The 72,089-nt window shown below is 38.2% G+C and overlaps 2 non-coding genes across 2 annotated transcripts; one reads left to right on the top strand and one right to left on the bottom strand.

The window, feature by feature from the left end:
- The first annotated feature begins 16,750 nt into the window (after positions 1 to 16,750).
- Positions 16,751 to 16,858, top strand: LOC112761616 (small nucleolar RNA R71). The gene has a single exon (XR_003182004.1). It is a non-coding gene; the product is annotated as a small nucleolar RNA R71 (small nucleolar RNA).
- A 21,325-nt stretch (positions 16,859 to 38,183) lies between these two features.
- LOC112761326 (small nucleolar RNA R71) lies at positions 38,184 to 38,291 on the bottom strand. The gene has a single exon (XR_003181726.1). It is a non-coding gene; the product is annotated as a small nucleolar RNA R71 (small nucleolar RNA).
- Positions 38,292 to 72,089: the final 33,798 nt, after the last annotated feature.

Consider the following 72,089-nt stretch of genomic DNA (forward strand, 5'->3'; position numbering starts at 1 on the left):
CTATTTTGAGAAATTCTAGATCGACAATAGTTCTTCATTTATCAAATTTGGTGCCGTTGCCAGGGAGTTGCAATGGTGTTGTTGTTGGCTATTGTAAATATGTTAATATATAAATAGCTTGCTTTTTGGTTGTCTTTTGTTAGGATTGGGATCCCAGAGGACATTGGACATTCTAGCATTGGTGGGGAAGTCAAGCACAAGCCACCATAACAAGGGGCTCTCCCAATTGTCTAACTTAAAGACATTAAATAAAAGTGATTAGTAACATTGTTCTAACTCTTCTCTTTTTGTATATATTTTTTGGTTTATTGCATGTTTGTTATGCCTGGTTGACTTAGGATTAGTTTAATTTTGAGTAGATAGGTTAATTTTGGTTTGGATCATGAATTTATGGGTTCTTGCATGTTTCGGTGTTTGGTTTTGATTGAACTAAGGCTTGGTACCTTAGATTTTGAAAGAAATTTTTTTTCAAAACAGAGCATCTGTGCGTACGCATACACCTGTGCGTGACACAACTTCTATTTTTTGCTTCTTGTGTGTGCGCACCGACCTGTGCGCCCGCACACGCATGTTTTGCCCTCTGTCCGCAGCGCTGGCACAGCCTGTGCGCATGAACCCCTGCCCCCTCACGCCCTTGTGCGTGCGCACGGACCTGTGTGCGCACGCACACATGATCCCTTCTTAAAAAAAAAAAACCCTACCTATGCGTGCGCATAGCTTTGTGCGCAACCTTCAACACCCCCTCTGCTCGCAGCACACACACCTCTTGTGCATGGGAACACCCCATTTTTCCCTTCTGTGCGTCCGCACATGCCTCTGTGCGTGCGCATAGACCCTTATGCTCCCTCTGCTCACAACGCCTGCACGTTGTTGTGCGCGCGCACAACCGCATTTTCTACCTAGTGTGCGTACGCACACATCCCTGTGCATACGCACACCCCTGTTTTCTCACTTTGCTTCTTTTCTTCTCTTTTCTCTACTTCTCCTCTTCTTTTTCCTTCCACCCTTCTCTTCCCTTGACTTTACCTTGCTTTTTTTTACTTATTTTACTTAGTTTTCATTGCATCATTTTTATTTTGTTAACTATATTAGATTTTGTTTACTTGGTTGTTAATTAAATAAGTTGCAAGTGTTTGTTTGACATTGATTAGGTTGCTTCTTGCTTGAATTTGGTTTCAAGTTTGATGGATATGTACACTAAGCATTGAGTTTTTGTTTGATTGCCTAGATGAATTGTGAGTTTGATTCATATGTTGTCGCGACCATATGTGTTAGACTTTATCCTTGTTTGGCATCTTGAATTGTGTACTTTTACTTTAGTGAATTGAGTTGAGCTACTTAGTCATCATGGTTCTTAAGTGAATATAATCACATAACAAGGTATTTGTTCCTTGTTAATGCCTTGCATTTTTTTTAGTTGACTTGACTTGATTCTTATCAAGACTTGTTACTTTTTGTAACAAGCACCTTATACATGTGATTATTTCATTATTCCTAAGAATGAATAAGTAGTCTCTTTTCATCATGGAATTGGTTATTGTTGATTGTGCCATTTTCTATTCACTTTGCGCTTTCACTTGTACAATCTCACTATCCAATATATTTTATACCCAATTCACTTTAGTTATGGTTACCTAGGTTGTTTGTGCCTTAAGTTTTGCTTATCTATTATTTGCAACGTAGGACTACTTAATTGAAGAACATGCTATTTATTTTGCTTTTGTGGTTATTATTTTACTCGATCAATGTGTTGTGTTCTAAATTGTGCGCGCATTTAGAATACACACATTGCCCTTTATCATACCACACACATCTTACCTTTCCTCAATTGTTGTTTATGTGTTTATATAGCAACCGAAACCCCCAGAGCCCACCAGCTCAAGGTGGAGCCTTAAAGCCCTTCATCCCCCGGATCATGTGCCTGCACAGAGGACCGTGCATTATTTAAGTGTGGGGGAGGATCACCAACTTCAAGGGGGGTAAAATTTCTTTTCTTAGACACTTTGCAATACTCTGTTTGTTCTTTTCCCTTAATTTTTGCAAATTTTTGTTTTTGTTTCCATTTTTGTTTGGTTTGTTTGTATATATCTCTTTAATGCTTATAGTTATATGATAGTAAATATTTGCATGTTGCATGTTAGATTGAATAAGTTTGGTAAAACAACAAAGAATTTTCAAGAAATCTCTTTTTGGGCATTCTATTGATTAGATTTGAAAACATATTTTTGAACTTGCTTGAAGTATCTTTTTATGGAACATAGAAAAGAGCTTGAACAATTACCTAGTGAGATTTGAGCCTTAATTGAGTGGTTGCACATTTTTAACTACAATTTTTGTTCTTGTGTGTTAAACTCCTTTTATGATTGTGATCTTAGATTTGCTTTAGTCTATATGTCCTATACTTGTTGTTTTGAATGCATCTAGTATGATTGAGGCCATTTTAGAATTGAACTCACTTAACCCATATGGCCAACCTTTACATCTACCTTTGTAAACCACTTTTGAACCTTTAATTTCCCTTTGTTCTAATTTTAAGCACATCATTTACCCTAAGTGAAAAAACATTATGTCCTTGAATTGTATCTTTGATTAGCTTGGGTTTGAGTGTGTGTGTGTTAATCAAGTGTGGGAGAATTTGTGGGAAATATTGGTAGTTAGTTATTTTAGATGTTCATTGGGAAAATTTGAAAAAATGGGTAAACACTCATGCATTCGTTACTTGAAACATATGCATCTCTCTTTGTTAATTAAAAAAAAGAAGAAAAAAAAGAAGAAAAAAAAGAAGAAAAAAAGAGAAATGATAATAAGAATGTAAATAAGGGATGCATATGAAGTTGAATTGGAAAGAAAAAAATGCATGAGTGAATGTGAGAAAGGGATAAATGGGTAGTTAGGTTACTTTGTTATGCATAAAGGATGATATAGGATTAGGTGGGATACTTGAGCTAATCAAAGATCCAATTTAATAGCCACTTAACCATATTAATCCTACCCTTACCCTAACCCCATTACAGCCCTCAAAAGACCTCATGATATTTGCATTCATTCATCAAATATTAGTTGATTGTTAGATGACTTGCAAATCTTTGAAAAACATGATTAAAGGAGGATTGAGTGATTAAACCCTACACACTGAGCGATTAGAATGTAAACACATCCGGTGAGGGTTTCAATTGCTCAATTCTATGTTTCCGTTGCTTATCTTGTGCCTTCTTGCAAGTTATTGGACTTAATTTTGAAAATTTCAAATCAATCTTTGAACATTGATCATATTGCTATATTTTTCTTGTCTTGGCCCTAAGTTCCTATTTTAGATTGACTGAGATTCTTTTGTTTGTTTTTGCTAAACTCAATAGGAATCATAGTATAGATATAGATAGATAGCATTTAGTGTAGTTGCATGCATATAAGTAGTTGCATTGAATAAATCATTTACCCCTTTCATTCATCTCCTTTGGTTGTGTTTAGCATGAGGATATGCTAGGTTTAAGTGTGGGAGAATTGATGAGTCCATATTCTACGATATATTTTGGTTTGATTTGAGTGGATTTCATCACATAAACCCACATTTATTCATCTAAATAGCATGCTTTTGAGATTTCTCCCTAAATTGTACTTGAAAGTGAAAACATGCTCTTTTGTGCTTAATTTGGTCAATTTTAATTCACTTTAATCCCATTTGGTGCCTTGATATATTTGTTAAGTGATTTCAGATTTTTAAGGTAAGTTTGGGTTGAAGAAATAAAGAAAGAGCATTAAAAAGGGGAGAAATCATGAAGAAAATGAGATTTGGAAGCTGCTGCAAAGATCCGTATTCACAGTGATGTATGCGTACGCACAACGGTGACTTCGTGCAAGGATGCGTACGCACCAAATGTCGTGCGTACGCACGATGGAAATTCTACGCAACCGTGCGTACGCACAGTAGATCGTGCGTACACACGCATGCATGCACGTGAGGTTATTAATGCAAATCGCTGGGGGCGATTTTTGGGCCTCCAAAACCCAGTCCAACACATTTTCTGAAGCTATTTAAGGCCAAAGTGAAGAGGAATGAAATGGGGGAAATTAGGGTTAGCTTTTACATGCTTTTCTCTTAGTTTCTAGAGAGAGAAGCTCCCCCCCTCTTTCTAGAATTAGGTTATGTTTAGTTTAATTTCTGTCTTTAATTATTGTTTTAATATAGTTTCATTTATGTTTCTTTGCTTTATTGTCTTACTTCTCTTAGTTCTTCTTCTTAATTTCTCTTTTATGTCATTTTCCATTTTATGAACACTATTGTTATTTTAATTTACAATTAATGCAATTTATGTTTCCATGTCATTTATTGCTTTCTTTGGTTGTTATTGTTATCTTCTTGCTTTGGAAGTTTTAGAATTTATTTTAATGTATTTTAATATTATTTTATTCTTATGCACACCAAGTGTTTGATAAAATGCTTGGCTTAGTTTTTACTTAGTTTTTCTCCACTCTTGTCTTGAAATTGTTGACTTTGGTGATCCGTGAGTCATTAATGTCCATTCTTGTTTGATACATTAGAGTAGTTAGCTGATTTGGTTTCTCTTGACTCTAAGTGACCCACTAGTGTTGACTTAGGACTTAGGGATTGAAATTAACTATGCCTATTTGACTTATCTTCGATGTAAGGTTGACTAAGTAGGATTAACTCTTCATAATCATCATATGTTTGTGGTTAATGACTAGGATAGGTAGCCTTAGTCCTCAATTACTTGCCAAGAGGTTTCTTGCATTTGAAGTTTATTGCTTTCATTTAATTTCTTGCATGCTAAGTTACTTTCTTGCTATTTCCTTTCCTTGCACTTTATGGCCTTGATTCTTATTGCTTTGATGTTTAATTTCTTGCATGTTTAGTTTTCACAATCTTGGTTGAGAAATTGGGTGTTTGGATGGAATTGAGTTGTAGATGTCCATTCCGAATTGTGTGAGAATGGTTAATTGATTTGGTTTCCATTGACGCTAGTCTTTCACTAAGTAATTAGTGAGTTGACTAGGACTTATGGATTGAGATCAATTACCCCTTTTGACTAATTCTCAAGGAGGATTGACTAGTTTGTATTGTTTCCACACAATTGCCATGTTTGTGGTCCACAACTAGGATAGGAAACCTAGATTATCCACTCCTTGCCAAGAGTTGCCATTTACATTCCTTGCATGCTCATTTACCTTCTTGCTATTTACATTTTTTGCTCTCTTGCTTTTATTCCCAATCCCCCATGCTCTCTCTTATAGCCAATGATTATACACTTAATTTCAACTCCTAGGGAGAACGACCCGAGGTTGAAGTACTCTCGATCTCGATTATTTTTATTTGAATTTAAACATTTGATTTGGGGAATCAATTGTTGGTCTAGACTATACTTGCAACGAATATATTCTATTTTGAGAAATTCTAGATCGACAATAGTTCTTCATTTATCAGCCAGCAAGGATGCCCCTGCTAGGCGTTCAACACCCAAAACACTAGAGGGACTGGTGTTTAACGCCAGTAAGGGTGGACAGCAAGGGCGTTCAACACACAAAGAGCTATCAGAGCTGGCGTTGAACGCCAGTAAAAGCACACCCTTTGAGTGCTTAAGTCCCACTCAAGAACTCTCTATCCTTGAACTCAAGGAAGCCCATGCTCATGTAAAAACCATAGAGGTTCTTTTGAATGCACTTCTGCAGTGTATGATTTCTGATGACTAGGGAAGAGCAAGTTGTTCGGTACCTAGGAGCTCTTATGAAAATGAATGCCAAGCTCTTTGGTACAAAGCCTTTGGAGGAAGAACCTCCATTACTTTCCAAAGAACTCCATGCTTTGGTTCAGCAAAAGCTACCTCAGAAGCTTCCAGATCCTGGACGCTTTCTGATTCCTTGCACCATAGGCACCATGACCTTTGAAAAGGCTCTGTGTGACCTAGGGTCAAGCATCAACCTCAATTTCACTCTCTGTAATGGAAAAGCTAGGAATCCTTGAGGTACAAGCTGCAAACATCTCATTAGAGATGGTAGACAAGACAATGAAGAAGCCATATGGCTTAGTAGAGGATGTCTTGGTAAAAGTTAAAAACCACTACATCCTTGCAAACTTCATAGTCTTGGATATTGGAGAGGATGAGGATGACTCTATCATCCTTCGAAGACCTTTCCTAGCCACTCCAAATGCTATCACTGATGCGGCTAAGGGAGAAATGACTCTACAACTAGGGGAGGATCACATCTTGTTCAAGATGCCTCATCCCACTTCTCCCTCCGATAAAAGAGAGATAACTGTGCAACACCTAGTATTCCAAGCCTCTCTTTCTGTACAGAGCTTTATAGAGCCTCCAGACACCAATTCTGTGTTTGGTGTTGGGCAGCCACCAACAAGCTCTTAGACAAAGGTACTAAGAAGAAAGTACCTAAAGGCTGGAAGGACAAGAAAGTCCTAAATGAAGGCCTCTCACTTGGAATGAGAGTTGTCTTCACTAAGAAACCAGTCTTACCACATACAGTGAGTCGTATCCTGTCTTTAGATCATGTGGAGCTCATTCATGAGAGGACAGGAAGAAAGTTCACTATAAGGGGCAAAAATCTGAGCCCATACTCACCTCCATAAGGAGCTAACCGTCAAGCTAATGACATTAAAGAAGCGCTTATTAGGAGGTAACCCAACCTTAATTAATTATATTTTTTTCTTTCATTTTGCTTTTTTTCAGTTATTTTTAGAGTCATGATCATATGCAGCAGTCAGAACAGAGACAGAATTTACAGCAGTGAAAACAGAACACTCTGGATGGAGTGTTATTAAAGTTGAACGCCAGCCAGGGAGCTCGGCCGGGCATCCAACGCCCCAAATGGGCAGCATTACTGGCGTTGAACGCCATCCAAGGAGCAGACCCTAGAAGTTCAAACGCCAGTGCAGAGAGCAGGGAATTTGAATTCCCTAAGCCTCTCAGGACTAGTGGGTCCCACAACATCTTCACCTACCCCACTTACTTTCACACTTTCTGGTAGCACGAATCCCCACACCTTCATATTGTTCTATTATCAAGTCCACTGGGTCATCCAAGTAATACCTGAGCAAGTCAGGGTCGATCCCACGAGGATTGTGGTTTGAAGCAAGCTATGGTTATGTTGTAAGTCTTAGTCAGGCAGATCAGAAGGATTTAACGTGTTTTAATATTGTATAAATTACTTTTTATATCATATAGAGTAAGAAAAGAGTAATTAGAACTCAGAAGTTGTGTAAACTATGAAAGGAGAATAGTTAAGGTTTGGAGTTGCTTAGCCTTTCTGAATTAACTCTGGTAATACTATCTTCTTTGCTTGTGAATGATCTTCTTCTATGGCAGGCTGGATGTGATCAACGCCATGGGCCGTGGTCATTGATCTCCTCTACTACAAATTGAATGCCATTGGTCGTGGTCATCCAATCTAACAAAGGGTGAAGCGCTTAGCAAGTCATTCTCTTGGAAATCCTACTCAAAACGCCACAGACAATGTCGAATCTTCCGGATCAGAGGATGATGCTTCTTAGGATTCTAGCCTATACCATGGAGACCCTAATCTCCCCGGAAATTGGCTGAACTGGTGTCTCTAGAAGTCCCCAACAAAGTCGTGGATTAGCCATCTGAGAGATGCATAAACATAGTTGTTGGCTCGTGCTTTCCAGTCACGTATTCACACGAACCCAAGTAGACGCGGGTGTTTGTCAGGCACATTCATCTTAATGTGATGAATAGAGCTAATTTGTCAGATCATCCTATTCATCACGATGAAGATCGGATATACATCTTAGAGATAGATCAAACACAGATCGAAGAAGAAACAGTAATACTTTTATTAATTGATGGGACTCAGCAGAGCTCCTCCCCTCAACCTTGGAGGTTTAGAAACTCATGCTGATGGTAAAACGTGTATAATGGTAAAAGTGATGTAAAGTTGTTCGAATAACATGAATAAAATCCCTTAAATACTAAACAATGACTAGTAAGGGTAAAACAGTCTTTTTGGTGCTAAAATCTACTTTTGGGGTCCACTTGGGGAGTGTTTGGGCTAAGCTTTGATGAGATCCATGTGCTATGAGATTTTTGGAGCATGGAACGCTAGTTGGGGGGTCCTCTCTGGGCGTTTGGACGCCAGGCTCTGCTCTTTGGGCCTGGACGCCAGAAAGGGGGCAGGGAGCTGGCGTTGGACGCCGGTTTTGGACCATCTAGTCCGAAACAAAGTATAAAGTATTATACATTGCTGGAAAGCTCTAGAAGTCAGATTTCCATAGTCATTGAGAACGCTCCATTTGGACTTCTATAACTCCAGAAAATCTCTTCTGAGTGCAAGAAGGTCAGATCTGGACAGCATCTGTAGTGCTTTCTCTGTCTCTGAATCAGACTTTTGCTCTAGCTCCTCAATTTCAGCCAGAAAATATCTGAAATGGTACAAAAACACACAAAATCAAAGTGAAATCCAAAAATGTGAATTTAACACTAAAACCTGTAAAAACATAATAAAAACTTAAAAAAACCTATTACAAACTATATGAAAACTATGCCAAAAAGCATATATTATATCCGCTCATCACAACACCAAACTTAAACTATTGTTTGTCCCCAAGAAACTAAAAATAAAATAGGATTAAAAGAAGATTAGGATTGCAATAAATCTCTGAGTTTCCAATGAAGCTCAGTTTCAATTAGATGAGCGGGACTTAGTAGCTTTTTGCTTCTGAATAGTCTTGGCATCTCACTATCCATTGAAAATCAGAATGGCTGGCATCTTTTGGAACTTAGAATCCAAATTTTTTTATTCTCCTAGTTCATCTCTTTTTTTATTCTTGAACACAGCTTTCAGAGTCTTGGCCGTGACCCTAAGCACCTTATTTTCCAGTATTACCACCGGATACAATAATGCCACAGACACTTTAACTGGTTGAACCTTTTCAGATTATGCCTCAGCATTGCTAGAGTCCCTAGATAGAGGTGTCCAGAGTTTTTAAGCACACTCTTTTTGCTTTGGATCATGACTTTAACCGCTCAGTCTCAAGCTTTTCACTTGACACCTTCACGCCATAAGCACATGGTTAGGGACAGCTTGGTTGAGCCGCTTAGGCCAAGATTTTATTCCTTTAGACCCTCCTATCCACTGATACTCAAAGACTTGAGACCCTTTTATACCCTTGACTTTTGGTTTAAAGGGTTATTGGCATTTTCAATCTACCCTCATTTTCCTGCATTTTTTGGGCAGTAATGGATTTTTCTGCTTTTTATTATTTTCTTTTCGCATGCATCAATTTTTTTCTTTTGCCACATGCTTTTTCTTTTTCCTTTTGCTTCTTTTTCTTGCTTCAAGAATCAATTTTTGGATTTTTCAGATCATCAATAATATTTTTCCTTTTTCTTCATTCTTTCAAGAGCCAGCATCATAAAATTCAACTTCAAATATGCAATGTTTATTCTTTCATTCGGAAAACTAAAGCAATGCCACCAGATCAAAATAATTTAACTCTTTATTGGAAAAATTGAAAATTTATTAATCTTTATTTCTTCTAAAAAAATTTACTATTTCACTCATGTTTAATGATGATAAGAGGAATAATTTATAGCTAATTGGAAAAATAAAAATTAATTAATTACTACTAATGCTTATGTAATACTAAAAATTAAAAGACATAAAAATTAAAAATAGAGACTTAATTACTACTAGTGATCATGCAACTCTAAATTAGGATGGAAATACTTGAGACAGAAAAATAGGAATTTGAAGCCACAGAATTGAAACTCAACAACCTTTACCTTGGGGGATGCTGGTTTCTTCAGGCTGTGGGGCGCATGGCTCTTCAACTTGAGGGGTACTGGGCTCTTCAGGGGTGAGCTTCTGGTGCTTCACCTTCTTCATCTCATGCCCTTGCTTCTCCTGCTCTGTGATCAGTTTGCAAATCATGCTAGTTTGATCTTTCTGTTCTTCTCTGAGTTGATCTAGCGTGCTCTGTAAGTGAATTAAAGACGCCTTCAGCTGTTCCCAGTACTCCATTGGAGGGAGAGAAAGACTCAGGTTCCTTCCTCTTGAGGTTATCATCTTCTATCTTGGAGCTCTCGATCACCTGTTTGGTGATTGGTTTTTTCGCTGGAATAAAGTTGTCTACTTGGATCAGAACCTTAGCCTCTTGGTATAGGCGAAAGATGAGATTTGGATAAGCCAGCATGGCCCTAGTGGAATCTCTGTTTGATAGCTTGTAAATCTCATGGAGAATTATTTGGTGGACTTCCACCTCATTCCCCATCATGATACAGTGAATCATCATAACTCTGGCCACATTGACTTCAGAGTGGTTACTAGTGCACGAAATTGTGATCATCAACAATGGTGCCAAAGGACTTGGAGCTCTTCAACATGAATCACACTTTGTCACAATTCTGCACAACTAACCAGCAAGTGCACTGGGTCGTCCAAGTAATACCTTACGTGAGTAAGGGTCGATCCCACGGAGACTGTCGGCTTGAAGCAAGCTATGGTCACCTTGTAAATCTCAGTCAGGCTAATTCAGATGGTGATGGAGATTTGATAATTAAAATATAAATAAAACATAAAATAAAGATAGAGATACTTATGTAATTCTTTGGTTGGAATTTCAGATAAGCGTATAAAGATGCTTTATTCCTCCTGAACCTCTGCTTTCCTATTGCCTTCTTCCAATCATTCATACTCCTTTCCATGGCAAGCTTTATGTTGGGCATCACCGTTGTCAATGGCTACTTTCCGTCCTCTCAGTGAAAACGTTCCAAATGTGCTGTCACCGCACGGCTAATCATCTATCAGTTCTCGATCATGTCGGAATAGGATCCATTGTTCCTTTTGCGTCTGTCACACGCCCCACAATCGCGAGTTTGAAGCTCGTCACAGTCATCCCTTTCCAGATCCTACTCAAAATACCACAGACAAGGTTTAGACGTTCCGGATCTCAGAAATGGCCGCCAATAATTCTAGCCTATACCACGAAGGTTCCAATCTTAGATTAGAAACCCAAGAGATACGCATTCAAGCCATTGCTAGTAGAACAGAGGTGGTTGTCAGGCACATGTTCATAGGTGAGAATGATGATGAGTGTCACGGATCATCACATTCATAAAGTTGAAGAACGAATGAATATCTTGGAGAAGAAATAGACTTGAGTTGAATAGAAAAACAATAGTACTTTGTATTAATTCATGAAGAACAGCAGAGCTCCACACCTTAATCTATTGTGTGTAGAAACTCCATCATTGAAAATACAAAAGTGATAATGGTGTAAGCATGGCCGAATGGCCAGCCTCCAAGGTCTAGGGACTAAACATCCAAAGATCCCCAAATGATCCAAAGATGAAAATACAATAGTAAAAGGTCCTATTTATAGAGAACTAGTAGCCTAGGGTTTACAGAAATCAGTAATTAATGCAGAAATCTTCTTCCGGGCCCACTTGGTGTGTGCTTGGACTGAGCATTGAAGCTTCCATGTGTAGAGACTTTTCTTGGAGTTAAACGCCAGCTTTTGTGCCAGATTGGGCGTTTAACTCCAGCTTTTGTGCCAGTTTTGGAGTTAAACGCTAGAATTCTTGAGCTGACTTGGAATGCCTGTTTGGGCCATCAAATCGTGGGCAAAGTATAAACTATTATATATTGCTGGAAAGGCCAGGATGTCTACTTTTCAACGCAATTGAGAGCGCACCAATTGGGCTTCTGTAGCTCTAGGAAATTCACTTTGAGTGCAGGGAGGTCAGAATCCAACAGCATCTGCAGTCCTTTTTCAGCCTCTGAATCAGATTTTTGCTCAGGTCCCTCAATTTCAGCCAGAAAATACCTGAAATCACAGAAAAACACACAAACTCATAGTAAAGTCTAGAAGAGTGATTTTTATTTAAAAAATAATAAAAATATAATAAAAACTAATTAAAATATACTAAAAACATACTAAAAACAATGCCAAAAAGCGTATAAATTATCCGCTCATCACAACACCAAACTTAAATTGTTGCTTGTCCCCAAGCAACTGAAAATCAAATAGGATAAAAAGAAGAGAATATACAATGAATTCCAAAAACATCTATGAAGATCAGTATTAATTAGATGAGTGGGGCTTTTAGCTTTTTGCTTCTGAACAGTTTTGGCATCTCACTTTATTCCTTGAAGTTCAGAATGATTGGTATCTATAGGAACTCAGAATCCAAATAGTGTTATTGATTCTCCTAGTTAAGTATGTTGATTCTTGAACACAGCTACTTTATGAGTCTTGGTCGTGGCCTTAAGCACTGGGTGAACCTTTTCAGATTGTGACTCAGCTTTGCTAGAGTCCCCAATTAGAGGTGTCCAGGGTTCCTAAGCACACTCTTCTTTTTGCTTTGGACCTCAGCTTTAACCGCTCAGTCTCAAGTTTTCACTTGACACCTTCACGCCACAAGCATATGGTTAGGGACAACTTGTTTTAGCCGCTTAGGCCAGGATTTTATTCCTGTGGGCCCTCCTATCCACTGATGCTCAAAGTCTTGGATCCTTTTTATCACCCTTGCCTTTTGGTTTAAAGGGGTATTGGCTTTTTCTGCTTGCTTTTCTTTTTTTTTTTCGCATATATCCCTTTTTTTTCTGCAAGCTTTTCACTGCTTTTTCTTGCTTCAAAAATCAATTTTATGATTTTTCAGATTATCAAATAACATTTCTCCTTTTCCCATCATTCTTTCAAGAGCCAACAATTTTAACATTCATAAACAATCAAATTCAAAAATATGCATTGTTCAAGCATTCATTCAGAAAAATAATAGTATTGCCACCACATCAAAATAATTAAACTCTTTTAAAATTTGAAATTCATGCACTTCTTTTTCTTTTTCAATTAAAAACATTTTTTCATTTAAGAAAGGTGATGGATTCATTTTCATAGCTTTAAGGCATAGACACTTAGACACTAATGATCATGTAATAAAGACACAAACATAAATAAACATAAGCAAAAAATTCAAAAAAATAGGAAAATAAAGAACAAGGAAATTAAAGAACGGGTCCACCTTAGTGATGGCGGCTTGTTCTTCCTCTTGAAGATCTTATGGAGTGCTTGAGCTCCTCAATGTCTCTTCCTTGCCTTTGTTGTTCCTCTCTCATGGTTCTTTGGTCTTCTCTAATTTCATGGAGGAGGATGGAATGCTCTTAGTGTTCCACTCTTAGTTGTCCCATGTTGGAACTTAATTCTCCTAGGGAGGTGTTGATTTGCTCCCAATAGTTTCATGGAGGAAAATGCATCCCTTGAGGCATCTCAGGGATTTCATGAGGAGTTTTCTCATGCTCTTGTCCATGAGTGGGATCTCTTGTTTGCTCCATCCTTTTCTTAGTGATGGGCTTGTCCTCATCAATGAGGATGTCTTCCTCTATGTCAATTCCAGCTGAATTGCAAAGGTGACAAATGAAATGAGGGAAGGCTAACCTTGCCATAGTAGAGGACTTGTCCACCACCTTATAGAGTTCTTGGGATATAACTTCATGAACTTCTACTTCCTCTCTAATCATGATGCTATGAATCATGATAGCCCAGACTATAGTAATTTCAGACCGGTTGCTAGTGGGAATGATTGAGCGTTGGATGAACTCCAACCATCCCTTAGCCACGGGCTTCAGGTCATGCCTTCTTAGTTGAACTGGCTTCCCTCTTGAATCTCTCTTCCATTGAGCGGCTTCTTCACAGATGTCCATGAAGACTTGGTCCAACCTTTGATCAAAGTTGACCCTTCTAGTGTATGGGTGTGCATCTCCTTGCATCATGGGCAACTTAAATGCCAACCTTACATTTTCCGGACTAAAGTCTAAGTATTTCCCTCGGACCATTGTAAGCCAATTCTTAGGATCCGGGTTCACACTTTGATCATGGTTCTTGGTGATCCATGCATTGGCATAGAACTCTTGAACCATTAAGATTCCGACTTGTTGAATGGGGTTGGTGAGAACTTCCCAACCTCTTCTTCGGATCTCATGTCGGATCTCCGGATATTCTCCCTTTTTGAGCATGAAAGGGACCTCGGGGATCACCTTCTTCTTGGCCACAACTTCATAGAAGTGGTCTTGATGCACCTTTGAGAGGAATCTCTCCATCTCTCATGACTCAGAGGTGGAAGCTTTTGCCTTCCCTTTCTTCTTTCTAGAGGTTTCTCCGGCCTTTGGTGCCATAAATAGTTATGGAAAAACAAAAAAAGCTTTAGCTTTTACCACACGAAACTTAGAAGGTTTGCTCGTCCTCGAGCAAAAGAAGAAAGAAGAGAGTAGAAGAAGAAGAAATAGAGGAGATGGAGGGGGCTTTGTGTTTTGGCCAAGGGGAAGAAGTAGTGTGTAGGTTGTGTGAAAATGAAGGAGTGAAGATGGGTTTATATAGGAGTGGAGAGGGGGGTATGGTTCGGCCATTATGGTTGGGTTTGGGTGGGAAAGTGGTTTGAATTTGAATGGTGAGGTAGGTGGGGTTTTATGAAGGATGGATGTGAGTGGTGAAGAGAATGGTGGGATTTGATAGGTGAGGGGTCTTTGGGGAAGAGGTACTGAGGTGATTGGTGAATGGGTGAAGAAGAGAGAGAAAGGTGGGGTAGGTGGGGATCCTGTAGGGTCCACAGATCCTGAGGTGTCAAGGATTTCTCATCCCTGCACCATGTGGCGTGTAAAACGCCCCTTGCTGCCAATCCTGGCATTAAACGCCAGGCTGCTGCCCATTCCTGGCGTTTAACGCCAGGTTCTTGCCCATTCCTGGCATTAAACGCCAGTCTGGTGCCCATTTCTGGCGTTAAACACCCAGAATGGTGCCAGACTGGGCGTTTAATGCCCATTCTGCTACCCTTACTGGCGTTTAAACGCCAGTAAGTTTCTCCTCCAGGGTGTTCTATTTTTCATTCTATTTTTCCTTCTGTTTTTGCTTTTTCAATTGTTTTTATTACTTTCACATGATCATCAACCTACAGAAAACATAAAATAACAAAAGAAAATAGAAATTTAACATAAATAAGTAAGAATTGGGTTGCCTCCCAACAAGCGCTTCTTTAATGTTAATAGCTTGACAGTGGCTCTCATGGAGCCTCACAGATGTTCAGAGCAATGTTGGAACCTTCCAACACCAAACTTAGAGTTTGAATGTGGGGGTTCAACACCAAACTTAAAGTTTGGTTGTGGCCTCCCAACACCAAACTTAGAGTTTGATTGTGGGGGCTCTGTTTGACTCTGTATTGAGAAAAGCTCTTCATGCTTCCTCTCCATGGTGACAGAGGGATATCCTTGAGTTTTAAACACAAGGGAGTCTCCATTCACTTGAATGATCAATTCTCCTCTATCAACATCAATCACAGCTTTTGCTGTGGCTAGGGAGGGTCTGCCAAGGATGATGGATTCATCCATACACTTCCCAGTCTCTAGGATTATGAAGTTAGCAGGGATGTAGTGGCCTTCAAACTTTACCAATACATCCTCTACAAGTCCATAAGCCTGTTTCTTTGAATTGTCTGCCATCTCCAGCGATATTCTTGCAGCTTGTACCTCAATGATCCCTAGATTCTCCATTACAGAGAGAGGCATGAGGTTTATACTTGACCCTAGGTCACACAGAGCCTTCTCAAAGGTTCATGGTACCTATGGTACAAGGTATTGAGAACTTTCCAGGATCTTGTCTCTTCAGAGGTAATTTCTGCCTAGTCAAGTTATCCAGTTCTTTGATGAGCAATAGAGGTTCATCCTCCCAAGTCTCATTACCAAACAACCTGGTCTTTAGCTTCATGATTGCTCCAAGGTACTTAGCAACTTGCTCTTTAGTAACATCTTCATCCTCTTCAGAGGAAGAATACTCATCAGAGCTCATAAATGGCAGAAGTAAATTCAATAGAATCTCTATGGTCTCTGTGTGAGCCTTAGATTCCCATGGTTCCTCATTAGGGAACTCCATGGAGGTCAGTGAACGTCCATTGAGGTCTTCCTCAGTGGAGATCACTGCCTCTTCCTCCTCTCTAGGTTTGACCATGTGAGACGTGTTTATGGCCTTGCACTCTCTCTTTGGATTCTCTTCTGTATTGCTTGGGAGAGTACTAGGAGAGAGTTCAGTAATTTTCTTACTCAGTTGACCCACTTGTGCCTCCAAATTTCTAATGGAGGACCTTGTTTCAGTCATGAAACTTTGAGTGGTTTTGATTAGATCAGAGACAATGGTTGCTAAGTCAGAGTGGCTTTGCTTAGAATTCTCTGCCTGTTGCTGAGAAGGTGATGGAAAAGGCTTGCTATTGCTAAACCTGTTTCTTCCACCATTATTGTTGTTGAAACCTTGTTGAGGTCTCTGTTGATCCTTCCATGAGAGATTTGGATGATTTCTCCATGAAGGGTTATAGGTGTTTCCATAGGGTTCTCCCATGTAATTCACCTCTTCCATTGCTGGGTTCTCAGGATCATAAGCTTCTTCTTCAGAGGAAGCTTCCTTAGTACTGCCTGTTGCTGCTTGCATTCCAGACAGACTCTGAGAAATCATATTGACTTGTTGGGTCAATATTTTATTCTGAGCCAATATGGCATTCAGAGTATCAATCTCAAGAACTCCTTTCTTCTGAGCTATCCCATTATTCACAGGATTCCTTTCAGAAGTGTACATAAATTGGTTATTTGCAACCATTTCAATGAGTTCCTGTGCTTCTGCAGGCGTATTCTTCAGATGAAGAGATCCTCCAGCAGAGCTATCCAATGACATCTTGGATAGTTCAGACAGACCATCATAGAAAATTCCTATGATGCTCCATTCAGAAAGCATGTCAGAAGGACATCTTCTGATTAATTGCTTGTATCTTTTCCAAGCTTCATAGAGGGATTCACCTTCCTTCTGTCTGAAGGTTTGGACTTCCACTCTAAGCTTGCTCAATTTTTGAGGTGGAAAGAACTTTGCCAAGAAGGCATTGACTAGCTTTTCCCAAGAGTTCAGGCTTTCTTTAGGTTGTGAGTCCAACCATGTCCTAGCTCTGTCTCTTACAGCAAAAGGAAAAAGCATAAGTCTGTAGACTTCAGGGTCAACTCCATTGGTCTTGACAGTGTCACAGATTTGCATGAATTCAGCTAAGAACTGATGAGGATCTTCCAATGGAAGTCCATGAAACTTGCAATTCTGTTGCATTAGAGAAACTAATTGAGGCTTAAGCTCAAAGTTGTTTGCTCCAATGATAGGGATTGAGATGCTTCTCCCATAGAAATCGGGAGTAGGTGCAGTAAAGTCACCAAGCACCTTCTTTGCATTGTTGGCATTGTTGTTTTCGGCTACCATGGTTTCTTCTTCCTTGAAGAGCTCTGTTAGGCCCTCTAGAGAGAATTGTGCTTTAGCTTCTCTTATTTTTCTCTTCAAGGTCCTTTCAGGTTCAGGATCAGCTTGAACAAGTATGCCTTTATCTTTGTTCCTACTCATATAAAAGAGAAGAGAACAAGAAAATAGGGAATCCTCTATGTCACAGTATAGAGATTCCTTGAGGTGTCAGAGGAAAAGAAGAATAAAAGGAGGAGGTAGATGGAAGAGAATTCGAATATATAAAGAAGGAGGGAGTTCGAATTGCACCTTGAGGAAGAGTGTTAGTCCTTTAAATAGAAGGATGTGAGAAGAGGGGAAGAATTTTCGAAAATAAAGTAAAAAGATTTTGAAATAATTAAAAGAAATTTGAAAATTTGATTGAGATTTTGGAAAATTAAGATTGGGAAAGAAGTTAAGTGATTTTTGAAAAAGATTTCGAAATTAGAAATTAAAAAGATATGATTGAGAGTTAATTTTGAAAAAGATGTGATTGAGAAGATATGATTGAGAAGATATGATTGAAGATCAAATTAAAAAGAGAAAGTTTTAAAATTAAAGTTGATTACTTAACTAACAAGAAATTAAAAGATATGATTCTTAAAATTTAAAATTTGATCCTTTCTTAATAGGCAAGTAACAACTTGAAAATTTTGAAGTAAATCTTTAATTATAACAAGGATTTTCGAAAATTAAAAAAAATGGAAAGAAATTGATTTTGAGAAGATATGATTGAAAAGATATGATTTGAAAAAGATTTGATTTTGAGAAATTATGAAGATTTGAAAAAAAATTGAATTAAAAACAAAATCTTCCCTGTAGTGTCATCCTGGCGTTAAACGCCCATTTAATGCCCAAAATCCTACCTCTTTGGGCGTTAAACGCCCAGCCACGTATCCTGGCTGGCGTTTAAACGCCAGTTTTCCTTCTTCACTGGGAGTTTTGAATGCCCAGCTTTTTCTGTTTGATTCCTCTGCTGAATGTTCTGAATCTTCAATTCTCTGTATTATTAGCTTAAAAAGACATAGTTTTGAAAATATTTTTGAATTTTCGATGATGAGAAACAATAAAAAAATGCAACTAAGATCAAATAAACAATGCATGCAGGACACCAAACTTAAAAATTTTCATATAGGAGACACTAACAAATTGAGAATGCATATGAGAAACAACAAAACACACAAAACAAGAGAATTTAAAGATCAGAGCAATGAAATCATCAAGAACAACTTGAAGATCAATGAAGAACAATATGTATAAATTCGAAAAATGCAAGAAGAAGAAAGTCATGCAATTGACACCAAACTTAAAAATTGATACTAGACTCAAACAAGAAACATAAAATATTTTTTATTTTTATGGTTTTATAAATTTTTTTATGATTTTCGAAACTTATATGGAAAAGAAAATAAAGAGATTCAAAACTTTTAAAAGAATTCCAGGAATCATGCAATGTTAGTCTAAAGCTTCAGTCTAAAAAGATTAGACATGTTTGGCCAAGCTTCAGCAGGACATTACATTCAGCAGCTAAATTGATGAGAATCAATCAGCTTTTATGATGATAAGAACATCACCTTGAAACTCTAGAATTCATTCTTAAAAATTCTGAAAAGTACCTAATCTAAGCAACAAGATGAACCGTCAGTTGTCCAAACTCGAACAATCCCCGGCAACGGCGCCAAAAACTTGGTATGCGAAATTGTGATCATCAACAATGGTGCCAAAGGACTTGGAGCTCTTAAACATGAATCACACTTTGTCACAATTTCGCACAACTAACCAGCAAGTGCACTAGGTCGTCCAAGTAATACCTTACGTGTGTAAGGGTCGATCCCACGGAGACTGTCGGCTTGAAGCAAGCTATGGTCACCTTGTAAATCTCAGTCAGGATAATTCAGATGGTGATGGAGATTTGATAATTAAAAGATAAATAAAACATAAAATAAAGATAGAGATACTTATGTAATTCTTTGGTTGGAATTTCAAATAAGTGTATGAAGATGCTTTGTTCCTCCTGAACCTCTGCTTTCCTATTGCCTTCTTCCAATCATTCATACTCCTTTCCATGGCAAGCTTTATGTTGGGCATCACCATTGTCAATGGCTACTTCCCGTCCTCTCAGTGAAAACGTTCCAAATGTGCTGTCACCGTACGGCTAATCATCTGTCGGTTCTCGATCATGTCGGAATAAGATCCATTGATCCTTTTGCGTCTGTCACATGCCCCACAATCGCGAGTTTGAAGCTCGTCACAGTCATCCCTTCCCAGATCCTACTCAGAATACCACAGACAAGGTTTAGACGTTCCAGATCTTAGGAATGGCCGCCAATAATTCTAGCCTATACCACGAAGGTTCCAATCTTAGATTAGAAACCCAAGAGATACGCATTCAAGCCATTGCTAGTAGAACAGAGGTGGTTGTCAGGCACATGTTCATAGGTGAGAATGATGATGAGTATCACGGATCATCACATTCATCAAGTTGAAGAACGAATGAATATCTTGGAGAAGAAATATACTTGAGTTGAATAGAAAAACAATAGTACTTTGTATTAATTCATGAAGAACAGCAGAGCTCCACACCTTAATCTATGGTGTATAGAAACTCCACCGTTGAAAATACAAAAGTGATAATGGTGTAAACATGGCCGAATGGCCAGCCTCCAAGGTCTAGGGACTAAACGTCCAAAGATCCCCAAATGATCCAAAAATGAAAATACAATAGTAAAAGGTCCTATTTATAGAGAACTAGTAGCCTAGGGTTTACAGAAATCAGTAATTAATGCAGAAATCTTCTTTCGGGCCCACTTGGTGTGTGCTTGGGCTGAGCATTGAAGCTTCCATGTGTAGAGACTTTTCTTGGAGTTAAATGCCAGCTTTTGTGCCAGTTTGGGCGTTTAACTCCAGCTTTTGTGCCAGTTTTGGAGTTAACGCCAGAATTCTTGAGCTGACTTGGAATGCCTGTTTGGGCCATCAAATCTTGGGCAAAGCATGAACTATTATATATTGCTGGAAAGCCCAGGATGTGTACTTTCCAACGCAATTGAGAGGGCACCAATTGGGCTTCTATAGCTCCAGAAAATCCACTTTGAGTGCAGGGAGGTCAGAATCCAACAGCATCTGCAGTTCTTTTTCAGCCTCTGAATCAGATTTTTGCTCAGGTCCCTCAATTTCAGCCAGAAAATACCTGAAATCACAGAAAAACACACAAACTCATAGTAAAATCCAGAAGAGTGATTTTTATTTAAAAACTAATAAAAATATAATAAAAACTAATTAAAATATACTAAAAACATACTAAAAATAATGCCAAAAAGCGTATAAATTATCCACTCATCAGTTACTTATGGGGAGTATAGAACGCCCAATGAAATCTAGCCATTCTCTAGCAACAGGCTTGAGGTTGGCTCTTTTTAGCTGGCATGGCTCCCCTTTTGTATTCTCAATCCATTGAGTTCTGGGCAGGCATATGTGCTCGAGGACTTGATCTAGCTTTTGGTTGGCTACAACCCTTCTATTGTATAACTCACGGTCATCCTTTTGCGGAGGTAATTTGAAGATCTCTCTCACCCTGTCCAGGTGAAAGTACATGATCTTCCCTCTGACCATGGTGTGAAAAGTATGGAGGGTTGTTCTATCTTTCTTTTGCTTATCTGTCACCCATAGATTTGCATAGAATTCCCGGATCATGTTGTATCCAACATTTAACTCAAGATTACTTAGAATCTCCCAACCTCTCCTTTGAATCTGCTCTTGGATCTTTGGATATTCTTCTTCTCCAAGGTTGAATCCCACTTCAGGGATTACTGGCCTTTTGCTCATTATCTTATGATAATGTTCCTCATGTTGCTTGGTGAAGAATCGAATAGATTTGAAAACAACTGTTGAACCTTCTTTCTTGTTCTTTGGGGCGATCTTGCCACTTTTTGGAGCCATAGGATTGAATTCTTGATTAGAGAACAGGGCTCCTGCCACACCAAACTTAAAAATTTGCTCATCCTCGAGCAAAGAATGAGAAAGGAAGAACTAAAAAAGAGAATAGAAAAGCAAAGAGAAGAGGGAATTCGAATGAAAGGTGGTGAATGAGGGAGAGAGGGCACAGCACACATATATATAGGGAGGGGGAGGGATTTTCGAAAATAAGCATGAATAAAAGATAGAGATTTTTGAAAAAGATAAAAGAAAAAAGATAAGTTGTTAAATTTTAAAAGATATAAAAAGATTTAAAGAGGAGAAAAGGCATTAAAGACAAGATAAGATGTATGAAAAAGATTTAAAAGATATGACCAAGATAAAAAAAGATTTGGAAAGATTTTGGAAACAAGTTGTAAAAGATATGAAATTTTGAAAAGGATTTGAAAATTTTTTGAAAAAATGTTTTAATTTTGAAATTGAATTGAAATTGAGGTATTTGAACAAAATTTGATATAAAATTTAAAGAATTTTTTAAATTAAATTGGATGAAGATGAGTTGAATCAAGATAAGATTGAAAAATTGAAGTTACCTCTGTGCTGCCATGCTGGCGATTAACGCCAGAGTAGTCCTCCCTGTGGGGCATTAAATGCCCAGCCAAGGCATCCTGGCTGGCGTTTAACGCCAGGCTGATGCTCCCTCCTGGGCGTTTAAACGCCCAGGGCCTCTTGGCTGGCATTTAAACACCAGGCTTATGCTCCCTTCAGGGCATTAAACGCCCAGCCAGGGCCTCCTGGCTGGCATTTAATGCCAGGCCTGCTGTCTCCGTAGGCGTTTAAACGCCAGGAAGCTCCTTACTCCACGGTATTCTGTTTGTTGTTTTGCATCATTCTGTTTCAGTTTAAGCACTGTACAAGATCACTAACATTAAAATTAACTTAAAACATAATAAAAAACTAATAAAAATAATTAAAATAGAAGTAATTAGAGAATTAATAACATATAATGAATCATTGGGTTGCCTCTCAACAAGCGCTTCTTTAATGTCTTTAGCTGGACTTCACTGTACTTAACTTAGTAACAGTGTTGAGCCTCCTGGCTCTATATCTCCTTCAAGGTAATGTTTGACCCTCTGTCCATTGACAGTTAACCTTTTTTCTTTACCTTGAAGCTCTATGTGCCCGTAAGATAATACTCTAGTAATCATAAACGGTCCTGTCATGCCACCTTTTTGCCTTTTATTTATAGATTTTTGCATTTTCAAATGCATCTAAGCGGAATTCATCCAACTCATTCAGTTGGAGCAACTGTTTTTCTCCTGCTGCCTTAGCATCAAGGTTGAGGAATCTAGTAGCCCAATAGGCTTTGTGTTCCAGTTCCACTAGCAGATTATAGGACTTCCCATAACCTAACAGATATGGTGAAGTTCCAATTGGGATTTTGAAAGCTATTCTGTATGTCCACAGAGAATCATCAAGCTTTCTAGCCCAATCCTTTCTAGAGGCACTTATTGTCCTCTCTAGGATTCGTTTTAGTTCTCTAATTGAGACTTCAGCTTGCCCATTTATTTGGGGATGATACGGTGTTGCTACTTTATGGCAAACTCCATATCGGCTTAAGACAGAATCCAGCTGTTTGCTGCAGAAATAAGTTCCTCCATCACTGATTAGTGTCCTAGGGACACCAAATCTGCTGAAGATGTTCTTTTGGAGGAACTTCATTATTACTCTGGTGTCATTAGTGGGTGTTGCTATTGCTTCAACCCATTTAGACACATAATCTACTACCACAAGGATGTAGGTGTTTGAGTATGAAGGCAGGAATGGTCCCATGAAATCTATGACCCATACGTCAAACAACTCAATCTCTAGGATTTCTTGTGAGGCATACTATGACCATGAAGAAGGATGCCAGCTCTTTGGCAACTATCATAGTTACGAGCAAACTCTCTAGAATCCTTAAAGAGAATAGGCCAGTAAAAGCCACTTTGGAGCACCTTAGTGGTTGTCCGTTCACTTCCAAAATGCCCTCCAGAGTCAGAGTTATGGCAATGCCATAGAATTCTCTGTGCCTCTTCTTTAGACACACGGCGTCAGATTATTCCATCCGAGAATCTCTTAAAGAGATATGGCTCATCCCATAGGTAATATTTTGCATCATGCATGAGTTTCCGGGCTTACTGCCTGGTAAACTCCTTGGGAATGAACCGTATAGCCTTATAATTCGCAATGTCTGCAAACCAAGGTACTTTTCGGATGACATAGAGTTGCTCATCTGGAAAGGATTCGGATATGTCATTGGAGGGAGAAGAAGTCCCTGCTACTGGTTCAATCCGGGACAAGTGGTCAGCCACCTGATTTTCTATCCCTTTTCTATCTCTAAGTTCTATATCAAACTCTTGCAGGAGTAATACCCATCTTATAAGTATGGGTTTAGAATCCTGCTTAGTGAGTAGATACTTTAGAGCAGCATGGTGATAAACCCCAATTTTGTTTATCTTGTGCTTAATTTAGGGGATTTTATCACCTTTTCCCACATTTATTCAAGGAAATAGCATGGTTTTGTAAATCTCCCTTAAATTATGCTTAAGTGTAAAAACATGCTTTTTAGGCCCTTAAATTGGTGACTTTAATTCACTTTAATTCCATTCGATGCCTTGATGTGTTTGTTGAGAGATTTCAGGTTCATAAGGCAAGTATTGGATGGAAGAAATGAAGAAGAAAGCATGCAAAATGGAGAATTCACAAAGAAATGAGCTTTTGGAGAATTGAGGGCCACGCGCACGCGTCACCCACGCGTACGCGTGAGTAGGAGTTTTGGCCGGCGACGCGCACGCGTCACCCACGCGTACGCGTGATGATAAACCCATATTTTATGATATATATTGTGCTCAATTCAAGAGATTTATTCAATCCTTCACCCACTTATTCATGTAAATTGCATGGTTTTACTTTCCCTTCCTTATTATGTGATATATGTGAATTACATGTTTCCTATGCTTTAAAAATAATTATTTTAATTACCCATTATTACCATTCGATGTCGTGATTTGTGTGTTAAGTAGTTTCAGATCTTCTAAGGCAAGAATGACTTAAAGGATGGAAAGGAAACATACAAAAATAGAAGGAAAGCACAAAATGGAGTTTTTGTAGAAATTGGCATCGACGGGAACGCATGGACGACGCGGCCGCATGCCCAGCGCGAAAAGGCAGCGAGGCGGACGCATGACTGACGCGGCCGCGCGCCTCAAGCAGAACAGAGGTGACGCGGACGCATGACCGAAGCGAACGTGTGACAAGGAAAACTCCAGATGATGCGACCGCGTGACCCACGCGGCCGCGTGACAGACGCCACGCACCAAAAATTACAGAAAACGCTCCTAGCGATTTCTGAAGCCCTTTTTGGCCCAGATCCTAGTTCAGAGAGCACAGATTAAATGATATAAAGTGGGAGAATGCATCCATTCAAAAGGAGAGATCTCCAATTAGTTACTTTTGATGATTTAGATGTAGTTTTTAGAGAGAGGTTCTCTCCTCTCTCTCTTTTAGGATTAGGATTTAGGATTTTTTTCGCTTTCATGATTATCCCTTTTTATCAGGTTCAATATCCCTTTTTATTATTTTCTCAATTTAATTCATGAAATTTTCCATGTTACAATTGATTTTCTATTTAATATAATTTGAGTTATTTCAGTTATAAGATTGTTTTATTTATGCTATGAATGCTTTCAATTTATCCAAATTATTTTCATTTGAGTAGATTATCTTCCCTTTTTGCTCTGGTTAAGTAATTGGTGACGCTTGAGTTATCAAATAACGCAGTGGTTGAAATTGGCAGATTACTAATTGATCTAGATCTCTCTAAAACTAGTCTTCTCACAGGGATTGACTAGGACTTGAGGATCAAGCTAATTAGTCCACTTGATTTACCTTCATAGTTAGAGGTTAACAAAGTGGGATTAAAATCCAATTCTCATCACAATTGATAAGGATAGGACTTCTAGTTCTTATACCTTGCCAAGAGTTTTATTGTTTATTTAAATTAATTCCTTACACTTTACTTTCTTGCCATTTACTATTCTTCCTTTTTATCTTATACATTAAAAAACCCAAAAATACTGTTTTCCATAACCAATAATAAATCATACCTCCCTGCAATTCCTTGAGAAGACGACCCGAGGTTTGAATACTTCGGTTTATAAATTTTATTGGGTTTGTTACTTGTGACAACCAAACATTTGTATGAAAGGATTTTCTGTTGGTTCAGAATCTATACTTGCAATGCGATCACTCTTATTCTTTACCGATAGAAAAATCGTTCGTCACGTGACGCTTGGCACGTGACTCACTTAAAGTGAAATCGTTGGGGCGATTTCTGAGCTGCCCAGGCCCAAATCCAACTTGTTTTTGAGGGTATTTCATGCAGAATTCAAGCTTGAGCAAAGGGAGAGCACTTAGTTAGTCATGATGAGCCTTTAGTTAGTTTTCTAGAGAGAGAAGCTCCCTCTTCTCTCTAGAATTAGGTTAATTTCTCTTAGATCTAAGTTTGATTACTTGATTTCATCTTGTTTTCTCTACAATTCCTTGTTCTAATACTTCAATTCTTCTTGGCTCTTTTTCTAATTTTACTTTTATGCCTCTTTTATGTTCATGCACTCATGTTGGATTTGGATCTCTTTTAATGAAATTTGATGTTGATGTTCTTTTATTGTTGATTTGAGTGGTGAATTTTACTTTCCTTGCAATTGGTAGTTGGTAGATTTTATTACTCTTGCAAATTTATTATGCTTTCCTTGTACACCCACCAAGTGTGTGACAAAATGCTTGGTTGGACTTTAGAGTAGACTTTGAGCATTCTTGGCTTGGAAAGAGTAATTAGGTGATCTTGAGTCATGAACGCCCAATTTAGATTGGTGATCTAGAGTTGTTAGCTAGTTTGATTCCTATTGACTCTAATCCCTTTCTAATTCAATTAGTGAGTTGATTAGGACTCATGGGTTGAGATTAGCTAGTCTTATTAGACTTTTTTTGAGTGTGAGGATAATATGATACCTTCTTCCATCGTCGGGGATGACGTAATAAGATAAATTCTTGTTTATTATTGTGATATGATTAACCAGTCTTGTTTGAAGTTCTCCCTATGTGAAGATGACATGATACCTTTTTCCATTTGTTGGAGTTGACTAAATAAGATGAATTAATCATTTCATGACTAGGATAGAAAGCCTATATTCTCAATCCTTGCCATGAATGTCTCTCTCTTTATTACTTGCTTTCTCTTTATTACTTGTCTTCTTTAATTACTTGCTTGATTTACTTTTCTTGTCATTTATTCCCTTGCCTTTTATAAACCAAACCCCTTGTTCCTTCATAGCCAATAATTGACCATTTCATTGAAATTCTTTGTGAGACGACCCGAGGTTTAAACACTTCGGTTAATTCTTATTGGGGTTTGTACTTGTGACAAAACCAATATTTTTGCATGTGAGGATTCTTTGTCGGTTTAGAACTATACTTACAACGAGATTTTATTTGTAAAATTCTAAACCGTACAAAATCCAAACATCAAAATGGCGCCGTTGCCGAGGAATTGCAATGGTGCTATGTTATTGGCTATTGTAAATATTGTGAATATGTTTGCCTTTTTCTTCTTTGTTAGTTTTTGCTAGTTTTAGGATTTGGTTTTCTTTGTTTCTTGTTAGAATTTGTTTTTGTTTTCTTTTATCACCATGAATTCTCATCACTTTGGCTATGAGTGTGGTTCAAACTATGTTGTAGGAAATGGAAGCTTCAATGAGGATTTGCATCAAGGATTTGGAGATCAAAGGTGGGAGGAGCCCCAAGCTTATGGACAACCCTCTTGGCAACAACCTCCTTCCGAATCAAGTTTGACAAGAGTGCTTGGAGATATGACTAGTCTCCTCACGGAGATGGCAAGGACCAAAAGGCATTTTATTCCATCCAAGCCGTTCAAGCGCCACCCCAACATGACTACTTTTCGGATCCTTATAGGTATAATCCAAATCCTAATGCATACCAATCTAATGTGTGTGATGACCCCTATTGTGATTGTCAACCACAACCACCACATACATATGACCCTCTCCCTCAACATAGTCCCCAACAACCTCATTCACAAGCCTCATACCACCATTCACCTCCATATGACCCTAACCTATATCCACCATACCAACCACTATATGAACCATACCTAGAGCCATCACTATTCCAACACCAATACTCCCAAGAACCACAATTTCCATACACACCATCTCAAGACTCTCACCAATATGGACCACCTTCCAACTACAATGCCTTTTTCTCAAACAATGAACCCTCTCTTCCACCACCACCTTCATCAGAAGACCTAATGCGAGAGCAACAAGAACTTCTAGCTAGGTGTACGAATCATGAAAAAGCATTTAAGGAGCTAGAAGCCAAGATGGCTATCATAGCGGAAGCCATTAGCAACATGGTCTCATCCCGCCTAAGCCTATGCGATCACGGCACTCCCATTGTTGAATGTGGAGAAGCATTCAAAGAGCTTAGTGAGGGAATGGGCTTGAAGCTCCAAGGTGATGAAGAGGAGTTAAAGCAAGAAGTACAACAAGAGGAGGAGGTAGAGATTATTGAACAAGAGAAAGTAGTGGTTGGGTATTTAGGATATGTTGAGTACATAGAAGAATCACAAGTTGAAAAGCCCTCTTCCAAGAAGCTTGATATTGATGTTGAAGAAGGTATACAACCTCCAAAGCATGTCATGGTTGAAGACTTGGAAGAGGTTAATCAAGGGATGGATTCAATCATTGATGAATTCTTGTGTACAATTGAATCCTCTCCCATTGGGCTTGAAATTGAGATTAAAAAAGAAAATTCACAACCTTCCATACCCTTGGTGAGCAATGAAGATGAGATGGAATTGGAAGAAAGCTACCAAGAAGAAGGTTTGGAAGAAGTTGGGCAATCAACAAGTCCTCCTATATATGATGATTCCGTATCAACATATGATTCTGTTGAGCTTGATAAATCCTTCTTCACTATGCTTTAAATTGATGATGAGGTAGACTTCACTAAACCTCCTATCTATGACTTAAGTGATGGGGAAGAGCTTGAAGACATTGGTGGAGAAGAGCTTGAACTTGAGGAAGCTTGGCAAGAGGCAAAGCTTGAAGAATCTTGCCAAGTAGTGGAAGCCTCTAGAAGAGGATGGATGGGAGTGGAACATGCTTTATCAAGACCGTTGGGAAACTGCTCTACCTGAGTAGCCGTCTAATCTTTCATTTGAGTGGGTAAAACTTCTAACTCTTAGCTTTATTATATCACTTGAATTTGGTTTGCTCGAAACGGATGGCCAACTTAGGGTGCTTTGTGGAATTAAGCATAAGAGGAGAATATTTAGTGGTTGGCGTTGTAAGTCTAGGCTCATTATGGTTGGAAGCTCGAAATTGAGGAGCATGAATTGGTGTAGTGCTCAATTGGATGGGTCTAGGAGGATCTTTTGGTGCCTTCATGAGAATTCGGCTTCTCTACCACCCGGAGAGGATCACCATGATCAACTTCAAGACAGGTGTGAAAACAAAGTATGGGATCCCGGATTATAAGAGAAGGATCAACTTTGGGAGCCCATGATTTGTGAGGAACTCCATCAAAGCTTGGGGTTATTAACTTTGAATGATGAAGCACAATGAAAATCCAAGCATTGGTGAATGTTCAAGGATGGATTCAAGCACAAGCCACCTTGATGAAGAGCTCCCCATAAGTCCAATTTAAGGACAATAAACAAAAGTGCTAGGTGGGAGACACCCCACTATGGTAAACTCTTTTCATTTTCTCTTTTGTAAATATTGGTAAAATAAGTTTAATTTCACGCTTTGTTTAGTTTGTTGAGTTTGTTTGGGAGTCTAGTAGGTTAAATAAGGTTTTATAGTGTTTTGGTAGCTGTTTGGAGGTTTGGAATGCTTGGTTTGGTGCAAAAACATGGAAAAATTTTGAAAAACAGAGTACCATCCACGCGTACGCGTGCCTCACGCGTACGCGTGACCCAAGTATTTTCGATCATCCACGCGCACGCGTCATGCACGCGTACGCGTGGATTGCAAATTTTCACCTCCAAGCCATTTTCCCGAGAGTTGCGCCTGCACTGCGCGAACGCTGTGCGAAACGCGCAGGCCAACTCACGCGTACGCGTCACTCTCGAAATAACCCATCGACGCGCACGCGTGCCTCACACGTACGCGTCGCTCCCAATTCACCACTCCATGTGCACGCGTCACTAACACGTACGCGTGGGCTGCCTTGCATCAACCATCTTCTTTTCTTCTCTTCTTTCCATTTCTTTCCTCCCTCTCTCTTCTCTTCTTTTCTTTCCACCCTTCAAACATCATCCAACACTACCAAACACCATATAACACCATTTATTTTAGTGAGTTAGTTAGTTTAATTTTTGTTTAACTTTTATTTTCCGTTATAAATGTTGGATTACTAATCTTGTTTACTGTTTACTGCTGCTGACTACTAATAGGATGTTATGTTAACATCAATTTTGTTTATATTCCTTGTTGGATTCTTTGTTGAGGTCATATTTGGTTACTTGGTTTGGAACTTTTCATGCTTAATGTTTTTGAATACCAAGTACATGCTACATTGCCTTCATGCATCTAACTCTTTGAATTGCATGTTTTGGCCGCCATGCATTCATTATCCATCGTTAGGCAGTTGTACATTATCAATGTATTTTTTTTAGGATGCTTGTTCTAATTAAGAATCACCTATTTCATGCATTGAGATTTTGGAATTGTGGACTTGGATCGAAATCTTACCTAGTAACATATTTTTGAGCTTTCTAAGCTTTGTGGACCATGCTAGCTATGTGATTGATTTTCACTTCTATATTCTCTTTCTTAAATTTCATAGCATCCATGTGCTTTACCTCTATGTCACTTAGGTGTTGCAAATAAACTTCAATATGTGTCATTGTTTGATGTGTAAGTTTCACATTCCATCTTGTTCATTAAAGTTGCCTTGCACATCAATCAATGTCCATCCATTATCCAATTCACAATTGCTTGATTTCGCTTGAATGCTTTTATGCTTCTTCACATGTTTGGTTGCCTTAACCTACAAGTTCTATTTAAAGTATTTTAAGCACACTAGAATGAGTGACTGATAAACCACTATTTTATGGTTTATCTTGTGCTAAATTGAGTGGTTGTTATCAATTCTTTGCACACTTATTCATATGATTTGCATGGTTTCACAAATCCTTTCCAATTTTGTGCTATGATTGAAAACATGCTTCTTTGGCCTTAAATTTGCTATGTTTAATCCTCTCTTATTACCATTCGATGTCTTGATATGTGTGTTAAGTGATTTCAGGGTTTACAGGGCAGGAATGACTTAGAGAATGGAAAGGAAGCATGCAAAAGTGGAAGGAATACAAGAAATTGAAGGAATTGCTGAGTTGTCAAGCCTGACCTCTTTGTACTAAGTCGACCATAACTTGAGCTACATAGGTCCAAATGAGGCGGTTTTAGTTGCGTTGGAAAGCTAACATCCGGGGCTTCGAAATGATATATAATTTGCCATAGTTTCCATGCTGTTAGGCAACGCGCACGTGTGGATCACACGCACGCGTGACCTTGCGAAAGTTCAATCGACACGTACGCGTGGGCGACGCATACGTGTGACAGAGCCACGTGCTGGACACATCAGAAAATGCTGGGGGCGATTTTTGGGCTCCTTTTGACCCAGTTTTCGGCCCAGAAAACACAAATTAAGGGCTGCAGAGTGGGGGAATCACATTCATTAAAGACAACTTTCATTGACATAAATTTTAGGTTTTAGATGTAGTTTCTAGAGAGAGAGGCTCTCTCCTCTCTCTAGGTTTTAGGATTTTAGGTTTAGCTTTTCTTAATTTCAAAATTCTACTTTGTTTTAATTTAGTTTTCTTCTACTCTTATTAGCTCTAGCATTTTAGTTTATCGAATTCTCTTGTTGGTTTATTTATTTTCCCAATTTGGTTTATAAACCCTTCATGTTAGATTTGATTTTATATTTAATGTAATTTGAGGTATTTCATGTTTATTGCTTCTTGCTTTAATTGTTATCATTGATGCTTGCAATTGTTGGTTTTAGATTTTACATTCCCTATTACTTTTTTATGGCCTTATGTTGTGCCTTTCAAGTGTTTGACAAAATGCTTGGTTGGATTTTAGATTAGATTTTAATATTCTTGGCTTTGGTAGAGTAATTGGAGACTCTTGAGTTATCAAACTCCTTTGTTGATTGATAGTTGAAAGTTGCTGGTTGATTTGGATCCCTCTAAAGCTAGTCTTTCCTTAGGAGTTGACTAGGACTTGAGGAATCAAATTGATTTGTCCACTTGACTTTCCTTCATAGTTAGAGGTTAACTAAGTGGGAGCAATGAACAATTCTCATCATAATTGATAAGGATAACTAGGATAGGACGTCCAGTTCTCATACCTTACCAAGAGCTTTTCTAGTTATCGATTTAATTCTTGCAATTTACTTTTCTTGTTCCTTATTCAAAACCCCAAAAAGATACTTTTCCATATCCAATAATAAATACACCTCCCTGCAATTCCTTGAGAGACGACCCGAGGTTTAAATACTTCGGTTTAATTTTATTGGGTTTGCTTTAGTGACAAATAATTTTTTGTATGAAAGGATTCTTTGTTGGTTTAGAAACTATACTAGCAACGAGGATTTATTTGTGAAATTCTTTACTAGCAAAAATCCGATCATCAAAATGACGCCGTTGCCGGGGATTTGCAAATGTGTGCCTTATTATTGGTTATTGTGAATATTGTGAATAATTTTGCTTTTTCGTTTCTTTGTTAGTTGTTTGTAGTTTTAGGAGTTTATTCTCATTATTTTCTTATTAGTTTTTGTTTTTACTTTCTTTTGTTACTATAAATTTTCACCCTTTTGGCTATGAGTTTGGTCACAATTATGTTGTAGAGAATGGAAGCTATAATGAGAATATGCATCAAGGTTGGGACAATCAAAGATGGTAGGAGCCTCAAGGATTTGATCAACCCTTTCGGCAACAACCTCCTCCAATGTGCCATGAGCAACAACCATTCTACGATGTGTCCCAAGACAATGGTTATGGTGGACCCTTTCGTGACAACCAACCTCCACCAGATTACTATGGTCAAGAGCAATTCCGAGGCGTGTACCAAGACGATGGATATGGTGGACTCCCTTGTAGTTACCAATAAGCCCCACCATATGCCTATGAATCCCCTCCTCAATAAAGCTTTGAACCACCACACTCACAAGCCCCTTTCCACCATTCACCTCCATATGACCCTAACCCATATCCACCTAACCAACCACCATATGAACCATATGAACAATACATAGACCCACCCCAATTCCAACATAATTACCCCCAAGAACCACTACCTCAATATTCACCATCTCCATATCCTTACCAAAAAGAATCACCTTCCCATTATGAACCCTTTCTCCCAACAAATAAACCCTCCTATCCACCCCAAGCTCCCATAGATGATACCTTTAGTGTTATTCGTCAAGGGCAACAGGATCTTCAAACCACACACATCTCTACCTTCATCGGTCTCACCTCTACTCTTCAAGCTCTTATATCCCGTATGGATCCATCCTTTACCCCCAATACTTAACCCTCAAGCTCTAGTGCACTTCCTTTTCACCCATGTCCATCACTCCAAGAGCAACATGATCCAAATTCTGCTATTGACATGGAACAAGAGAGAAGGGATCGTCTTAGGGACGTAATAGATCGGGTTCACACATACATACTTCAAGAGAAGTAAGAGGAGACCCAAAAAGTGGAGGTAGGAGAGACCCTTGAAGAAAGTCATCAAGATATGGAAGTCATCAAGGAAGAGTTAGATTTTGTACTAGAGCAAGCGGAGAAAGCCGAAATCGTCCAAGAAGAGGAAGTGGTTGAAGACTTAGGAGATGCGAAACCTCCATGAGAACTGACGAGAGAACTTTCTATCAGTAAAGAAATATAAAAATATAATCGCGTTGTAAGTATAGCTTCTAAACCAACAGAAAATCCTTTCGTACAAACGTTTTGGTTGTCACAAGTAACAAACCCCTTTAAAATTGATAACCGAAGTATTTAAACCTCGGGTCGTCTTCTCAAGGAACTGCAGGGAGGTGTTCTTATTATTGGTTATGAGTTTTGTAAATTGGGGGTTTTGAAAGTAAGGAACGAATAATTTAAATGACAAGTAAAATAAATAAATAACTGTAAAATAAACTATTGGCAAGGTATGAAAATTCGGAAGTCCTATCCTAGTTACTCCTATGAGAATTGAAGTTAATCCCACTTAGTTAACCTTTACGTAAGTAAGAGAAAGTCAAGTGAACTAATTAGTTAGATTTCTCAAGTCCTAGCGAACTCCTAAGGAAAGACTAGAGTTAGTGGAATTCCAGTCAATTAGTCGACATAACAACCAATCACGATAAGTTGATAACTCAAGAGCTTCCAGTTAATCAATTAAAGCCAAGAATATAAAAAGTTAAATAAGAATCATGAATCTAAAATATCTCAATTGCATTAATAAGAGAAAATCAATCTAAACGTAGAGAGTTCATAAGCCAATTTGGCAACATAAGTAATTAAATGAGAGCATTAAAAGTATCTGAAAGTAAAAAAGAGAAATAAAAGGAATATTGAACCTAATAAAGAGTTGAAATCCTAAATCCTTTAAGAGGAATCTTAATCCTAAGATCTAAGAGAGAGGAGAGAACCTCTCTCTAAAAACTACATCTAAACTATGAAAACTGAATAATCGAAGGCCATCTCTGAATGGATGCATTCCCCCACTTTATAACCTCTAATCTGTGCTTTCTGTACTTGGATCTGGGCCAAAAAGGGTTTCAGAAATCGCTGGGAGCATTTTCTGCAGTTTCTGGTACGTGGCGTTGATGAGCGGATAATTTATACGCTTTTTGACATTGTTTTTAGTATGTTTTTAGTAGGATCTAGTTACTTTTAGGGATGTTTTCAATAGTTTTTATGTTAAATTCACATTTCTGGACTTTACTATGAGTTTGTGCGTTTTTCTGGGATTTCAGGTATTTTCTGGCTGAAATTGAGGGACTTGAGCAGAAATCAGATTTAGAGGTTGAAGAAGGACTGCTGATGCTGTTGGATTCTGACCTCCCTGCACTCAAAGTGGATTTTCTGGAGCTACAGAACTCTAAATGGCGCGCTTCTAATTGCGTTGGAAAGTAGACATCCAGGGCTTTCCAGCAATATATAATAATCCATACTTTGGCCAAGAATAGATGACGTAAACTGGCGTTCAACGCCAGCTTTCTGCCCAAATCTGGCGTCCAGCGCCAGAAAAGGAGCCAAAACCAGAGTTGAACGCCCAAACTGGCACAAAAGCTGGCGTTCAACTCCAAGAAGGACCTCTACACGTGCAACACTCAAGCTCAGCCCAAGCACACACCAAGTGGGCCCCGGAAGTGGATTTATGCATCAATTACTCACTCATGTAAACCCTAGTAGCTAGTTTATTATAAATAGGACCTTTTACTATTGTATTAGACATCTTTGGTCTCAGTTTTAATCCATTGTTCATCTTAGGAGACTATTGATCACGTTTTAGGGGGCTGGCCATCTCGGCCATGCCTGGACCTTCACTTATGTATTTTTAACGGTAGAGTTTCTACACTCCATAGATTAAGGTGTGGAGCTCTGCTGTTCCTCAAAGATTAATGCAAAGTACTACTGTTTTCTATTCAATTCATCTTTTTTTCGCTTCTAAGATATTCATTCGTACTTCAACCTAAATGTGATAAACGTGACAATCATCATCATTCCCTATGAATGCATGCCTGACAAACACCTCCGTTCTACATTAGAATTGAATGAGTATCTCTTAGATCTCTTAATCGGAATCTTCGTGGCGTAAGCTAGAATGATGGCGGCATTCAAGAGAATCCGGAAGGTCTAAACCTTGTCTGTGGTATTCCGAGTAGGATTCAATGAATGAATGACTGTGACGAGCTCCAAACTCGCGATTGCAGGGCGTTAGTGACAGACGCAAAAGGATAGTAAATCCTATTCCAGCATGATCGAGAACCGACAGATGAATAGTCGTGCCGTGACAGGGTGCGTTGACCATTTTCACTGAGAGGATAAGATGAAGCCATTGACAAGGGTGATGCCTCCAGACGATTAGCCGTGCCGTGACAGGGCATTGGATCATTTTCCCGAGAGATGACCGAAAGTAGCCATTGACAGTGGTGATGTATCACATAAAGCCAGCCATGGAAAGGAGTAAGACTGATTGGATGAAGATAGCAGGAAAGCAGAGGTTCAGAGGGACGAATGCATCTCTATACGCTTATCTGAAACTCTCACCAATGATTTACATAAGTATTTCTATCTTTACTTTTATTAATTAATTTCGAAAACTCCATACTATTTTATATCTGCCTGACTGAGATTTATAAGGTGACCATAGCTTGCTTCATACCAACAATCTCCGTGGGATTCGACCCTTACTCACGTAAGGTATTACTTGGACGACCCAGTGCACTTGCTGGTCAGTTACACAGAGTTGTGAACCGTGGTCTTGGCACCAAGTTTTTGGCGCCGTTGCCGAGGATTGTTCGAGTATGGACAACTGACGGTTCATCTTGTTGCTCAGATTAGGTAATTTTCTTTTTATTTTATTTTCAAAAATATTTCTAAAATTTTCTCATCTGTTTTCGAAAATAATATAAAAATGTTTTCAAAAATTTTATTCAAAATTTTTAAGAATGAATTCTAGTGTTTCATGAAGCATGTTGAAGCCTGGCTAGCTGTAAAGCCATGTCTAATTCCTTTGGGAATGAGTATGTCAGGCGTGTCATGTCTGAATTACATGCTGAAGCTTGGCTGGCCATTGGCCATGTCTAGTGTTTTGGACCGGAGCTTTCATTGAACGCTTGGCTGGCTAGTGAGCCATGTCTAATTCCTGGACTGAAGCTTTAGACTAAGAATGCAAGATTCCTGGAATTCATGTTAAAAATTTTGGAATCCTTATTTTTTCTTTTTCATATAATTTTTGAAAAATCCAAAAAAAAAAATTAGAAAATCATAAAAATCAAAAATATTTTTGTGTTTCTTGTTTGAGTCTTGAGTCATATCATAAGTTTGGTGTCACTTGCATATGCATCTTGCATTTTTCGAAAATATCATGCATTCATAGTGTTCTTCATGATCTTCAAGTTGTTCTTGGTAAGTCTTCTTGTTTGATCTTGATGATTTTTTGTTTTGTGTCTTTTCATGTTTATCATATGCATTCTTGAATTCTTAGTGCGTAAGCATTAAAGAATTCTAAGTTTGGTGTCTCACATGTTTTCTTTGCATCAAAAATTTTTCAAAAATATGTTCTTGATGTTCATCTTGACATTCAAAGTGTTCTTGGTGTTCATCTTGACATTCATATCATTCATGCATGCATTCATGGTTTTGATTCAAAATTTTCATGCATTGAGTCTTTTTGTTGTTTTTCTCTCTCATCATAAAAATTCAAAAATCAAAAAAATATCTTTCCCTTTTTCTCTCATCAAATTCGAAAATTTGGATTGACTTTTTAAAAAATTTTTAAATCAAATTGTTTCTTATGAGTCAAATCAAATTTTCAATTTGAAAATCTTATCTTTTTCAAAAATCAAATCTTTTTCAAATTTCTTAGTTATTTTCGAAAATTTCAAAAATATTTTTCAAAAATCTTTTTCTTATTTTTATATCAAATTTTCGAAAATAACATAATCAATTAATGTTTTGATTCAAAAAATTTGAAGTTTGTTACTTGCTTGTTAAGAAAGATTCAAACTTTGAGTTCTAGAATCATATCTTGTGATTTCTTATGAATCAAGTCATTAATTGAGATTTTAAAAATCAAATCTTTTTCAAAACTAATTTCTAAAATATCTTCTTATCTTACCTTTTTCAAAAAGTTGGTTTCAAAATATCTTTTCTAACCCCCTAACTTCTTATCTTCTCAAAATTTGTTTCAACTAACTAACTAACTTTTTGTTTGTTTCTTAACTTTTTCAAAACTACCTAACTAACTCTCTCTCTCTCATTTTCGAAAATATCTTCCCCCTTTTAAAAATTTCTTTTTAATTCATTAATTATTTTAATTTTTAAATCTTAATTTTCGAAAATTACTAACATTTTTCAAAAACTATTTTCAAAAATCACTAACTCTTTTTCAAAAATTATTTTCGAAAATTCCTTCTCTCTCATCTTATTCTATTTATTTATTCATCTACTAACATCTCATCTCACATCTCTGCCATCCTCACAGTTGTGTTTCTTTCTTTACATCACACTCTTTGTCTCCCCCTCTTCTTCTACTCACACAGGGATCCCTATACTGTGGTATAAAGGATCTCTATTATTATTATTATTTTTCTGTGCCTTCTTCTTTGTCATATGAGCAGGAGCAAGGATAAGAACATTCTTGTGGAAGCAGATCCAGAACCTGAAAGGACTCTGAAGAGAAAATTAAGAGAAGCTAAATTACAACAATCCAGAGATAACCTTTCAGAAATTTTCGAACAGGAAAAGGAGATGACAGCCGAAAATAATAATAATGTAAGGAAGATGCTTGGTGACTTTACTGCACCTAATTCCAATTTACATGGAAGAAGCATCTCCATTCCTGCCATTGGAGCAAACAACTTTGAGCTGAAACCTCAATTAGTTTCTCTAATGAAGCAGAACTGCAAGTTTCATGGACTTCCATCTGAAGATCCTTTTCAGTTCTTAACTGAATTCTTGTAGATATGTGATACTGTTAAGACTAATGGAGTAGATCCTGAAGTCTACAGGCTCATGCTTTTCCCTTTTGCTGTAAGAGACAGAGCTAGATTATGGTTGGATTCTCAACCCAAAGACAGCCTGAACTCTTGGGATAAGCTGGTCACGGCTTTCTTAGCCAAGTACTTTCCTCCTCAAAAGCTGAGCAAGCTTAGAGCTGATGTTCAAACCTTCAGACAAAAAGAAGGTGAATCCCTCTATGAAGCTTGGGAAAGATACAAACAGTTGACCAAAAAGTGTCCTTCTGACATGCTTTCAGAATGGACCATCCTGGATATATTCTATGATGGTTTATCTGAGTTATCAAAGATGTCATTGGATACTTCTGCAGGTGGATCCATTCACCTAAAGAAAACGCCTGCAGAAGCTCAAGAACTCATTGACATGGTTGCTAATAACCAGTTCATGTACACTTCTGAGAGGAATCCTGTGAATAATGGGACGCCTATGAAGAAGGGAGTTCTTGAAGTTGATACTCTGAATGCCATATTGGCTCAGAATAAAATATTGACTCAGCAAGTCAATATGATCTCTCAGAGTCTGCATGGAATGCAAGCTGCATCCAACAGTACTCAAGAGGCTTCTTATGAAGAAGAAGCTTATGATCCTGAGAACCCTGCAATAGCAGAGGTGAATTACTTAGGTGAACCTTATGGAAACACCTATAACTCATCATGGAGAAATCATCCAAATTTCTCATGGAAGGATCAAAAGCCTCAACAAGGCTTTAATAATGGTGGAAGAAACAGGTTTAACAATAATAAACCTTTTCTATCATCCACTCAGCAACAGACAGAGAACTCTGAACAAAATGCTTCTAATTTAGCAAATCTAGTCTCTGATCTATCCAAGGCCACTATGAGCTTCATGAATGAAACAAGGTCTTCCATTAGAAATTTGGAAGCACAAGTGGGCCAGCTGAGTAAAAGGATCACTGAAATCCCTCCCAGTACTCTCCCAAGCAATACAGAAGAGAATCCAAAAGGAGAGTGCAAGGCCATTGACATAAGCAAAATGGCCGAACCCAATGAGGGAGAGGAGGACGTGAATCCCAAGGAGGAAGACCTCCTGGGACGTCCAATGACCAATAAGGAGCTTCCTTCTGAGGAACCAAATGACTCTGAGGCTCATCTAGAGACCATAGAGATTCCATTGAACCTCCTTATGCCCTTCATGAGCTCTGATGAGTATTCCTCTTTTGAAGAGAATGAGGATGTTACTGAAGAGCAAACTGCCAAGTTTCTTGGTGCAATCATGAAGCTGAATGCCAAACTGTTTGGCATTGATACTTGGGAAGTTGAACCTCCCTTGTTCATCAATGAACTAAGTGATCTGGATCAACTGACATTGCCTCAGAAGAGACAGGATCCTGGAAAGTTCATAATACCCTGTACCATAGGCACCATGATCTTTAAGGCTCTGTGTGACCTTGGTTTAGGAATAAACCTCATGCTCCTCTCTGTAATAGAGAAACTGGGAATCTATGGGGTGCAAGCTGCTAAAATCTCATTAGAGATGGCAGACAATTCAAGAAAACAGGCATATGGACAAGTAGAGGACGTGTTAGTAAAGGTTGAAGGCCTTTACATCCCTGCTGATTTCATAGTCCTGGATACTGGAAAGGAAGAGGATGAATCCATCATCCTAGGAAGACCTTTCCTGGCCACAGCAAGAGCTGTGATTGATGTTGACAGAGGTGAACTAGTCCTTCAATGGAATGAGGACTCCCTTGTGTTTAAAACTCAAGGATCTCCCTCTGCAACCATGGAGAGGAAGCATGAAAAGCTTCTCTCAAAGCAGAGTCAACCCAAGCCCCCACAGCCAAACTCTAAGTTTGGTGTTGGAGAGTCTCAATAATGCTCTGAACATTTGTGAGGCTCCATGAGAGCCCACTGTCAAGCTATTGACATTAAAGAAGCGCTTGTTGGGAGATAACCCAATTTTTATTTATCTAACAATATTTTTCTTAATTATATGTCTTTATAGGTTCATGATCATGTGGAGTCACAAAATAAACAAAAAAATAAAAAACGGAATCAAAAACAGCAGAAGAAAAATCACACCCTGGAGGAGCATCTGTCTGGCGTTCAAACGCCAGAACAGAGCATGGTTCTGACGCTGAACGCCCAGAATGGGCAGCATTCTGGCGCGGAACGCCCAGAACAAGCATGGTTCTGGCGTTCAACGCCAGAAATGGCAGCAAAGGGGCGTTGAACGCCCAAAATGGGGACCAACCTGGCGCTGAACGTCCAGAGTTGTGTGCAAGGGCATTTTACATGCCTAAATTGGTGCAGGGATGTAAATCCCTTGACACCTCAGGATCTGTGGACCCCACAGGATCATCTCAGGATCTTTGGAACCCACAGGATCCCCACCTACCTCATCATCTCTCTTTCCATTCATGATCATCCCTTCTGTTTTCCATTTACCACTCACATCCATACACCCACTACCTTCAAAATTCAACATCTCTCTCCCACCCAATCCCACCCATATGGCCGAATACACACTCCCATCCATCTCCTCCATATCTTCTTCTTATTCTTCTATTCTCTCTTCTTTTGCTCGAGGGCGAGCAACATTCTAAGTTTGGTGTGGTAAAAGCATAGCTTTTTTGTTTTTTTCATAACCATTGATGGCACCTAAGGCCAGAGAAACCTCTGGAAAGAGGAAAGGGAAGACAAAAGCTTCCAAAAAGGGTCTATAGCTCAGTGGTAGAACATTTGACTGCAAATCAAGAGATCCCTGAGATACCTCAGGGGATACATTTTCTTCCACACAATTATTAGAAGCAACTAAGGGTGAAACATCAAGAGCACTCCATCATCCTTCATGAAATCAGAGAAGATCAAAAAGCAATGAGGGAGGAGCAACAAAGACAAGGAAGAGACATAGAAGAGCTCAAGGACATCATTGGTTCCTCAAGAAGGAAACGCCACCATCACTAAGGTGGATTCATTCCTTGTTCTTATTTCTTTTGTTTTTCGTTTTCTATGTTATGTGCTTATCTATGTTTGTGTCTTCATTACATGATCATTAGTAGTTAGTAACTATGTCTTAAAGTTATGAATGTCCTATGAATCCATCACCTCTCTTAAATGAAAAATGTTTTAATTCAAAAGAACAAGAAGTACATGAGTTTGAATTTATCCTTGAACTTAGTTTAATTATATTGATGTGGTGACAATGCTTCTTGTTTTCTGAATGTATGCTTGAACAGTGCATATATCTTTTGAAGTTGTTGTTTAAGAATGTTAAATATGTTGGCTCTTGAAAGAATGATGACAAGGAGGCATGTTATTTGATAATCTGAAAAATCATAAAAATGATTCTTGAAGCAAGAAAAAGCAGCAAAGAACAAAGCTTGCAGAAAAAAAATAGGCAAAAAAAAATAGAGAAAAAAAATATAGAAAGAAAAAGAAAAAGCAAGCAGAAAAAGCCAAAAGCTCTTAAAACCAATAGGCAAGAGCAAAAAAAGCCAATAACCCTTAAAACCAAAAGGCAAGGGCAATAAAAAGGATCCCAAGGCTTTGAGCATCAGTGGATAGGAGGGCCTAAAAGGAATAAAATCCTGGTCTAAGCGGCTAAACCAAGCTGTCCCTAACCATGTGCTTGTGGCGTGTAGGTGTCAAGTGAAAACTTGAGACTGAGCGGTTAAAGTCAAGGTCCAAAGCAAAAAAAGAGTGTGCTTAAGAACCCTGGACACCTCTAATTGGGGACTTTAGCAAAGCTGAGTCACAATCTGAAAAGATTCACCCAATTATGTGTCTGTGGCATTTATGTATCTGGTGGTAATACTGGAAAACAAAGTGCTTAGGGCCACAGCCAAGAGTCATAAAATAGCTGTGTTCAAGAATCATCATACTGAACTAGGAGAGTCAATAACACTATCTGAACTCTGAGTTCCTATAGATGCCAATCATTCTGAACCTCAATAGATAAAGTGAGATGCCAAAACTATTCAAGAGGCAAAAAGCTATAAGTCCCGCTCATTTGATTGAAGCTATGTTTCATTGATAGTTTGGAATTTATATTATATTCTCTTCTTTTTATCCTATTTGATTTTCAGTTGCTTGGGGACAAGCAACAATTTAAGTTTGGTGTTGTGATGAGCGGATAATTTATACACTTTTTGACATTGTTTTTAGTATGTTTTTAGTAGGATCTAGTTACTTTTAGGGATGTTTTCATTAGTTTTTATGTTAAATTCACATTTCTGGACTTTACTATGAGTTTGTGTGTTTTTCTGTGATTTCAGGTATTTTCTGGCTGAAATTGAGGGACTTGAGCAGAAATCAGATTTAGAGGTTGAAGAAGGACTGCTGATGCTGTTGGATTCTGACCTCCCTGCACTCAAAGTGAATTTTCTGGAGCTACAGAACTCGAAATGGCGCGCTTCCAATTGAGTTGGAAAGTAGACATCCAGGGCTTTCCAGAAATATATAATAGTTCATACTTTGGCCAAGAATAGACGACGTAAACTGGCGTTCAACGCCAGCTTTTTGCCCAAATCTGGCGTCCAGCGCCAGAAAAGGAGCCAAAACCAGAGTTGAACGCCCAAACTGGCACAAAAGCTGGCGTTCAACTCCAAGAAGGACCTCTATACGTGCAACACTCATGCTCAGCCCAAGCACACATCAAGTGGGCCCCGGAAGTGGATTTATGCATCAATTACTCACTCATGTAAACCCTAGTAGCTAGTTTATTATAAATAGGACCTTTTACTATTGTATTAGACATCTTTGGTCTCAGTTTTAATCCATTGTTCATCTTAGGAGACTATTGATCACGTTTTAGGGGGCTGGCCATCTCGGCCATGCCTGGACCTTCACTTATGTATTTTTAACGGTAGAGTTTCTACACTCCATAGATTAAGGTGTGGAGCTCTGCTGTTCCTCAAAGATTAATGCAAAGTACTACTGTTTTCTATTCAATTCATCTTTTTTTCGCTTCTAAGATATTCATTCGTACTTCAACCTAAATGTGATAAACGTGACAATCATCATCATTCCCTATGAATGCATGCCTGACAAACACCTCCGTTCTACATTAGAATTGAATGAGTATCTCTTAGATCTCTTAATCGGAATCTTCGTGGCGTAAGCTAGAATGATGGCGGCATTCAAGAGAATCCGGAAGGTCTAAACCTTGTCTGTGGTATTCCGAGTAGGATTCAATGAATGAATGACTGTGACGAGCTCCAAACTCGCGATTGCAGGGCGTTAGTGACAGACGCAAAAGGATAGTAAATCCTATTCCAGCATGATCGAGAACCGACAGATGAATAGCCGTGCCGTGACAGAGTGCGTTGACCATTTTCACTGAGAGGATAAGATGAAGTCATTGACAAGGGTGATGCCTCCAGACGATTAGCCGTGCCGTGACAGGGCATTGGATCATTTTCTCGAGAGATGACCGAAAGTAGCCATTGACAGTGGTGATGTATCACATAAAGCCAGCCATGGAAAGGAGTAAGACTGATTAGATGAAGATAGCAGGAAAGCAGAGGTTCAGAGGGACGAATGCATCTCCATACGCTTATCTGAAACTCTCACCAATGATTTACATAAGTATTTCTATCTTTACTTTTATTAATTAATTTCGAAAACTCCATACTATTTTATATCTGCCTGACTGAGATTTATAAGGTGACCATAGCTTGCTTCATACCAACAATCTCCGTGGGATTCGACCCTTACTCACGTAAGGTATTACTTGGACGACCCAGTGCACTTGCTGGTCAGTTACACGGAGTTGTGAACCGTGGTCTTGGCACCAGGCGTCTGTCACGTGTCCGCATGGGTCACGCGGTCGCGTCATCTGGATTTTTCCTTATCACGCGTTCGCTTCGGTCATGCGTACGCGTCATCTGTGTTCTGCTTAAGGCGCGCGTCCGCGTCAGTCACGCGTTCGCGTCATTGCCTTTTCGCGCTAGGCATGCGGCCGCGTCGTCTATGCGTTCGCGTCGCTGCTAGTTTCTTCAAAAACTCTATTTTGTGCTTTCCTTCCATTTTTGTTTGTTTCTTTTTCATCCTTTAAATCGTTCCTGCCTTAGGAGATCTGAAAATACTCAACACACAAATCACGACATCGAATGGTAATAAAAGGTAATTAAAATAATTATTTTTAAAGCATAGGAAACATGTTTTTCACATATATCACATAATAAGGAAGGGAAAGTAAAACATGCAATTTACATGAATAAGTGAGTGAAGGGTTGAATAAATCACTTGAATTAAGCACAAAATATATCATAAAATATGGGTTTATCAAGAACCTCAAGTCATAGATCCTCCCCCCATGAAGCTTGAAATTGTTGTTAAAGAGGGTGTACAAACTCCCATGCCCTTGGTAAGCAATGAAGAAAAGATCGAATTGGAAGAAAGCTACCAAGAGGAAGAGGTTGAAATTGAAAAAGCTCACAAAGAGGTGGAAGTTGTCAAGGAAAAGCATCAGGGAGTGGAGCTTGCAAGATCCTTAGAAACACCTCTCCCAAAGCCATTACCATCCAATACAACATTCAAGTGGGTAAAATTCTTATCCTTAACCTTTACTTTCCCACTTGAATATGGGTTACTTGAAACGGATGGACAACTTAGAGCTATCTGCGATCTTAAGAGTAAAAGGGAGATGGTTAGTGGTTGGCAACACCATCCTAGGTTCGTTATGGTTGAAAGCTCAAGGCCTAATTGCAAGGGTTGGTATAATTCTCAATTGATTGGGTCTAGGAGGATGTTTGGCTACTTAGATGAGAATTCCAAGGCTAAACCACCCAGTTGGAGCTATGATGAGCCACTTACAGACGGGTGTAGAAACAAGATTTGGGATCCAGGCAGACAAGAGGATCAATTTTGGGAGCTCAAAGCTTGTGAAGAACTCCCTCAAGGCTTGGCAAATTCATTCAGAAATGTCAGAGTTTATTGGAAGACCAAGCATTGGTAAAAGTTTCAAGATGAGTTCAAGCACAAGCCACCATGACAAGGAGCTCACCAAATGTCCAACTTAAGGACTTTAACTAAAAGTGCTAGGTGGGAGACAACCTACCATGGTATGATCTTTCTTTTTTATTAGATTTAATTTATTTTCTTTTTATCAGTGTTCATTCATAATTTCTGCATCACCACCTGCATTCTGCATAAAAAAAAGTGCAAACGACGTGTAAGCATCGATGACGCACACGCGTCAGATGGAGGTTTGAGTTTATAAAAATGACCCAAGAGTTACGCTAGAGTCGTGCTGATAAGGTGCCTGGTGCATGAGCCAACCCACGTGTACGCGTGGGTGACACGTGCGCGTCACCTTCAATTTGGTCAATCCACGCGTAAGCGTTAGTGACGCGTATGCGTGGATGGAAAATTAGCGTAAATGGTGTCATGACCCGAGAGTTGCGCGGGAAGGAGGCTAGTGTCATGCGGCTGGCACGACGAGATGTCACGCGTATGTGTGACCAACACTTACACGTCACCTCTTCTTCTGCACACCCATGCGTACGCGTGGGCGACGCTTACGCGTCACGTCGCAGATTCCGTTCCTCCAATTTTTTTCTCTCCTTTCTTATTCTCTCCTCTTTCTTTCTCACTTCCTTCTCCTTTCACCTCTCCTCCTTTTTCTCTTTCATTTTGTTTCACTTATTAAATTTACATACCTTTATCTATTGCATTTAATTTTGTGCACGTTTTTATTTTCTTTTCTAAGAATACCATTTTTCCGTTGTTGTTAAATTTTCTTACTCGTCTGTTGAATATTTCTTCCAGCATTTTGGTGCACAGTGACTTGTTTATATTGTTGGGTGATATTATTTATAAGTCAATGCTAATCTTTTATAATACTTGTATTACTTTTGCATTGATATGAACTTATATTGTCTTTTATTATCCACTCTCTCTCCCCCATTGTTGCAATTTTTATACTATTGATATGCCATGTGCTTCTACTATTTTCTCACTTGCATGTTGTAGCTACCATGTAATTGAGACCCTCATTATTTGGCATTAACCCACCCATACTTTATTTGTTTTCTTATCTTTATTTCTGGGTTACTTTTCTTCCTTTTCCTCTTCTTTCAGGATGGCCACCGAGAAGGGAAGGGAAAAGCTTCTTAATGGGGCGACAAACAAGTCCATCTGCACAATCTTTGGAGAAAAGCATCAGTTGTAGCAGCCCGTCCACTTGCACATCTTAGCATGCACCGAGGACGGTGCAATATTTAAGTGTGGGGAGGTCGATACCGACTTTTGTGGGTTAGTTATTTCCTATTTCAACACCAATATCTAATTTTCCTTGTTAAATTAGTTGTTGCATTTGCATGTTTGATTGCATGTTTGATTGATTTTGTGCATGTTCTTCTACGACTACTTGGTTGGAGTGATAAGTTCTTTTTCAAGACCTTTTTTATAGCATTTCACTAATTTAAATTAAAACTTTTTTGTAAACTTGTCTGAAGATTGTAATTTGGAACATGAATTATAGCTAAGAACACACAACCTGTGAGATTTTGAGCTTAATTATATGGTTACATTATTTAACCATAACATTTTATTCTTGTGTGTTTCCTTCCCTATGATTGCAATCTATAGTTTGTTCTATTCTATATGTCCATTGTTCAGAGTATTTGCATGCATACATATGATTGAGGTCATCATTTGTTATTAGCTCACTTATCCCAACTAGCCTACCATTTCAATTACCTTTTTTTGCCACTTTGAGCCTTTTAATCCCCCTTTATTCTATATTTTATCACATCACTAGCCTTAAGCGGAAAAACAATTAATTACCCCAATTGAATCTTTGGTTAGCTTAAGATAGAGATTGTGTATTAATTAAGTGTGGGGAATTGTGGGGACTTTGGTTGATGAGAATGTGATTTGTTTTTATTGACAAAAATTGAGGATTTGGGTGCTACTCATGTGAAATTATGAAAACCATATGCATTGATATATTATGTTCTTCATTTATATAAAAAAAAAAAAGAGAAAAAGAAAAAAAAAATATATATATATATATATACCAAAAAAACTTATGAATAGGGGACAAAATTACCCCAATGCTAAGTTCAATAAAAGATCAATGCATATGCGGTGGAATTAAAAATTGATACATGAGTATGTGATGCAAAAGTGGGATTTTTGGGTAGCTGGGCATGATTTTAGAATTACATAGAGTGTGTGTGTGTGTGTGTTAGGTGAGAGTTTAGGTTAGTCAAAGATTCATATTATAGGTCACTTGGCCATACATATATCCTCACCCTTACCTTAGCCCCATTACAACCTTGAAAAGACCTCATGACGTTTGCATTGGTATACTAAATATTTATTGATTGGTTAGATGAAGAACAAGTTTTAGAAAGCATGACTAGAGAAGAGTAGAGTGATTAACCCTAGATACTTGAGCGATTAGAGTGCATATACACTACCAGTGAGGGTTTAATGCTTGATTCTATGTTCCATACTTTCATGAGCTATCTTATTACAAGCTTACTTGTCTTTTATTGTGTGATTTGAATTAGTGGAATCTGATTTATATTTGTCTTGGAGAACTTGTTTAATTTTAACCAAGTAGATAGAAACATCTTAGCATATAGTTGCATTCACATACATAGGTTGCATCTCATGAGTCTTACTTTTTCCCATTCATTCCTTTTGTCTCCTTGAGCTTAGCATGAGGACATGATAATGTTTAAGTGTGGGGAGATTGATAAACCACTATTTTATAGTTTATCTTATGCTAAATTGAGTGGTTTTTATCAATTCTTTGCACACTTATTCATATGATTTGCATGGTTTTACAAATCCTTCCCAATTTTGTGCTATGATTGAAAACAAGCTTCTTTGGCCTTAAATTTGCTATGTTTAATCCTCTCTTATTATCATTCGATACCTTGATATGTATGTTAAGTGATTTCAGGGTTTAAAGGGCAGGAATGGCTTAGAGGATGGAAAGGAAGCATGCAAAAGTGGAAGGAATACAAGAAGTTGAAGAAATTGCTGAGCTGTCAAGCCTGACCTCTTTGTACTAAATCAACCATAACTTGAGCTACAGAGGTCCAAATGAGGCAGTTTTAGTTGCGTTAGAAAGCTAACATCTGGGACTTCAAAATGATATATAATTAGTCATAGTTTCCATGCTGTTAGGTGACGCGCACGCGTGGATCATGCGTACGCGTGACCTTGCGAAACTTCAATCGACGCGTACGCGTGACAGAGCCACGTGCTGGACGCATTAGAAAATGCTGGGAGCGATTTTTGGGCTCCTTTTGACCCAGTTTTCGGCCCAGAAAATACAGATTAAGGGCTACAGAGTGGGTGAATCACATTCATTAAAGACAACTTTCATTGACATAAATTTTAGGTTTTAGATGTAGTTTCTAGAGAGAGAGGCTCTCTCCTCTCTCTAGGTTTTAGGATTTTAGGTTTAGCTTTTCTTAATTTCAGAATTCTACTTTGTTTTAATTTAGTTTTCTTCTACTCTTATTAGCTCTAGCATTTTAGTTTATCTAATTCTCTTGTTGGTTTATTTATTTTCCCAATTTGGTTTATGAACCGTTCATGTTAGATTTGATTTTATATTTAATGCAATTTGGGGTATTTCATGTTTATTGCTTCTTGCTTTAATTGTTATCATTGATGCTTGCAATTGTTGGTTTTAGATTTTACATTCCCTATTACTTTTCTATGCCTTTATGTTGTGCCTTCCAAGTGTTTGATAAAATGCTTGGTTGGATTTTAGATTAGATTTTTATATTCTTGGCTTTGGTAGAGTACTTGGAGACTCTTGATTTATCAAACTCCTTTGTTGATTGAAAGTTGAAAGTTACTAGTTGATTTGGATCCCTCTAAAGCTAGTCTTTCCTTAGGAATTGACTAGGACTTGAGGAATCAAATTGATTTGTCTACTTGGCTTTCCTTCATAGTTAGAGGTTAACTAAGTGGGAGCAATGAACAATTCTCATCACAATTGATAAGTATAACTAGGATAGGACGTCCAATTCTCATACCTTGCCAAGAGCTTTTCTAGTTATTGATTTAATTCTTGCAATTTACTTTTCTTGTTCCTTATTCAAAACCCCAAAAAGATACTTTTCCATAGCCAATAATAAATACACCTCCCTGCAATTCCTTGAGAGATGACCCGAGGTTTAAATACTTCGGTTTAATTTTATTGGGTTTGCTTTAGTGACAAATAATTTTTTGTATGAAAGGATTCTTTGTTGGTTTAGAAACTATACTAGCAACGAGGATTTATTTGTGAAATTCTTTACTAGCAAAAATCCGATCATCAGTGACGTGCATAATTTCTTTGTGTAATTGTGACATATCTCTCTATGATAGTGTGTGTGTGTCCTAAAGGGCGCCTAATTTAGAACTCACACACTTGTTTCATTAATGTCACACTAATTCACTCACCCCATTCTAGTGATCCACCTCATTCCAACAATGCGTGCTTCCTTGCTTTTGTTTTTTCTCATCTTACGGTGTTATTTTCTATTTTTCATGACTGATGCACCATAAGTAAAAAATGGAAGTGGGAAAAGAACACGCAGCACCGGTTGATCCGCCAGCTGAAGGTGGCAATTTGGAAAGTCGCCGTACCCCCTTGCTCATCCTTGAATGCACCAAGGACGGTGCAAACTTTTAAGTGTGGGGAGGTCGTCTGACCGATCAGCGTTTTTGGGTGACAAAATTATAATCCTAATACTTTTGCATCTCATTTTAGGTCTTCTAGGATTTTTAGTTGCATTTTATTATTTGGCATATATATATATATAATAAGCTTAGTCAAAATAATGAGATTTTTCAAGAAATTTATCTATAGGGCACCCTAATTGATTGAAAAAAAATTTAGAACTTGCTTGAACTACATATATTGTGGAACATGATTTTTGAGCTAAGAACACAAGCATGTGAGTTTTGAGCCTTAATTGTGTGGTTACATCATATAACCACTTATTTTCATTCTTGTGAGACTATTCTCTTTCTATGATTGTAATCTTTGATTTGTTTGATTCTTTATATCCATTCTTTTGTGTATACATGCACTTATATGATTGAGGCCATTATTTCAAATAGATCACTTACCCAAATAGCCTACCTTTTATCTTCCATTGTTAACTAACTTTGAGCCTATGCTTAACCCTTCTGTTCTTAATTTTAGCACATTACAAGCCTAAGTGAAAAACAATAAATATCCCTTGTTTGGATTTTTTATTAGCTTAGGCTAGTGAGAGTATTTATCATTTGATTTTGGGAGAGTTGGGAACATTGGGTACATACTCATGTATCAATTATGTTTATACCATATGCATTGATGCTTTTGTATATATCTTAGTTTGAAAAGAAAAAAATGAGAAAAACAAAAAGAAAAAAATATATATATATATATAATAGAAAAGAAAGAAAAAGAAAAGCAATAAAAAGAGGACAAAATGTCCTAGAGTAAAGTTCAATAAAAATCAATGCATATATGTGGTGATCAAGGAGAGAATGCATGAGTGTGTGAAAAAGTGAAGAATGGGTAGTTAGGTTAGATTTGAAATTGTATAGGTTGCTATATAGGTTAGGTGGGAAGTTTAAGTTAATCAAAAATTCAAATTCTAGTCCACTTGACCATATGCATCCTTACCTTAACCCTAACCCCATTACAACCTATGGGAAAGACCACATGATATTTTTATACAAGCATGAAATAATTGTTGATTGTTAGATAAAAAACAAATCTTGGAAAGCATGATTAGGGGAGAATTGATTGAATCAACCCCATACACTTGAGTGACTAGAGCGGATACACATCCAGTGAGGGTTCGATCGCTCAATTACATGCTTCCACCCATGATCATCTTTTCTTGCAAGTTTGTAAAATATTTTCAATAATTAAATTCAATTGTGGGTTTTCTTTGATTGCTATTTCTTTGGCCCTTGTGCTTGTATATGTATTCTTGGGAATTGAATTATTTTGACCAAGTAATTGCATTCATTTAGATAGATGCATATAGGTAGCTTGCATTGAATAAATGTTGATACCCTTTGTTTCTTTCTTGATTTTAGCATGAGGACATACTTAGTTTAAGTATGGGGAGGTTTGATAAACCCCAATTTCGTGGTTTATCTTGTGCTTAATTTAGGGGATTTTATTACATTTTCCCACATTTATTCAAGGAAATAGCATGGTTTTGTAATTCTCCCTTAAATTGTGCTTAAGTGTAAAAACATGCTTTTTAGGCCCTTAAATTGGTGACTTTAATTCACTTTAATTCCATTCGATGCCTTGATGTGTTTGATGAGAGATTTCAGGTTCATAAGGCAAGTATTGGATGGAAGAAATGAAGAGAAAAGCATGCAAAATGGAGAATTTACAAAGAAACGAGCTTTTGGAGAATTGATGACCACGCGCACGCGTCATGCATGCGTACGCATGCATTGAAGATTTGCAAGCCACACGCATGCGTCGCCCACGCGTACGCGTGAGTAGGAGTTTTGGCCGGCAAAGAGCACGCGTCACCCACGTGTATGCGTGATGCTCGGCACGTGACTCACTTAAAGTGAAATCGCTGGGGACAATTTTTGAGCTGCCCAGGCCCAAATCCAACTCGTTTCTGAGGGTATTTCATACAGAATTCAAGCTTGAGCAAAGGGAGAGCACTTAATTTGTCATGATGAGCCTTTAGTTAGTTTTCTAGAGAGAGAAGCTCCCTCTTCTCTCTAAAATTAAGTTAGGATTAGGTTAATTTCTCTTAGATCTAGGTTTGATTACTTGATTTCATCTTGTTTTCTCTACAATTCCTTGTTCTAATACTTCAATTCTTCTTGGCTCTTTTTCTAATTTTACTTTTATGCCTCTTTTATGTTCATGCACTCATGTTGGATTTGGATCTCTTTTAACGAAATTCGATGTTAATGTTCTTTTATTGTTGATTTGAGTGGTGAATTTTACTTTCCTTGCAATTGGTAGTTGGTAGATTTTATTACTCTTGCAAATTTATTATGCTTTCCTTGTACACCCACCAAGTGTTTGACAAAATGCTTGGTTGGACTTTAGAGTAGACTTTGAGCATTCTTGGCTTGGAAAGAGTAATTAGGTGATCTTGAGTCATGAATGCCCAATTTAGATTGGTGATCTAGAGTTGTTAGCTAGTTTGATTCCCATTGACTCTAATCCCTTGCTAATTCAATTAGTGAGTTGATTAGGACTTATGGGTTGAGATTAGCTAGTCTTATTAGACTTTCTTCAAGTGTGAGGATAATATGATACCTTCTTCCATCGTTGGGGATAACGTAATAAGATAAATTCTTATTTATTATTGTGATATGATTAACTAGTCTTGTTTGAAGTTCTCCCTATGTGAAGATGACATGATACCTTCTTCCATTTGTTGGAGTTGACTAAATAAGATGAATTAATCATTGCATGACTAGGATAGAAAGCCTATATTCTCAATCCTTGTCATGAATGTCTCTTTCTTTGTTACTTGCTTTTTCTTTATTACTTGTCTTCTTTAATTGCTTGCTTGATTTAATTTTCTTGTCATTTATTCCCTTGCCTTTTATAAACCAAACCCCTTGTTCCTTCATAGCCAATAATTGACCATTTCATTGCAATTCTTTGTGAGACGACCCGAGGTTTAAACACTTCGGTTAATTCTTATTGGGGTTTGTACTTGTGACAAAACCAATATTTTTGCATGTGAGGATTCTTTGTCGGTTTAGAACTATACTTGCAACGAGATTTCATTTGTGAAATTCTAAACCGTAAAAAAATCCAAACATCACATGGTCAGTATAAATAATGACCATAGATCCTACTAGATAGGATCTGAACTTGTCAATGGCATAGACCACTGCAAGAAGCTCCTTTTCTATGGTAGTGTAGTTTTTCTGCGCATCATTTAATACACGACTACCATAATAAATGACATGCAGAAGCTTGTCTTATCTCTGACCTAGGACTGCACTAATTGCATGATCACTTGCATCATACATTAGCTCAAATGGCAAGTCCCAATTGGGTGCAGAGATGATAAGAGTAGTGAAAAGCTTGGCTTTCAGAGTTTCAAAGGCATGCAGGCACTCTTGGTCAAAGATGAATAGAACATCAGTGGCCAAGAGATTACACAGGGGTTTGGTGATTTTAGAAAAAATTTTTATGAACCGCCTATAGAATCCTGCATGTCCCAGGAAACTTCCGATTGCCTTGACAGTAGTAGGTGGAGGCAAGTGTTCTATCACTTCCACCTTAGCTTGATCTACCTCTATTCCCTTATTTGAGATCCTATGCACCAGAACAATGCCTTCAGTTACCATAAAGTGGCATTTCTCCCAATTTGGAACTAGGTTTGTTTCTTGGCATCTTTTCAGGACCAGGGTCAGATGATCAAGACAGGAGTCAAATGAGTCTCCATAAACAGAGAAGTCATCCATGAATACTTCAAGGAATTTTTCTACCATATCAGAGAAAATTGATAACATGCATCTCTGAAAGGTGGCATGCGCATTGCACAGGCCAAATGGCATTCGTCTATAGGCCAACACGCCAGATGGACATGTGAATGCTGTCTTCTCTTGATCCTGTGGATCTAGTGCTATTTGATTGTACCCGAAATATCCATCTAGAAAACAATAAAAAGCATGACCTGCTAGTCTTTCTAGCATTTGGTCAATGAAGGATAAAGGAGAGTGATATTTCCTAGTGGCGTCATTGAGTTTTCTATAATCAATGCACATACGCCACCCTGTAACTGTCCTTTTAGGGATCAGTTCATTCTTTTCATTATGAACCACTATCATCCCTCCCTTCTTAGGGACAACTTGGACAGGGCTCATCCAGGGGCTATCAGAAATGGCATAAATGATCCCAGCCTCATAGAGCTTAGTGACCTCCTTCTGCACTACTTCCTTCATAGATGAATTCAAACGCCTCTGTGGTTGTACCACTGGTTTGGCATTATCCTCCAACAGGATTTTATGCATGCATCGGGCAGGGCTAATGCCCTTAAGGTCACTTATAGTCCACCTCTAAGGTAGTCTTATGTGTTTTGAGTACCTTAATGAGTGATTCTTCTTCCTGTGGCTCTAAGGCAGAGCTTATGATCACAGGATAGTTGTTTCCATCTCCTAGAAATGCATATTTCAGGAAGGATGGTAATGACTTAAGCTCAAGCTTTGAAGGCTTCTCCTTTTCCTCAGAGGTTTCCAGAAGTTCCTTTGAATTAGGCTGAGTATCATCAAGGATATCATCTAGCCCTTCCTTGAGGTTTTCAACTATGTTGACCTCTTCCACCAGAGAATCAATAAAGTCAATGCTCATGCACTCCTCATGAATGTCTGGATGCTGCATAGCTTTGACAGCATTCAGTACGAACTTTTTCTCATTGACTCTCAGCACTTCCCCTTTTTCAACATCAATGAGGGTACGTCTTGTAACTAGAAAAGGTCTTCCTAGAATAAGGGATGCACTCTTGTACCCCTCCATGTCCAACACCACAAAGTTAGTGGGGAAGGCAAAGGGTCCAACCCTGACAATCATGTCTTCAATTACTCCTGATAGTATCTTAATAGACCCATCAGCAAGTTGAAGGCATATGCGGGTTGGTTTGACTTCATCAGTCAAACAGAGCTTCTTTATTAAAGAAGTAGGTATTCAGTTGATGCTTGATCCAAGGTCACATAGACTGTCCTTGTACAAGCGTCACCTAGAGTGCATGGTAACATAAAGCTTCTAGGATCCTTAAGCTTCTCTGGTAAGCTATTTGGAATGATTGCACTGCACTCCTCAGTGAGGAGGACTGTTTGTATCTATCTCCAATCCTTCTTATGACTTAGAGTGTCCTTCATGAACTTTGCATAAGAAGGTATCTGTTCAAGAGCTTCTGCAAAAGGGATCTTGATCTCTAATATTCTGAGGTACTTCGCAAAACGGGCAAACTATTTATCCCTTTCCTCTTGACAGAGTTTTTGAGGAAATGAAATCTTAGCCTTATAATTATCAACCTTGGTTGATGGAGGCCGAATGCCATGTGTGTTGGAAGGGGGTTACTACCTTGCTTAGCAGGGTTGTTGTCAGCAAGTGACTGACTTCCCTTGCTTGGGCATTCAACGCCCAAGTTGCTACCCCCTTGGGCATTTGAACGCCCAATCTCTGCCCTTTCATGGCGTTCAACGCCAAGAGGGCTATCTCTCTGGGCATTTGAACACCCAGTCTCTGCCCTTTCCTAGCATTCAACGCCAAGAGGGATATCTCTCTAGGCGTTTGAACACCCAGAGTCATCATGTGCAGAGACCTAGTTATCCTCTATGGGCTTTTCATTCTTACTGTGCTGAGGTTGGGTGCTTAAAGCTTTCCCCCTCCTCAGTTGAATAGTCTGGCATTCTTCTGTTATCTGCTTATATAACTGCTGTCTTGTTTGGCTCAGTTGGGCTTCTAAATTCTTGTTAGAATCTTGAGTTTTTCACAAAGCCTCTTGCAAGTCTAGCAGTTGCTGGGCAAGGGCTTGCAGTTCCTGAGTCAATGGGCTATCCTGCTCTGGAGGGTTAGGTTCAGTAACTACTGCCTTAACCTCTCTTTTTATAAAAGGCTTAGGAGATGAGTACAGATGCTGATTAGTGGCAACTATCTCAATAAGCTCTTGAGCTTCTCCTATGGTCTTTCTCATGTGTATAGAGCCACCAGCAGAGTGGTCTAAAGACATTCTAGCCATGTCTGAAAGTCCATAGTAGAAGATGTCTAATTGTACCCATTCTAAAAACATTTCAACATCCTTCTATACCTTTCCCAGGCATCATAAAGAGATTCATTATCTCCTTGTCTGAAGTCTTGGATGTCCAGTCTCAACTGGGTCATCTTCCTTGGGGAAAAGTATTGATTTAAAAACTTGTCTACCAACTGTTTCCAGGTTTTTAAACTAGCTTTAGGCTGGTTATCCAACCACCTTTTTGCTAGGTCCTTTACAGCAAAAGGAAAAAGCAGTAATCTGTAGACATTCTGGTCTACTCCCTCACTATGTACTGTGTCAGCAATCTTTAGAAAATCTGCCAAGAACTCTGCAGGTTCCTCATGAGGAAGACCAGAATACTGGCAGTTCTGCTGCACTAGAGTAATGAGTTGAGGGTTCACTTCAAAGCTGCTTGCTCTGATGTGAGGTATGCTGATACTTCTTCCATAGAAGTCAACAGTAGGATTTGTATAAGATCCCAGAGTTCTTCTAAACTCCTCATTCCCACTTGGGTTCATAATGAAGAAAGGTAGAGGGAAAGGAAAAAGAAATAAAGATAAAAGAGTTGAATGAGAATTAAAATATTTTTGTTTTTATTTTATTTATTAATTTAAACTGAAATTAAAATTAATTAATTTAAAAGGAATTTAAAATTGAATTATTAAATTTCAAAAATAGAAGAGAGAAGAAGAAGAGGATTTTCAAAAATTAGAGAGAAGAAGTTAGTTAGGATGTTTTGAAAAAGAAGAGAGAGAAGATGTGTAATTAATTAAGAAAATATTTGAATTTAAGATTTGAATTTTGAAAATTTAAAATTTGAATTTTAAATTTTGAAATTTGAATTTTTAAATTTTGAAAAAGATTTGAAATTTGAAAAGATTTAATTTTGAAAATTGAAATTTGAATTTTAAATTTTTGGATTTTGAAAAGTGAAATTTTAAATTTGAAATAAGATAAGATTTTGAATTTTGAATTTAAAAAGATATAATTTTTAAAATTTGAAATTTGAAAAAGATAAGATAAGATTTTTGAAAAAGATATGATTTTTTTTTGAAAAGATTTGATTTTGAAAATTTAAAACTAAGATAAGATAAGATAAAAATTTTGAAATTAAAATCTGAATTTTTAGTTTAAAATTTCAAAAATTAGATTAAAATAAAAATAAAAAAAGATATTGTTTTATTTTTGAATTTGATGATGAAAGAGAAAAACAAGTAAGAGACACAAGACTTAAAATTTTTAGATCTAATGCCCCAAGTTTTCGAAAATTTTGGAGGGAAACACAATGGAACACCAAACTTAAAAGTTTTAAGATCAAGTACAATGAAAACACAAGAACACTTTGAAGACTAACAAGAACACAAAGAACAAAACTCAAGAAATTTAAAGAACATAAGAATATACAAAGAACACCAAACTTAGAAATCTGACACAAGATTTAAACAAAGAAAAATTATTTTTGAAAAGTTTTTGAAAGAAAAATACCAAAAAATCAAAAATGGCTGTAATTAATAAATACATAGACTCAAAGGAGCAAAACTTTACCTAGAACATAAACACAAGACTCTAATCAATTGAACAAAGAAAATAAAAAAAATTGAAAAACCTTTTAAAAATTTTCGAAAAAAAGAATAGAAAAGGAAAAATAAAAATAAAAGACTCAACAAGAACACAAGACTCAATCAAAGAACAAGATTTAAACAAGGAAAAGAAAAATATTTTTGAAAAAGGTTTTATGATTTTCGAAAATTGAGAAGAAGAAAATAAAAGTAGAAAAGCAAACAAAATTAAAATTACCTGATCTAGGGAGCAAGACAATCCTTCAGTTTGTCCAAACTCAACAATCCCGGCAACGGCGCTAAAAACTTGGTAGCACGAATCCCCATACCTTCGTACTGTTGTACCAGCAAGTGCACTGGGTCGTCCAAGTAATACCTGAGCGAGTCAGGGTCGATCCCATGAGGATTGTGGTTTGAAGCAAGCTATGGTTATCCTACAGGTCTTAGTCAGGCATATCAGAAGGATTTTAATATTGTATAAATTACTTTTTATATCAAATAGAGTCAGAAAAGAGTAATTAGAACTCAGAAGTTGTGTAAACTATGAAAGGAGAATAGTTAAGGTTTGGAGTTGCTTAGCCTTTTTGAATTAACTCTGGTAATACTGTCTTCTTTGCTTGTGAATGATCTTCTTCTATGGCAGGCTGTATGTGATCAACACCATGGGCCATGGTCATTGATATCCTCTGCTACAGATTGAACGCCATTGGCCGTGGTCATCCAATCTGACGAAGGGTGAAGTGTGGTACGCGGAATCGTGATTACACTTTAAGTATGTAAAATTTATCGCACTTTCTTTCCCTGGTAATGGCGCCAAAAACTTGGTGCCAAGACCACGGTTCACAACTCCGTGTAACTAACCAGCAAGTGCACTGGGTCGTCCAAGTAATACCTTACGTGAGTAAGGGTCGAATCCCACGGAGATTGTCGGTATGAAGCAAGCTATGGTCACCTTGTAAATCTCAGTCAGGCGGATATCAAATGGTTATGAAGTTTTCGAAAATAATATAATAAAATAGAGATAGAAATACTTATGTAATTCATTGGTAGGAATTTCAGATAAGCGAATGGAGATGCTTTCGTTCCATTGAACCTCTGCTTTCCTGCTATCTTCATCCAATCAGTCTTACTCCTTTCCATGGCTGGCTTTATGTGATACATCACCACTGTCAATGGCTACTTTCGTTCATCTCTTGGGAAAATGATCCAATGCCCTGTCACGGCACGGCTAATCGTCTGGAGGCATCACCCTTGTCAATGGCTTCATCTTATCCTCTCAGTGAAAATGGTCAACGCACCCTGTCACGGCACGGCTATTCATCTGTCAGTTCTCGATCATGCTGAAAAAGGATTTACTATCCTTTTGCGTCTGTCACTAACGCCCTGCAATCGCGAGTTTGGAGCTCGTCACAGTCATTCATTCATTGAATCCTACTCGGAATACCACAGACAAGGTTTAGACTTTCCAGATTCTCTTGAATGCCGCCATCATTCTAGCTTACACCACGAAGATTCTGATTAAGAGATCTAAGAGATACTCATTCAGTCGAAGGTAGAACGGAAGTGGTTGTCAGGCACGCGTTCATAGGGAATGATGATGATTGTCACATTCATCACATTCAGATTGAAGTACGAATGAATATCTTGGAAGCGAAACAAGATGAATTGAATAGAAAACAGTAGTACTTTGCATTAATCTTTGAGGAACAGCAGAGCTCCACACCTTAATCTATGGAGTGTAGAAACTCTACCGTTGAAAATACATAAGTGAAAGGTCCAGGCATGGCCGAGATGGCCAGCCCCCAAAACGTGATCAATAGATCAAAAGATAATCCAAAGATGTCTAATACAATAGTAAAAGGTCCTATTTATAATAAACTAGTCACTAGGGTTTACATGAGTAAGTAATTGATGCATAAATTCACTTACGGGGCCCACTTGGTGTGTGCTTGGGCTGAGCTTTAACTTTCCACGTGCAGAGGCCATTTGTGGAGTTGAACGCCAGGTTTTGTTCCATTTCTGGCGTTCAACTCTGGTTTTGGATCCTTTTCTGGCGCTGGACGCCAGAATTGGGCAGAGAGCTGGAGTTAAACGCCAGTTTGCGTCGTCTATTCTTAGCCAAAGTATGGACTATTATACATTTCTGGAAAGCCCTGGATGTCTACTTTCCAATGCAATTGGAAGCGCGCCATTTCGAGTTCTGTAGCTCCAGAAAAACCTCTTTGAGTGCAGGGAGGTCAGAATCCAACAGCATCAGCAGTCTTTCTTCAACCTCTAAATCTGATTTCTGCTCAAGTCCCTCAATTTCAGCCAGAAAATACCTGAAATCACAAAAAAACACACAAACTCATAGTAAAGTCCACAAATGTGAATTTAACATAAAAACTAATGAAAACATCCCTAAAAGTAACTAGATCCTACTAAAAACATACTAAAAACAATGCCAAAAAGCGTATAAATTATCTGCTCATCACAACACCAAACTTAAATTGTTGCTTGTCCCCAAGCAACTGAAAATCAAATAGGATAAAAAGAAGAGAATATACTATAAATTCCAAACTATCAATGAAACATATCTTCAATCATATGAGCGGGACTTATAGCTTTTTGCCTCTTGAATAGTTTTGGCATCTCACTTTATCCATTGAGGTTCAGAATGATTGGCATCTATAGGAACTCAGAGTTCAGATAGTGTTATTGATTCTCCTAGTTCAGTATGATGATTCTTGAACACAGCTTCTTTATGAGTCTTGGCCGTGGCCCTAAGCACTTTGTTTTCCAGTATTACTACCAGATACATAAATGCCACAGACACATAATTGGGTGAACCTTTTCAGATTGTGACTCAGCTTTGCTAAAGTCCCCAATTAGAGGTGTCCAGGGTTCTTAAGCACACTCTTCTTTTGCTTTGGACCTTGACTTTAACCGCTCAGTCTCAAGTTTTCACTTGACACCTACACGCCACAAGCACATGGTTAGGGACAGCTTGGTTCAGCCGCTTAGGCCAGGATTTTATTCCTTTAGACCCTCCTATCCACTGATGCTCAAAGCCTTGGGATCTTTTTTATTTACCCTTGCCTTTTAGTTTTAAGGGTTATTGGCTTTTTGCTCTTGCCTCTTGGTTTTAAGAGCTTTTGGCTTTTTCTGCTTGCTTTTTCTTTCTATATATATTTTTTTTCGCCTATTTATTTTTTTTTTTCTGCAAGCTTTGTTTTTTTGCTGCTTTTTCTTGCTTCAAGAAACATTTTTATGATTTTTCAGATTATCAAATAACATGTCTCCTTATCATCATTCTTTCAAGAGCCAACATATTTAACATTCTTAAACAACAACTTCAAAAGACATATGCACTGTTCAAGCATACATGCAGAAAACAAGAAGCATTGTCACCACATCAATATAATTAAGCTAAGTTCAAGGATAAATTCGAAACTCATGTACTTCTTGTTCTTTTGAATTAAAACATTTTTCATTTAAGAGAGGTGATGGATTCATAGGACATTCATAACTTTAAGACATAGTTACTAACTACTAATGATCATGTAATGAAGACACAAACACAGATAAGCACATAACATAGAAAACAAAAAACAGAAGAAATAAGAACAAGGAATGAATCCACCTTAGTGATGGTGGCGTTTCCTTCTTGAGGAACCAATGATGTCCTTGAGCTCTTCTATGTCTCTTCCTTGTCTTTGTTGCTCCTCCTTCATTGCTTTTAGATCTTCTCTGATTTCATGAAGGATGATGGAGTGCTCTTGATGTTCCACCGTTAGTTGCTTCCAATAATTGTGTGGAAGAAAATGTATCCCCTGAGGTAACTCAAGGATCTCTTGATTTGCAGTCAAATGTTCTACCACTGAGCTATAGACCCTTGATGGAAGCTTTTGTCTTCCCTTTCCTCTTTCTAGAGGTTTCTCTGGCCTTAGGTGCCATCAATGGTTATGGAAAAAAACAAAAAAGCTATGCTTTTACCACACCAAACATAGAATGTTGCTCGCCCTCGAGAAAAAGAAGAAAGAATAGAAGAAGAAGAAGAAGATATGGAAGAGATGGATGGGAGTGTGTATTCGGCCATATGGGTGAGATTGGGTAAGAGAGAGATGTTGAATTTTGAAGGTAGTGGGTGTATGGATATGAGTGGTAAATGGAAAACAGAAGGGATGATCATGAATGGAAAGCGAGATGATGAGGTAGGTGGGGATCCTGTGGGGTCCACAGATCCTGAGATGATCCTGAGGTGTCAAGGCATTTACATCCCTGCACCAATTTAGGCATGTAAAATGCCCTTGCACACAACTCTGGGCGTTCAGCGCCAGGTTGGTCCCCATTTTGGGCGTTCAACGCCCCTTTGCTGCCATTTCTGGGCGTTCAGCGCCAGGATGCTGCCCATTTTGGGCGTTCAGCGCCAGAACCATGCTCTGTTCTAGCGTTGAACGCCAGGCAGATGCTCCTCCAGGGTGTGATTTTTCTTCTGCTATTTTTTGATTCTATTTTCAATTTTTATATTCATTTTGTGACTCCACATGATCATGAACCTATAAAGACATATACTAAGAAAAATATTGTTAGATAAATAAAAATTGGGTTGCCTCCCAATAAGCGCTTCTTTAATGTCAATAGCTTGACAGTGGGCTCTCATGGAGCCTCACAGATTTTCAGAGCATTGTTGAAACTCTCCAACACCAAACTTAGAGTTTGACTGTGGGGGCTTTGGTTGACTTTGCTTTGAGAGAAGCTTTTCATGCTTCCTCTCCATGGTTGCAGAGGGAGATCCTTGAGTTTTAAACACAAGGGAGTCCTCATTCCATTGAAGGACTAGTTCACCTCTGTCAACATCAATCACAGCTCTTGCTGTGGCCAGGAAAGGTCTTCCTAGGATGATGGATTCATCCTCTTCCTTTCCAGTATCCAGGACTATGAAATCAGCAGGGATGTAAAGGCCTTCAACCTTTACTAACACGTCCTCTACTTGTCCATATGCCTGTTTTCTTGAATTGTCTGCCATCTCTAATGAGATTTTAGCAGCTTGCACCCCATAGATTCCCAGTTTCTCTATTACAGAGAGGGGCATGAGGTTTATTCCTGAACCAAGGTCACATAGAGCCTTAAAGATCATGGTGCCTATGGTACAAGGTATTATGAACTTTCCAGGATCCTGTCTCTTCTGAGGCAATGTCAGTTGATCCAGATCACTTAGTTCATTGATGAACAAGGGAGGTTCAACTTCCCAAGTATCAATACCAAATAATTTGGCATTCAGCTTCATGATTGCACCAAGGAACTTGGCAGCTTGCTCTTCAATAACATCCTCATTCTCTTCAGAAGAGGAATACTCATCAGAGCTCATGAAGGGCATAAGGGGGTTCAATGGAATCTCTATGGTCTCTAGATGAGCCTCAGAGTCCTTTGGTTCCTCAGAGGAAAGCTCCTTATTGATCACTGGACGTCCCAGGAGGTCTTCCTCCTTGGGATTTGCGTCTTCCTCTCCCTCTTTGGGTTCGGCCATTTTGCTTATGTCAATGGCCTTGCACTCTCCTTTTGGATTCTCTTCTGTATTGCTTGGGAGAGTACTGGGAGGGATTTCAGTGATCCTTTTACTCAGCTGGCCCACTTGTGCTTCCAAATTTCTAATGGAAGACCTTGTTTCATTCATGAAACCCACAGTGGCCTTGGACAGATCAGAGACTAAGTTTGTTAAATTAGAAGCATTTTGTTCAGAGTTCTCTGTCTGTTGCTGAGTGGATGATGGAAAAGGTTTATTATTGTTAAACCTGTTTCTTCCACCATTATTAAAGCCTTGTTGAGGCTTTTGATCCTTCCATGAGAAATTGGGGTGATTTCTCCATGATGAGTTATAGGTGTTTCCATAAGGTTCACCTAAGTAATTTACCTCTGCTATTACAGGGTTCTCAGGATCATAAGCTTCTTCTGCATAAGAAGCCTCTTGAGTACTGTTGGATGCAGCATGCATTCCATGCAGACTCTGAGAGATCATATTGACTTACTGAGTCAATATTTTATTCTGAGCCAATATGGCATTCAGAGTATCAACTTCAAGAACTCCCTTCTTCATAGGCGTCCCATTACTCACAGGATTCCTTTATGAAGTGTACATGAACTGGTTATTTGCAACCATGTCAATGAGTTCTTGAGCTTCTGCAGGCGTTTTCTTTAGGTGAATGGATCCACCTGCAGAAGTGTCCAGTGACATCTTTGATAGCTCAGATAAACCATCATAGAATATATCCAAGATGGTCCATTCTGAAAGCATGTCAGAAGGACACTTTTTGGTCAGCTGTTTGTATCTTTTCCAAGCTTCATAGAGGGATTCACCTTCTTTCTGTCTGAAGGTTTGAACATCAGCTCTAAGCTTGCTCAGCTTTTGAGGAGGAAAGTACTTGGCTAAGAAAGCCGTGACCAGCTTATCCCAAGAGTTCAGGCTGTCTTTGGGTTGAGAATCCAACCATAATCTAGCTCTGTCTCTTACAGCAAAAGGGAAAAGCATGAGCCTGTAGACTTCAGGATCCACTCCATTAGTCTTAACAGTATCACATATCTGCAAGAATTCAGTTAAGAACTAAAAAGGATCTTCAGATGGAAGTCCATGAAACTTGCAGTTCTGCTGCATCAGAGAAACTAATTGAGGTTTCAGCTCAAAGTTGTTTGCTCCAATGGCTGGAATGGAGATGCTTCTTCCATGTAAATTGGAATTAGGTGCAGTAAAGTCACCAAGCATCTTCCTTACATTATTATTATTTTCGGCTGCCATCTCCTCTTCCTGTTCGAAAATTTCTGAAAGGTTATCTCTAGATTGTTGTATTTTAGCTTCTCTTAGTTTCCTTTTCAGAGTTCTTTCAGGTTCTGGATCTGCTTCCACAAGAATGTTCTTATCCTTGCTCCTGCTCATATGACAAAGAAGAGGGCACAAAAAAATAATAATAATAGAAATCCTTTATACCACAGTATAGGGATCCCTGTGTGAGTAGAAGAAGAGGGGGAGACAAAGAATGTAATGTAATGGAAGAAACACAACTGTGAGGAGGGTTGAGATGTGAGATGAGATGTTAGTAAATGAATAAATAAATAGAATAAGATGGAAGAGGGAGAATTTTCGAAAAATATTTTTGAAAAAGAGTTAGTGATTTTCAAAAATGGTTTTTGAAAAATGTTAGTATTTTTCAAAAATTTTTAAAATCAAAAATAAAAATAAGAATAATTAGTTAATTAAAAAGAAATTTTTGAAAAAGAGGGAAGATATTTTCGAAAATTAGAGAGAGAGAGTTAGTTAGGTAGTTTTGAAAAAGTTAAGAAACAAACAAAAAGTTAGTTAGTTAGTTAAAACAAATTTTGAAAAGATAAGAAGTAAGGAGGTTAGAAAAGATATTTTGAAACCAACTTTTTGAAAAAGGTAAGATAAGAAGATATTTTAGAAATTAGTTTTGAAAAAGATTTGATTTTTAAAATCTCAATTAATGACTTGATTCATAAGAAATCACAAGATATGATTCTAGAACTTAAAGTTTGAATCTTTCTTAACAAGCAAGTAACAAACTTCAAATTTTTGAATCAAAACATTAATTGATTATGTTATTTTCGAAAATTTGATATAAAAATAAGAAAAATATTTTTGAAAAATATTTTTGGAATTTTCAAAAATAACTAAGAATTTTGAAAAAGATTTGATTTTTGAAAAAGATTTTGAAAAAGATAAGATTTTCAAATTGAAAATTTGATTTGACTCATAAGAAACAACTTGATTTTAAAAATTTTTGAAAAAGTCAACTCAAATTTTCGAATTTGATGAGAGAAAAAGGGAAAGATAATTTTTTGTTTTTTTGAATTTTTATGATGAGAGAGGAAAACAGGAAAAATGATGCAATGCATGAAAGTTATGGATCAAAACAATGAAATGCAAGAATGCTATGAATGTCAAGATGAACATCAAGAACACTTTGAATGTCAAGATGAACATCATAGACACAATTTTGAAAAATTTTTAATGCAAAGAAAACATTCAAGACACCAAACTTAGAATTCTTTAATGCTTATGCACTAAGAATTCAAGAATGCATATGAAAAACACCATACAACACAAAACAAAAAATCATCAAGATCAAACAAGGAGACTTACCAAGAACAACTTGAAGATCATGAAGAACACTATGAATGCATGAAATTTTCGAAAAATGCAAGATGCACATGCAAATGACACCAAACTTATGACATGACTCATGACTCAAACAAGAAACACAAAAAAATGTTTTTGATTTTATTTTATTTTCTAATTTTTTTGGATTTTTTTTTCGAAAATTAATTGAAAAAGGAAAATAAGGATTCCAAAATTTTTAATATGAATTCCAGGAATCTTGCATTCTTAGTCTAAAGCTTCAGTCTAGGAATTAGACATGGCTCACTAGCCAGCCAAGCTTTCAATGAAAGCTCCAGTCCAAAACACTAGACATGGCCAATGGCCAGCCAAGCTTCAGCATTTAACATCAGAGTATATTGCTCTTGATAACAAATTGCAAGCCTCAGTCCAAATAAATTTAGACATGGCTTTACAGCCAGCCAGGCTTCACATGCTTCATGAAACACTAGAATTCATTCTTAAAAATTTTGAATAAAATTTTTGAAAACATTTTTTTATTATTTTTTTTTCGAAAACAAAGGAGAAAATTTTGAAATATTTTTGAAAAAAATTTTTTGAAAAGAAAACAAAAAGAAAATTACCTAATCTGAGCAACAAGATGAACCGTCAGTTGTCCATACTCGAACAATCCCCGGCAATGGCGCCAAAAACTTGGTACGCGGAATCGTGATTACACTTTAAGTATGTAAAATTTATCGCTCTTTCTTTCCCTGGTAATGGCGCCAAAAACTTGGTGCCAAGACCACGGTTCACAACTCCGTGTAACTGACCAGCAAGTGCACTGGGTCGTCCAAGTAATACCTTACGTGAGTAAGGGTCGAATCCCACGGAGATTGTCGGTATGAAGCAAGCTATGGTCACCTTGTAAATCTCAGTCAGGCGGATATCAAATGGTTATGAAGTTTTCGAAAATAATATAATAAAATAGGGATAGAAATACTTATGTAATTCATTGGTAGGACTTTCAGATAAGCGAATGGAGATGCTTTCGTTCCTCTGAACCTCTGCTTTCCTACTATCTTCATCCAATCAGTCTTACTCCTTTCCATGGCTGGCTTTATGTGATACATCACCACTGTCAATGGCTACTTTCGGTCATCTCTCGGGAAAATGATCTAATGCCCTGTCACGGCACGGCTAATCGTCTGGAGGCATCACCCATGTCAATGGCTTCACCTTATCCTCTCAGTGAAAATGGTCAACGCACCCTGTCACGGCACGGCTATTCATCTGTCGGTTCTCGATCATGCTGGAATAGGATTTACTATCCTTTTGCATCTGTCACTAACACCCTGCAATCGCGAGTTTGGAGCTCGTCACAGTCATTCATTCATTGAATCCTACTCGGAATACCACAGACAAGGTTTAGACTTTCCGGATTCTCTTGAATGCCGCCATCATTCTAGCTTACGCCACGAAGATTCTGATTAAGAGATCTAAGAGATACTCATTCAGTCAAAGGTAGAACGGAAGTGGTTGTCAGGCACGCGTTCATAGGGAATGATGATGATTGTCACGTTCATCACATTCAGATTGAAGTACGAATGAATATCTTGGAAGCGAAACAAGATGAATTGAATAGAAAACAGTAGTACTTTGCATTAATCTTTGAGGAACAGCAGAGCTCCACACCTTAATCTATGGAGTGTAGAAACTCTACCGTTGAAAATACATAAGTGAAAGGTCCAGGCATGGCCGAGATGGCCAGCCCCCAAAACGTGATCAATAGATCAAAAGATAATCCAAAGATGTCTAATACAATAGTAAAAGGTCCTATTTATAATAAACTAGTCACTAGGGTTTACATGAGTAAGTAATTGATGCATAAATTCACTTCCGGGGCCCACTTGGTGTGTGCTTGGGCTGAGCTTTAAATTTCCACGTGCAGAGGCCATTTGTGGAGTTGAACGCCAGGTTTTGATCCATTTCTGGCGTTCAACTCTGGTTTTGGATCCTTTTCTGGCGCTGGACGCCAGAATTGGGCAGAGAGCTGGAGTTGAACGCCAGTTTGCGTCGTCTATTCTTGGCCAAAGTATGGACTATTATATATTGCTGGAAAGCCCTGGATGTCTACTTTCCAATTCAATTGGAAGCGCGCTATTTAGAGTTCTGTAGCTCCAGAAAATCCACTTTGAGTGCAGGGAGGTCAGAATCCAACAGCATCAGCAGTCTTTCTTCAACCTCTGAATCTGATTTCTGCTCAAGTCCCTCAATTTCAGCCAGAAAATACCTGAAATCATAGAAAAACACACAAACTCATAGTAAAGTCCAGAAATTTGAATTTAACATAAAAACTAATAAAAACATCCCTAAAAGTAACTAGATCCTACTAAAAACATACTAAAAACAATGCCAAAAAGCGTATAAATAATCTGCTCATCAAAGTGCTTAGCAAGTCATTCTCTTGGTGATCCTACTCAAAACGCCACAGACAAGGTCGAATCTTCTGGATCAGAGGATGCTGCTTCTTAGGATTCTAGCCTATACCACGGAGACCCTAATCTCCCCGAAAATTGGCTGAACTGGTGTCTCGAGAAGTCCCCAACGAAGTCATGGATTAGCCGTCTGAGAGATGCGTAAACATAGCTGTTGGATCATGCTTTCCAGTCACATATTCACACGAACCAAGTAGATATGGGTGTTTGTTAGGCACGTTCGTCTTAATGTGATGAATAGAGCTAATTTGTCAGATCATCCTATTCACCACGATGAAGATCGGATATACATCTTAGAGATAGATCAAACACAGATCGAAGAAGAAACAGTAATACTTTTATTAATTCATGGGACTCAACAAGGCTCCTCCTCTCAACCTAGGAGGTTTAGAAACTCATGCTAATGGTAAAATGTGTATAATAGTAAAAGTGATGTGAAGTTGTTCGAATAACATGAATAAAATCCCTTAAATAATAAACAATGACTAGTAAGGGTAAAACAGTCCTTTTGGTGCTAAAATCTACTTCTGGGGCCCACTTAGTGAGTGTTTGGGCGCTGGACACCAGAAAGGGGGTAGGGAGCTGGCGTTTGGCGCCGGTTTTGGGCCTTCTAGTCTGAAATAAAGTATGGACTATTATATATTTCTGGAAAGCTCTAGTAGTTAGCTTTCCATATCCGTTGGGTGTGCTCTATTTGGACTTCTGTAGCTCCAGAAAATCTCTTCCGAGTGCAAGGAGGTCAGATATGGACAGCATCTGCAGTGTTTTCTCTATCTCTGAATCAGACATTTGCTCCAGCTCCTCAATTCCAGCCAGAAAATACCTGAAATGGTAAAAAAACACACAAACTCAAATTGAAATCCAAAAATGTGAATTTAACACTAAATCCTGTAAAAACTTAATAAAAACTAAATAAAACCTATTAAAAACCATATGAAAACTATGCCAAAAAGCGTATAAAATATCCGCTCATCACTTCCCCACACACATTTCCCTATAAACCTTAGCCCAATCACATCTATACCACTTTCCCAAAGCCATCATAACTCCCACCAACCCCTACCCACTTCAAAATCAATTTTCCCACCCAAAACCCAACCCATGGCCGAACCCTACCCTTCCCCACTCCTATAAATACCCCTCTTCATAACCCTTCATACACACACCTCTCAGACACTCATAAACCCCACTGGCCGAGCCCTCTCTCTCCCTCTATCTTCCTCTATTTTCTTCTTCTTCTACTCCATTCTTCTCTTTTCTTTATTTTTGCTCGAAGACGAGCAAAGTTTTAAGTTTGGTGTTGGAAAAGCGTAGCTTTTTTTTCATTCCATTACCATTCATGGCACCCAAGGTTGGAGAACCCTCTAGAAAGAGGAAAAGAAAGGCAGTAGCCACCTCCTCTTAATCTTAGGAGATAGAGAGATTCATCACTAAAGCTCATCAAGACCACTTCTATGAAGTAGTGGCAGAGAAGAAAGTGATCCCTGAGGTCCCTTTCAAGCTCAAGAAGAATCAGTATTCGGAGATCCGAAGAGAGATCTGAAGAAGAGGTTGGGAAGTTCTAACCAATCCCATTCAGGATGTTGGGATTCTAATGGTGCAAGAGTTCTATGCTAATGCATGGGTTACTAAAAACCATGACACTAGTGTGAACCCAAATCTAAGGAATTGGAGCACCATGGTCCGAAGGAGAATCTTAGATTCTAGCCCAAAAAGTGTGAGATTGGCGTTCAACTTGCTTCTGATGCAAGGAAATCCACATCCTTACACTAGGAGAGTCAACTTTGATAAAAGATTGGATCAAGTACTCTCAGATATCTGTATGGAAGGAGCACAATGGAAAAGGGATTCCCAAGACAAGCCCATTCAACTAAGAAGGCTTGACCTAAAGCCCATAGCTAGAGGATGGTTAGAATTTATCCAACATTTCATCATCCCTACTAGCAATCGGTCAGAAATGACCATTGACAGAGCCATCATGATTCATTGCATCATGATTAGAAGTGGGTGGAAGTACATGAGGTGATTCCTCAATAAATGTACAAGATAGTTGAGAAGCCTTCCACCAATGCAAGATTGGCATTCCCACACCTCATCTGTCATCTATGCAATTCAGCTGGAATTGTTATAGAAGGAGATATCGGGAGGACAAGCCCATCACTAAGAAGAGGATGGAGCAAACCAGAGAGCATGCACAAGAGCCTATGTAGCTACCTCAGTATGAGATCCCTGAGAGACCTCAAGGGATGTATTTTCCTCCTCAAAGCAATTGGGATCAATGGCAGACTTCTCTTGGAAAACTGAGCACTAACATGGAGCAATTGAGGGTGGAGCATCAAGAGCACTCCATCACCCTCAATGAAATAAGAGAAGATCAAAGAGCCGTAAGGGAAGACCAAAAGGCTATGAGGGAAGAACAACAAAGGCAAAGGAATGAAATTGAAGAGATCAAGCATTATATTGGATCCTCAAGGAGGAGGACTAGCTGCCACCATTAAAGGTGGATTCGTTCTCTTTTACTTCCTTTCCTTCTATTATTTTTCTATTTTATGTTGTATTGTATGTTCTCTTGTTCTTATTGCATGATCATTTGCATTTATGCTTTAAAGATGTAAAATGTTCCATATATCTCTCACCATGCTTAAAAGAAAATTTTAATTGAAAAGAATTGAGAGATACATGAATTTCAAGTTTAAAATAAGAATAATTTAATTATATTGATGTGGTGGCATTGCTTTTGTTTTCTGAATGTATAAATAAACAGTGCATATTTGAAGTTGGAATTTTAGAATTTGGGCTCTTGAAAGAATAAGGAAAAAGGAAAAATATTATTGGTAATCTAAAAAATCTAAATAAATTGATTCTTGAAGCAAGAAAAAGCAAATAAGAAAAAGCAAGCAGAAAAAGCCAATAGCCCTTTAAACCAAAAGTCAAGGGTAAAAAGATCCAAGTCTTTGAGCATTAATGGATAGGAGGTCCTAAAGGAATAAAATTCTGGCCTAAGCGGCTCAACCAAGCTGTCCCTACTTGTGGCGTGATGGTGTCAAGTGAAAAGCTTGAGACTGAGCGGTTAAAATCATGATCCAAAGCAAAAAGAGTGTGCTTAAGAACTCTAGACACCTCTATCGGGGATTCTAGCAAAGCTGGATCACAATCCAAAAGGGTTCACCCAGTTAAAGTGTCTGTGGCATTTATGTATCCGATGGTAATACTGGAAAACAAAGTGTTTAGGGTCATGGCCAAGACTCAGAAAGCTGTGTTCAAGAATAAAAAAAACTAAACTAAGAGAGTTAACAATATCATCTTGATTCTAAGTTCTTAAAGATGCCAACCATTCTGAGTTTCAATGGGTAGTAAGATGCCAAAACTATTCAGAAGCAAAAAGCTACTAAGTCCCGCTCATCAAATTGAAACTGAGCTTCATTGAAAACTCTAAGATTTTTATTGTATCTTACTCTTCTTTTTATCCTACTGTGTTTTTAGTTGCTTGGGGACAAGCAACAACTTAAGTTTGGTGTTGTGATGAGCGGATATTTTATACGCTTTTTGGCATCATTTTCATATAGTTTTTAGCATGTTTATTTTAGTTTTTATTAAGTTTTCATAGGTTTTAGTGTTAAATTCACATTTGTGGATTCTACTATGAGTTTTTGTGTTTTTGTACAATTTCAGGTATTTTTTGGCTGAAATTGAGGAGCTGGAACAAAAGTCTAATTCAGAGACACAGAAAGCACTGCAGATGCTGTCCGGATCTGACTGCCTCGTACTCTGAAGAGCTTTTCTGGTGCTACAGAAGTCCCAATGGAGCGTTCTCAATGGCTATCGAAAGCTGACTTCCAGAGCTTTCCATCAATGTATAATAGCTCATACTTTGCTTCAGATTAGAAGGCCCAAAACTGGCGTCCAACGCCAGCCTCTTGCCCCCTTCCAGGCATCCAGCGCCCAAGGAGAAGAGACCAGCATTCAAACGCCCAGAGAGGACCCCTTAGCCAGTGTTCAATGCCTTAGAAGCCTCATAGCACGTGGATCTCATCAAAGCTTAGGCCAAACACTCACCAAGTAGGCCCCAGAAGTAGATTTTAGCACTAAAAAGACTATTTTACCCTTATTAGTCGTTAGTTTAGTATTTAAGGGAGCATATCACACTTGTTTAGGAGATCTCCGAGCATAGTTTGAATTCCATCATTCTATTTTCTATCAGCATGA

Source organism: Arachis hypogaea, chromosome 16 (genome assembly GCF_003086295.3).
Source record: "Arachis hypogaea cultivar Tifrunner chromosome 16, arahy.Tifrunner.gnm2.J5K5, whole genome shotgun sequence".
NCBI lineage: Eukaryota > Viridiplantae > Streptophyta > Magnoliopsida > Fabales > Fabaceae > Arachis > Arachis hypogaea.